Source organism: Netta rufina (genome assembly GCF_964035555.1).
Source record: "Netta rufina genome assembly, chromosome: W".
Taxonomy (NCBI): domain Eukaryota; kingdom Metazoa; phylum Chordata; class Aves; order Anseriformes; family Anatidae; genus Netta; species Netta rufina.
This window is the reverse complement of record NC_140139.1, coordinates 12,686,436-12,758,524: the sequence shown is the minus strand read 5'-3', so window position 1 is coordinate 12,758,524 and position 72,089 is coordinate 12,686,436.

The window sequence follows — 72,089 nt, the reverse complement described above, 5'->3', positions numbered from 1 at the left end:
GGTGGTCACTGGGAAAGCCGTAAAACAGGCCCTGCCCAACGAAGGTTGAGAGCCTCCAAACAGGCTGCAGATAACAGCAGTCGAGATAAGGTGTGGAGCTGGGGAAAAAGCATACAAATCAAGTGGGATAAAAGATGAAGGAGGTTCCCCTGAAGAATATGGCTGCTGCCGAGAAGATGATACACTCCATTGCTCTAAGCAAAAGAGTAGACGGAGGAGGCAGAGGAGTAATGCTGTGGGGATCAAGGTTGGTGAACCACCTCCGGAAGCAGCCCCAGAGGCCCTTTCAAATACCACCTCCTCAACGCCTCCCACCTGCAGCAGGAAGAAACCAGGGTAAGAGACACAGTGCCCACCAAAACCCCTGGGATACCCGTAGTAAAAGCAGGGCCCCTCCGTTTCTCTTGAGTTTAACTTTGTTTGTATGGGTAATGGGACTCCTGATAATCCGGTTAGATGTAACAAAGGGAGAAGAGAGCCCTCACCAGCCTTACAAGTGGACCCTGGGTAGTTGGGATGACTCGAAGATCCTTAAAACTAATATTACGGCAGGCTCACCTTCTTTCAATATAACCAATTATGAATTACTCAGGACAATACTGGGATATGGAGGAAATACGGAATACCACCTGTGTAGTCCCCAGAGACAATACTCCTGGGGGGCTTCAAATGCGAAGGCTACCTATTGGTGTCCCAGCTCAAACCCGGGAAAAAGTTACTGTAACCATCCAGGGCACTATTTTTGCGCATACTGGGGCTGTGAAACCATAGCTACTCCAGGATGGTGGAGTCACTCTCACGATAGGTACCTCAGTGTTACTTGGATACCGGACGGTTGCCGTGAGCCTACTTACAGTTATGATGGTAGCGTAAATAATGCTGGAACTTGTAAATCTCTGAGGGTTACAGTATTATAACCTCAAGATCTAGGATGGGTGGTAGGAAGAACCTGGGGTTCTGGGAACCTGAAGCCGATAGAGGAGGGCTAATTTTTATAAAAAAAAAGAGAGGGTAGAGAGCCCTCCTCAAGGGGTCGGTCCTAACAGGGTTATTAGCAGGCCAAAGATCAAGGCACTACCCCCTTCTGGCCCAACTTCGGGCCCAACAAACACATCAAACCTGGCTGAAAATAACACCACCATTATAAATAGTGCTATAACCCCACCTACAGGTATGGTCGAGGAGAACCCTCTTTGGAAAGTAATGCAAGCTACTTATGATACCCTAAATGGAACTAAGCCTGAACTAATTGCTAATTGCTGGCTGTGCTATGATATAGAACCCCCTTTTTATGAAGCGATAGGAGTCAACAGTACATATCGTTTTAGCACTGAAAACGCACTCTCCCAGTGCTCTTGGGGAGATAGGAAAAAAGGGATAACCATGCAACACGTCTCTGGGACAGGAGGTTGCATGGGCAAAGTACCAAAACCTAAGCAAATGCTTTGTAGCTCCCTCCAACCCACTATCAACAAAACTAATGAAAGGTGGGTCATTCCTCAGGAATGGATATATTCTAAAACAGGACTTACTCCGTGCTTATCTCTTGACATATTTATTGCCTCTAGGGAGTACTGCATACAAGTACATCGTTCTGAGGATATTATACCATTCAGAAGGGGAGGTTTATGATTATTGGGATACTAGGGCACATCACATGAAAAAGAGGGAACCTATAACTGCAATTACCATAGCCTCATTACTGGGTATTGGAGCGGTGGGAGCAGGAACTGGGATAACTTCTCTCATCCAACAACAACAGGGATTTAATTCCTTGAGAGCAGCAGTAGATGAGGATTTAGAACAAATAGAAAAGTCGATCACAGCATTGGAAAAGTCTCTAACTTCACTATCAGAGGTAGTGTTACAAAATAGGAGGGGAATGGATATCCTTTTTCTACAGCAAGGGGGGCTTTGTGCAGCCTTGGGAGAAGAACGTTGTTTTTATGCTGATCATACAGGGGTAGTGCGAGACACCATGGCTAAACTGTGGGAAGGTCTCGAGAAGCGTAAAAAGGAGAGAGAAGCTCAACAAGGATGGTATGAATCTTGGTTTAGTCATTCTCCCTGGTTAACCACATTGCTGTTAACGATAGCTGGGCCTTTGGTATTGCTAGTGCTTACTTTAACCTTTGGACCCTGTATACTGAATAAAGTAATTGGGTTAGTAAAAGGTAGATTGGAAGCAGCACACCTAATGTTGATAAGAACACAATATGAACACCTAGAGGATGACAAAGTTATTAATAGAGAAACTCCCATCCTCTCCCTAGTCCGGGAAACCATTGCCCGGTTTGATGAACAAAATGGTAAAAACAAAAAGGGGGGATTGTAATAAAGACTGTATAAAGAATTTCTCTATCAAACCGGTGGGGGTAACCGGATAAGCTGTTTAACCTCTGTAACTTGATTATCTCCAACCGCCACATCCTGTTGAGCAGACAATTGTGATAACTACCTGCTGCAAGATAACAATTGCAGTAATTGAAATGCCCAAATAAGGAAAGGACGATCAACCCGCAATGCAGAGGAAGACTATGACCTTCATCCCCGTGACCACCAGAGAGCCCGTAACGACCCCCTAGAAACTGGTTGTGCAACCTCAGAAGAAACCAGGATGTGCCACGTCAACCCGGGACCACTAGACAATAAAAGGGGACCCTGGCAGGGGTAAGGTGCGCTGTTGGTGGAGCGGAGACTCCCCGGCCACCCAGCGTTGTTTTGCCTGCTTGACCGCTTGCTTAAATAAATTCTGTTCTGATAAATAATACTTTGGATTGGTAATTATAAGTTGTCACTGACACTTATAACACAACCCCTATGGGTATTGACTGCCGAGTGAGAGGGCCTCGACTGGACTTCTCCCGCACTAAGGTCAGGTTGTCCCAAGAAAATAACATAAGAACCTTTTTTTTTAAACCCATAGAAAATTGTGATTCTTTATCCAGGAGCTGGATCACCCCAACAGGATGAATGGTAACACAAGCCCAAATCAACCCTGAAAGTGGGCCCAACCCCTTTATTGAAGGCGTTTGCCTATTATGATCCAGCTACGTGATCCTGGGGCTATAGGACCCCAATATATATGCTTAATAGAATAATTAGGTTACAAGCTGTAATAGAAATAGTTATAAATAAAACCGGAGATGCACTTGGATTAATTGCAAAGCAAAATACCAAGATGAGGACTGCTTTGTATCAAAATCACTTAACTTTGGATTATTTACTAGCAGAAGAAGAAGTCTGTGGAAAATTTAACCTTAGTAATTATTCGTTTAATAAATTGTAAACTTTGATTGTAACCCTATTTGGGACTTAGTCTTTTATTACCATACCAAGTTGTGCTGCTTTTGTAGGTGAAGTGTCAGAGCCCCTCTGGTCACACTGTGCTCTGGATGCCTTAACACTTTTGCATCTCTGCTTCTCCTCAGCGTGGGGGAATGCCCCATCCATGTGTTTTCAGTCCCCTGTACATGGCTAGCAAGCTTGCTTGCAAGCACACTCTTTCCACATCTTGTTATATGTATTGATTCCTGTAGTATTTTTGGGAAGAAAACCATTGGTAATTAGCAAGAGCAGAGTCTTCATACAAATCACAATACTGGCCTCTTAAGCCATCATCACCATGTTAATGAGATTTGTGTGGTTTCACATACATGTTCTTACCAAGACTGCATCCATCCTGCAACTAGCCAAATGCTTTAAGCGAGGAGGAGAAAACCTACTTATGCCTGTGTCCTAGTTTCAGCTAGGACAGAGTTAATTTTCTTCCTAGTAGCTGGTAGGGTGCTATGTTTTGGCTTAGGATGAGAAAAGCGCTGATAACATGCTGATGTTTTAATTGTTGCAGAGCAGTGCTTACACCAAGCCAAGGACATTTCAGCTTCTCACACTGTCCTGCCAGCAGGCAGGCTGGGGGTGCAGCAAGAGCTGGGAGGGGACAGACCCAGAGCAGCTGACCCAAACTGGCCAAGGGGGTATTCCATCCCATCTGATGTCATGCTAAACAATATATAGGGGTGGCTAGCCGGGGGGGGGGGGGGGGGGGGCAGACTGCTTGGGGTTAGGCTGGGCATCGGTCAGCGAGTGGTGAGCAATTGCATTGTGCATCACTTGTTTCTACACATTGTTATTAGTAGTACTATTATCATTATTATTATTGTTATTATTCTTTTTCTGTCTTAACAAACTGCATTTATCTCAACTCACAGGCCTCACTTTCCCATTTCTTTCTGCCATCCCAGAGAGGGAGGGGGGAGGGTGAGCGAACGGCTGTGTGGTGTTTAGCTGCTAGCCATGTTAAACCACAACAGTCCTTTTTTGGCACCCAATGTGGGGCTTCTTCAGCACAGACCACCTCCTCCTCTGATGATATCCTAAAGTATTTGCCTTCTGGCCAGTCCATAATCGCCTCCAAAATTCCAGGGCGACTAGGGTTCCGTATTCGAGCCAACTGAGTAATCAGTGCATCCAACTTGCTCCATGTAGCATCAACTGCATGATGTGTAGAGGGGACCCTTCCCTTTGAACATCTAGCCTAGTACCGGCAGTCGGGGTGCCAGGAAGAGCTGCACTTCAGTACTGAACACTTCCAAAGCAGATCGAACTCCTTCATATGCTGCCAATATCTCCTTTTTGGTGGGAGTGTAGCAGGCCTCAGATCCTCTGTATCCCCCACTCCAAAACCCCAGGGGTTGACCTCGAGTTTCCCCAGGTACTTTCTGCCGGAGGCTCCAGGTAGGGCCATTCTCCCTGGCTGCTGTGTAGAGCACATTCCTTACATCTGGTCCTGTTCGGACTGGCCCAAGGGCTACTGCATGAACTATTTCCTGCTTGATTTGTTCAAAGGCTTGTCATTGCTCAGGGCTCCATTCAAACTCATTCTTCTTACGGGTTACTTGGTAGAGCGGGTTTACAATCAGACTGTAATTTGGGATGTGCATTCTCCAAAACCCCACAACACCTGGGAAAGTCTGTGTTTCTTTTTTGTTAGTTGGTGGAGACATAGCTGTTATTTTGTTGATCACATCCATTGGGATTTGACGACGTCCATCTTGCCATTTTATTCCTAAAAACTGGATCTCTCGTGCAGGTCCTTTGACTTTATTTTGTTTTATGGCAAAACCGGCCTTCAGAAGGATTTGGACTATTTTCTTCCCTTTCTCGAATACTTCCTCTGCTGTGTCACCCCACACAATAATGTCATCAATGTACTGCAGGTGTTCAGGAGCTTCCCCCTGCTCCAGTGCAGACTGGATCAGTCCACAGCAAATGGTAGGACTGCGTTTCCACCCCTGGGGCAGCCGATTCCAAGTATATTGGACTCCCCTCCAAGTGAAGGCAAATTGTGGCCTGCACTCTGCTGCAAGAGGGATGGAGAAAAATGCATTAGCGATATCAATTGTGGCGTACCACTTGGCTGCCTTCGATTCCAGTTCGTACTGCAGTTCTAGCATGTCCAGCACTGCAACACTCAGTGGTGGCGTGACTTAATTCAGGCCTCGATAGTCCACCGTTAGTCTTCACTCGCCATTAGACTTTCGCACTGGCCATATGGGACTATTAAAGGGTGAGCGAGTCTTGCTGATCACTCCTTGACTCTCCAGACGGTGAACCAACTCATGGATGGGAATCAGGGAGTCTCAGTTGGTGCCATATTGCCGTTGGTGCACCATTGTAGTAGCAATTGGTACCTGTTGTTCTTCGACCCTCAGCAACCCCACAACAGAGGGGTCCTCTGAGAGACCTGGCAAGGTAGATTAATTGTTTAATGTCCTCTGTCTCTAAGGCAGCTATGCCAAAAGCCCACCGGAACCCTTTTTGGGTCCTTGAAATATCCTCTTGTAAGGTAGTCTATGCCAAAGACGCACGGAGCATCTGGGCCAGTCACAATATGGTGCTTTTGCCACTCATTCCCAGTTAGACTGTTAGGAATGTTTTAACAATTCGTGTCAATAAAGAACAGTCCTGTCTGCCTCTGGGCCCTGCACTGGCAATTTAATTCTTGAACCACAGATGCAGTGTGTCCCAGTCTCCCCCTCATTCTAGTCAATTTATCAAGTCTTCAGAAAATACTCCTTAAATTTATGAACCTGTCTGCTTTAGTTGTTCCGAACTTCTATTTCTAACAGTTACAGCCTTTTCTTTGTCTTTGTCTTTGTCGAGATTAACTTAACACTGCTATAGGTGTGACTGTCCCTGTGAATGGCTGGTGAGGAATGTTTTAATTCCTCGTGAAGAGTCAATAAGAAAGCTATTTGTGTTTGTATGAAGTCTTTGATGTCTGGGGGTTTCAGAACAACTGATAACAACTAGAGACTGTTATGGGATACTATGCAAGCCTCTGGTATCTGGCCAGGTGGCCAAGAGATTAAGAAGAAAAAAGAAGCTGAAGGACGGCTGGGAGACAAGACCTGCAGGAGATGTTCTATAAACTTGATACGGTGCCAAAGGAGTACAAAGGGGAAGGACGAGAAAAAAACTTGGAGAGGAAGACTACGAGCCTTCAGCATGAAAGACCCCTAGAGACCCCCAGAGGAGACTGATGCGCATGCTCCAGTAGGAGGGACTGGACCCCGGAAGCTAATTATAATAACCTGTTTTTTTTAGAAATAGTAATGAATATGTATTAGTCTAGGAGCATAAAAATCAGCTCCTTGATATAACTGGTGTGCGTCCTGGTGGAGCGGAGACTCCCGGTGCACCCAGCGCTGTTTGCTTACCTCTATTCGTTTAATAAATCCTATTTTTTTATTTAAATTATTTTGAAAACTGAGCCATTTCTAACAATTTGGGGGCTCGTCCGGGACGGCTGTAGTTCCTGAATTCTGATTTGATCTAGGAGAGGCGCCCCACCATTTGGTGGCTCCTGTTTGAGTCGAATCGGGACTAATGCCATCCTGAACCTGAATAAAGGTAAGCAAAGAATTTGATTTTTTTTTGAGCTCCCTTGCTGGCTGTTTTTTGCCTGTAATTCTGCGCACGAAGATCTGGACGAAGATGACAGGGTCGTTTGGATACCATTCAGTTGGATTCCGGTGTCCGGGATCGAACCGGACGAAGACGACAGTCCTTTGTGGATACCGTCTGGTTCGATCCCAGACGAAGACAGCAGAGACGCTTGTGGATACCGTCCGATTGGATTCTGGACGAAGACGACTGATTCGTAAGTGGATACCGTCCGGTTGGGTAAAGGTGCGGTTGCCAGTGTTTGTGTGTGTGAGAGTGTAACTGAGACTTCTAAAGTCAGCGTGGAGGTCTTTTTGTTTTCTCACCGGTTCTAATCTCCTGTGGGGGGGCTGGGCCGGTGAAGGGAGTGATACGTGGGTGGGTGATAGGTCCTAAACCCCCTGCAAGACACTCTCACTGGGGGCAACCAAGGGCTGTGGGAATTGCCACTAGTAAAATTCCCGGATGGGTCAGATAAAATCGAAGACCGAGGACCAGAAAGGGAGTAAATTACCAGATATACGACCAGAAAGTCCATTATGAATAATGATTAGAAATTGGAACAATAGGGGCCCCAGAAAATTAAAGAGTAAATTAAAAATGGTCCAGTATTATATGATAGAATGACCAAAAGAACCCTTAAGACCCCATGTATTTTGATCCACGGAGGACGGGGTCTGTCAGGCTTTGAATACCCATGGATCCGGAAGAGAGCAAGCTGAAACATTGGAACTAGAAATTAGAGAGCAATTGATTAAGAATGAATATGTGCTACATTTGTGCCTGTGCTGCACTTATACCTCCAGATAACAGGAGCCTCTCGGATCCCGAGAACCAGATCAAAAACAACCTCATGGTTCGGACTTTAATCAAGGGGTCTGATATAAGGAGGACTGTTCACAAAGGGACAGGTTATGCATATGTATAGGAATGTTCATGTATATGTAACTCTTTACTAAAGCAATTTGCCACGTTAGGCGTGTACGACTTTGGTGGGACTACCCGCCCCATGCCGCCCAGAACTGAGTAAACATACCTACTTTACAATCTTACTGATTGTGGAGTCAGCTTTCTGTGAGTCATTTTGGTGAGCCAGGCAGGAGACACTCTGCTTGGCTGCGGGATCGGCTGCAGCGTGGACGCCCCTAGGTGCACCCTGAGTGTTTTGCTCGGAGGGGACTCCACTCTCAGCTGCTCACCGCAGGAGCAAAGATCTCCTGAAACTGCAGACACACGGTATGTTTTCAGCTGCTGGAGGGATGCTAACTGGAGTGTTAATAATTGTATGTGTTTTTATGTATGTAATTTGTGTTGATATTTTGTATATTGTAATACTTGCATATTGTATGTATTTTGTGTTGAAAGTATTTGTGTAAGTGTAAGGGTTTGAAACAAAGTGTTACAAGTCACTTCACGAAGAACACAGTCAGAGACAATACTTATTTGGTTGGTTATCATTGTAAATTATATTCCTGTGGTATGAATGAGATGTGCTAGAGGCCTCTGTGTGTGATTGTGCTGTGTGAGTGAGACGCAGCTTCGCTGCAAAGCGAGTGCAGAGTTCCGATCCGTGGTCTCTGCAAGGGGAGTAGGCAGAGATGAACGAAGTGCGTGACAGACTGAAAAGAAGTGCTGTTTTATCCAAGTTTTGAGTGGTGGTGCCTAATATATGGGCCTGGCGGGGTATCTTGTGATTCTATTTTTGCTCTTAAATGTTTTGACTGTGACAAGAAAAAGGTGGGAGCATGATCTGACCCTACTGGTGTCTGTCGTGCTTTCGGCCGTGCTTCCTGCAACATATGAGGCCCGAACAGGCTGAGACCCGAACAGGCTGAGGCCCGCACAGGCCGAGAGACCGGAGCGGCGCCAGGACATCGCAGCGGCGCCGGGAGACGTGACAGAAGCCGGAACACCTGAGAGACATTGAGAAACTCCAAGCACCGACCCGGACAAAGGAAAATGCGGGAAATTGAAGTAATTGCGGTGCGACGCGGGACATCCGAGATCGAGTTGCTACGGGAGACCAGAGGCGTCAGTGGACAACAGCAGCCGACCCTCACCGTGTGGCGAGTGGGCACATAGCAGAGAGGCAGAAATCAGGACCCTGCAGCCTGTCTGACGTAACCATGGAGGCAGCAGCAGTGGCAGCTGTGCTGCTTCTCTCTGGCATTCTTTTTATAAGAGGTTTATCTTGCAATGCAAAAAAGACTATTCGCCCCCAGATCGGTGTTATAACTATGTTCCTGGATAACATTCCGTGAGGTTGCCACATTCTACGGATTACTAATGACATCTTAGCTCTATTGCGGGGCAGGAGTGCAGAGACACAGATTACACTGCCAAATGACCACCGGCAGGCTCTTTCACAAACCTAAGGTTGCAGTTGGCACTGCCTGCAGCCGTATAGCAGATGTTACACTTTCTTTCCTAACTAGTAATCATGTGTCTCATCCATTTGTGGTGAATGGTCAGTGGCAAAAGGAAAAGGGGGAGAGTAAGGGGCGACAAAGACAGAAACGGTACCAGGAGGATGCCACTGACACTAATAGCACGGGTAATAGGAGTAGTATAAGTGACACAGGTGACGGTGCGGGGCACTCTGCCTGCTGCTCGCCCTCGCCTGCCTGTGCACTGCTGCCGATGGTGCTAGAGCAAAATGTGAAGACTGCTCAGATGGCAGTGATGAGAGTGCTTGTGTGAAGAAGACGTGTGATGAATCTGACTTTGTGTGCAACAGTGGTCAGTGTGTGCCAAACAGATGGCAGTGTGATGGGGATCTGGACTGTGAAAATGGGTCTGACGAAAGTGCTGAGCTGTGTCATATGAGAACATGCCGGGTAAACGAAATCAGCTGTGGTCCTCAGTCAACCCAGTATATCCCAGTGTCCTGGAAATGTGATGGGGAAAAAGACTGTGACAGAGATCCTGATTGCAAGGATGGTAGTGATGAAATTAACTGCCCTTCTCAGACCTGCAGGCCAGACCAGTTCAGATGTGAAGATGGGAACTGTGTCCATGGGAGTAGGCAGTGCAGTGGTGTGAGAGACTGTCTGGATGGCACTGACGAAGCAAACTGTAACAATGTTATTCAGTGCTCTGGACCTGGCAAATTCAAGTGCAGAAGTGGAGAATGCATAGATATCAATAAAGTGTGTAACCAGCAAAGAGACTGCAAGGACTGGGGTGATGAGCCCTTGAAGGAATGCAACATAAATGAATGTGACTGTCCAGCTGGGAAACTGTGGAGATAGTGATGAATGCCAAAACCCTGGTATCTGTAGTCAAATTGGTATCAACCTGAAAGGTGGCTACAAATGTGAATGTAGCCGTGGCTATCAGATGAATCCTGCTACAGGAACCTGGAAAGGGCCATACGGCAAAGCAAATTACATAACCGTTGCTTAACTTGTCAGAAGATAAAAAAGAAAGTGTTTCAACAAGCAGCCATGGGAGGGAAGAATCACTGAACCCCCGATGTGAGGGACCGTACCTTGTTTTACTGACTACTGAAACAGCTGTGAGAACTGCAGAAAGGGACCCACGCATCCAGAATAAAAGAACCAGTAACTACTGAAACTTGGAGGGTTGATTCCGCTCCTGGGAAACTGAAATGCAAGCTAAGGAAGAACTAATATTCTGGCAACGAGGTTCTGCATGAATTAAGGATGCCAAACAAAGGGGACAAGCCTGAAGGGAGAAAAGGGAGAAGGCAAGACCGGGGCAGGACCCTCCACTGCAGTGTGTATGGTCTACCGAGGGAGGCAACCCCTATGGGTATTGACTGCTGAGTGAGAGGGCCTCGACTGGACTTCTCCCACACTAAGGTCAGGTTGTCCCGAGAAAATAACATAAGAACCTTTTTTTTTTAAACCTATATAAAATTGTGATTCGTTTTCCAGGAGCTGGATCACCCTGACAGGCCGAACGGTAACACAAGCCTGAATCGACCGACCCTGAAAGCGGGCCCAACCCCTTGATTGAAGGCATTTGCCTATTATGATCCAGCTACGTGGGAAGAAGACAGTTACTGGGGCTATAGGACCCCAGTATACATACTTAATAGAATAATTAGGTTATTAGCTGTAATAGAAATAGTTATAAATGATGAGAACTGATCTAAATGAGTTATAAAGATGAAAACTGCTTTGTATCAAAATTGCCTAGCTTTGGATTATTTACTAGCACAAGAAGGAGAAGTCTGTGGAAAATTTAGCTTTAGTAATTGCTGTTTAAAGATTGATGAAAAGGGTGTTTCTTCCTAGTAGCTGATAGAATGTTATGTTCTGGTTTAGGATGAGAAGAATGCTAATAATATGCTGATGTTTTAATTGTTGCAGAGCAGTGCTTACACCAAGCCAAGGATGTTTCAGCTTCTCACTGTCCTGCCAGCAGGCAGGCTGGGAGGAGGGCCGGACTGCTCGAGGTTAGGCTGGGCATCGGACAGCAGGTGGTGAGCAATTGCATTGTGCATCACTTATTTCATACACATTATTACTAGTAGTACTATTATCATCATTATTGTTATTATTATTATTGTTGTTATTTTCTTGTTTTTATCTCAACTCACAGGCTTCACTTTCCCATTTCTGTCTCCCATCCCAGAGAAGGAGGCGGGGAGGTGAGCGAGCGAGGACAAACCTGGAACGATATGGAATGGGATTTATTTTCATGGCTGCCTGGTGGACCATGGGTTAAAAGAGTGTTATTTTTATTGTTATGTGGTGTAATGATGCTATTGTTTATACCTTATATGATACCTTGCCTTACATTATTAATACACCAGGTGATAAATAGTACATTGGTAATAACTTCATTAAAAAAGGAAGGGGATATGTCAATTATGATGCTTAAGAATTGGACCCTCCAAGAACGGACTGATGAAATCCAGTTATTAACGACAGAAGAGACACGAATTGATGATATTAAAAAGAAGATAAGGGATTGTTAGGAATGTTTTAACAATTCGTGTCAATAAAGAACAGTCCTGTCTGCCTCTGGGCCCTGCACTGGCAATTTAATTCTTGAACCACAGATGCAGTGTGTCCCAGTCTCCCCCTCATTCTAGTCAATTTATCAAGTCTTCAGAAAATACTCCTTAAATTTATGAACCTGTCTGCTTTAGTTGTTCCGAACTTCTATTTCTAACAGTTACAGCCTTTTCTTTGTCTTTGTCGAGATTAACTTAACACTGCTATAGGTGTGACTGTCCCTGTGAATGGCTGGTGAGGAATGTTTTAATTCCTCGTGAAGAGTCAATAAGAAAGCTATTTGTGTTTGTATGAAGTCTTTGATGTCTGGGGGTTTCAGAACAACTGATAACAACTAGAGACTGTTATGGGATACTATGCAAGCCTCTGGTATCTGGCCAGGTGGCCAAGAGATTAAGAAGAAAAAAGAAGCTGAAGGACGGCTGGGAGACAAGACCTGCAGGAGATGTTCTATAAACTTGATACGGTGCCAAAGGAGTACAAAGGGGAAGGACGAGAAAAAAACTTGGAGAGGAAGACTACGAGCCTTCAGCATGAAAGACCCCTAGAGACCCCCAGAGGAGACTGATGCGCATGCTCCAGTAGGAGGGACTGGACCCCGGAAGCTAATTATAATAACCTGTTTTTTTTTTAGAAGTAGGAATGAATATGTATTAGTCTAGGAGCATAAAAATCAGCTGCTTGATGTAACTGGTGTGCGTCCTGGTGGAGCGGAGACTCCCGGTGCACCCAGAGCTGTTTGCTTACCTCTATTCTTTTAATAAATCCTATTTTTTTATTTAAATTATTTTGAAAACTGAGCCATTTCTAACAGACTCACTTCAGCCTCCAATACAGTTAACTGCTGGGATCCCCCCGTCACTCCATAAATACAGATGGGCTCTGGCCCTTTATAGATTGATGGCATTGGAGTACATTGTATACCGGTGTCTACTAAAGCCTTATACTTCTGTGCGTCTGACGTGCCAGGCCATCGAATCCACACAGCCCAATAAACTCGATTGTCCCTTTCCTCCCCCTGGCTGGAGGCAGGGCCCCCCTAATCCTGGTCAGAATCTTCTTTGTTTCTGTGTTTAAAGGACTGCCTGCTAGAAGTTGAAGCAACAAACTTTTCAGAGAACCCCTTTTTCCCGATTGTTTTCTTTTACAACTCACGTACCCGTGCCTCTAAGGTCGCGGTAGATTTTCCATCCCATTTTCTCATGTTCTCTCCATGGTCTCATAGGTAAAACCACAGGGTGGCACGGGGTGAGTACCCACCATATAGTCTTCCTTGTGCGAATGAACGCTTACCCCTGATAGCTCAGACACTGCTTTGTACAGATGCGGAGGAGAATAATCTTTCTTCAAGTTGGTGGAACTTTTCAGACCGTTTCTCCAAAGTATTCTCTTTTAGTTGGTGGACACTGGTTTTGGACACTAGGTGGGGAGCAAGATAAATTCTCTTTAAATTGGTGGAACTCTTCAGAAAGTTTCTCCACAGCTGAGACTCAGGCCTGTAAGGAAGAGGAGAGACTTTCTTCGTACTGCCAGAGTTGTTTAGCCACTTCATCCACCATGGGTTCTTCCTCCTCTTTCCAGGCCATTATTGCCATATTATTACTACTACTACTACTACTATTATTATTATTATTATTATAGTTATTATAGTTATTATTATTATTTTTCTGTCTTAATAAACTGTCTTTATCTCAACTCACAGGCTTCACTTTCCCGTTTCTTTCCCCCATCCCAGAGAGGGAAGGGGGAGGGTGAGCGAACGGCTGTGTGGTGTTTAGCTGCTGGCTGCGTTAAACCACAACAGCCTGAATTATTTTCAGAGCCTAAAATCCCTTTATGAATCTAATCTATGACATCCAGAGGCCTTTTATAAGCTAGTTCCTCATCTGAAAACAAGCAGCAAAAGCAACTCCATACCTCAGAGACTACTGTAGGGACATATTTTTTTTGTTATTCTGATGTGGTCACAATGGGAGAAGAGTAATGGGAAAAAAACTAACAATTTTCAATAGCTAGATTCTAATAAATAAAACACATTTATTTTCTAATAAATAAATAATCTTTAATAAAACTTTAGTGCTGCCTTTGCAGACTCCTGATTTTTCAGCTATTCTATTTAGATACATTTTAATACATTCCTTACAGGTGATCATAGAATCATAGAATCATAGAATATCCTGAGTTGGAAGGGACCCTTAAGGATCATCAAGTCCAACTCTTGACACTGCACAGGTCTACCCAAAAGTTCAGACCATGTGCCTAAGTGCACAGTCCAATCTCTTCTTAAATTCAGACAGGCTCGGTGCAGTGACCACTTCCCTGGGGAGCCTGTTCCAGTGTGCAACCACCCTCTCTGTGAAGAACCCCCTCCTGACGTCCAGCCTAAATTTCCCCTGGCTCAGCTTAACCCCGTTCCCGCGGGTCCTGTCACTAGTGTTAATGGAGAAAAGGTCTCCTGCCTCTCGACACCCCCTTACGAGGAAGTTGTAGACTGTGATGAGGTCTCCCCTCAGCCTCCTCTTCTCCAGGCTGAACAAGATTTCCAAGAGGCATAAAAACTCAGCTTTTGATTATTTGCAGATCAAAAGATTTTAGCTGAGCTGCTAGTTAAAAAAGTTACTCATTGATCAGTATTACGAGCACATTTCTTAAATGTCATTTAAAAAAGAAAAATACACGTGCGACCTTTCTATGCCTTTCTTATAGGGAAAAGTTTCTGTCTATAACTGCACTTTAAAGTAAGTTGCAATTATTAACAATATTAAGGCATTTACATTGTTTCTCCTTGAAAATGGGAACTTTACATCTAAAAAGCTTCAGAAGTTTTCTTAGATTCTTAGAATTTTTAAATGAGACAAGTATCTTCTTCAGTTACATGTAGGTGAGAGGTTTATGTTTTAAATTAGGAGACATTTCTTTGCAGAGCAGTCAGGCATTGGAATGGGTTGCCCAGGGAGGTGGTGGCATCACTGTCCCTGGGTGTGTTTAAGGAAAGGTTGGACCTGGCGCTTACAGACATAGTTTAGTGGCTGACATTGGGAGTAGGGTAATGGTTGGACCAGACGATCTTGAAGGTCTTTTCCAACCCTCATGATTCTATGATTTTATGAATCTATGATTCATCTATGAAACTTATTTAATCACTTAACCCTTAAGTATTCCAGACCAGAAGAAGAGATAGCTTTTGCCTTATCTACTTTGAAGACTGGTAGTAACAATTCCTTTGCTAAGTTCCTACTTGTAATATTACAGTATTCAGAGCAGAGCCTGGACTATTTAATTAAACACACAAATCAAACAGCTTTTCAAAAAGCCAACTGAATGGATTACAAAGATTATGTAGTGCTCTTAATCAATACTGATTAAACTTTTCTTCCACTGAACAGCTTTTCACTAGAGGAGACGAATACCACTGGTGACTTGAGTGAAAAATAGAATGTTTCTACTCTTCAGTATTACTGCATGATATTCTCACACCTTGGCATCAGTAGCTTTTAGTATCTTCCTAATTCTCTGCCCAAGACTTCACATGGCATAAGTAGAACATTATGATGATAAAGAGGAACTGGTAGACACACACTTCAAAAAAGTTCATCATGTTATGCCTCTTCCAAAGAATTTTCTCAATTTCCAAAAGATCAATTTATGTCAGCTCTAAATCATATTCCTTAAAAGGGCATACTGTGCGACACATATATATAAAATTAATTAATGCAACAAAATTAATGCATTATTTTTCTGAGTGAAGTTTCTGAGTGATAAAGGAAATAAAACAGCATATGTATTTAAAAATCTAGCGGATTTCTACAGGATCAGTCTAAATCATAGGTATTTTGTTTGTTTTTTTTACAAGAGAAACACCTTTCTTTTATGTAAAAAAAAAAAAGATGAATAATAGTGCTGTGCAAGGCATATTGCATAAAGAATGGAAATTTTTATTATGCAGACTTTAAACAACATTGTAAAGTTCACTACATCATTACAATAAAAGGTTATATATATAACCCACTCTATTAAATTTGAAAGGAGTACCAATTTGAAAGGAGTATCAATGCAGATATCAAAGGAATTAAAAATGTTTTGCTAAATTATTCATATAAGGATCAACTGGAATGGAATTTGCTTTCCCTACAGCAGCCTATATAGTGTGTTCTGCACTTGAAGCTAGAATAGTGTTGCTATCATGCCAGTGTTTTGTCTACTGCTGAGAAAGAAAGAGAAAAAAAAAAAAAAGATGTTTTTGTACTTATCTGGTGTTACTGTTGCTTCTGAAGATATACTGGGCTGAGCTCATCATCACGAGATGATAGAAAATATGTCTGGTGATCCAGAAAAACTTCTTCAATTAAAATTTCCCACAGGCAAAAGGGAGGATGAGAGTGGAAGAGTAAAATCTCTTCTATGCACAGATAACTGTCTCTGTAACTGTTATGTCTCTGAAGACACCCCTGGTTGTTTCTCTAAGTTATTCTCAGAGGTTTCTCACTGACATAAATCTGTGGGAGATTGAAACCTTTCATGCATAAAGTCCCAACTACATTTACTATTTGAAGAAGCACATACTACAATTCTAGAAAAAAAAATTAGTGCTGTCCAAGTAAAAATACATATAGGGGATTACTTTCCCACCTATTCTTGTAACTTTTAACTATGGGGACTTCTGAGAAAGATGTGCTCTTTTTGTTGTTGTTGTTTTTCATGTTCCTCTCCATTTCTCTTTTCTTTACCAAATTTCATTTTACATAAGTAAATTCATCAATGAATCCTCAGAACATAAGAACTAGAATGCAAGTTGCAGGTCCCCAAACTCCAAATTACAGAATTAAGAAAGCTTCTGAAAAACAATTAATGGAATAATCACTCTAATCTGTTAATTAAAGAATTGCTATGAAGAGGTTTAGGAAACATCTAGTGACTCACAGCATCTGATTGTTCTCACCATATGGGTCCCTCTCTTCAGAGTTTTTCGCCCTGAGTTTATAATCCATGTACCTTTAGGGACCTTCTCTGAATCTTAGAAAAGAATGCATGGATTTGAAGATAATCTTTTTATTAATAAAACTTTTTTAATGAACATGGACCATAAGAAAAGAATGAGTACAGGAGTGTAGTGGGTTTACGTGGCAAGGTTTTGGTAGCAGGGAGCCATAGGGGTGGTTTCTGTGAGAAAGATCTAGAAGCTGCCCCATGTTTGGGAAGGGCCCCATTGTTTTCCAGATCCGAGCCAATAAGCGATGTTGTTTTGCGCCTCTGTGAGAGCATATTTAAGACAGGGAAAAAACGCTGCGCCACACAGCAGCCGGGAGAGTGAGAGGAGTGAGGAACAGCCTTGCACCAAGGTCAGTGTAGAGGGAGGGGGAGAGGTGCTCCAGGCGCCGGAGCAGAAGTCCCCTGCGGCCTGTGGTGAGGACCATGGTGAAGCAGGATGTCCCCCTGCAGCCCATGGAGTACCACGGTGGAGCAGGGTTCCACGCTGCAGCCCGTGGAGGAGACCACGGTGGAGCAGGTGGCCCTGCACCGACGGAGGCTGCCGCCTGTGGAAGACCCCTGCCGGAGCAGATTCCGGGCCGGACCTGTAGCCCGTGGAGAGGAGCCCACGCAGGAGCAGGTGACCCGGCAGGAGCTGCTGCCCGTAGGGGAGCCAGGTTGGAGCAGTTTTCTCCTGAGGGATGGACCCCGTGGTACGGACCCATATCTGGAGCAGTTCTGGAAGAGCTGCTGCCTGTGGGAAGCCCACGCCGGATCAGTTCATCAAGGACTGCATCCCGTGGGTGGGACCCCACAGCACAGGGGACGAGAGTGACCGAGAAGGAGCGGCAGAGAAGAAGTGCTGTAGACTGACCATAACCCCCATTCCCCGTTCCCCTGCGCCGCTCGGGGGGAGGAGGTGGAAGAGGGTGGATGGGGGGGGAAGGTGCTTTTGGTTTTTTTCTTTGTTTTCTCACTTCTCTCGCTTGTTAGTTGTAGGCAATAAATCTTACTATCTCCTTATGCCGAGTCTGTTTTGCCCGTTACAATAATTATTGCGTGATTTTCTCGTCCTTATCTCAATCCTTGAGCCCTTTTCACATATTTTCTCCCCAGTCCTCTTTGAGGAGGGGGAGTGAGAGAGCGGCTGTGGTGGAGCTCGGCTGCCCACTCGAGCGGAACCACGACAGTCTTTTTTGGCGCCCAACGTGGGGCTCAAGGAATTTGAGATAAGGATGATAGTTAGTAGAAGTAACGGGCAAAAATATGTGCAGGATGATTGTTAGGAATGTACAAGTCGTGAAGAATTTAAGAAAGCAGTAACTGTGATATGTTAGTGTGGTGAAGGGACGAGGGGTGGTGTGTGTGTAAAATGTCCACCTTGTCGGTGCTGTGATGATGTTATGTTTATTTTGGTGTGGTGAATTCTTTTTCGTTTTGATTTAAGTGAATTTTGTGAAGGTTGTTGTGATAATTGTAAAGTAAGAGTATATTGTGAGTAATCTTAAATATGCTTTTAACAGAGGCGAGGGGTGGAATGTAGTGGGTTTACGTGGCAAGGTTTTGGTAGCAGGGAGCCATAGGGGTGGTTTCTGTGAGAAAGATCTAGAAGCTGCCCCATGTTTGGGAAGGGCCCCATTGTTTTCCAGATCCGAGCCAATAAGCGATGTTGTTTTGCGCCTCTGTGAGAGCATATTTAAGACAGGGAAAAAACGCTGCGCCACACAGCAGCCGGGAGAGTGAGAGGAGTGAGGAACAGCCTTGCACCAAGGTCAGTGTAGAGGGAGGGGGAGAGGTGCTCCAGGCGCCGGAGCAGAAGTCCCCTGCGGCCTGTGGTGAGGACCATGGTGAAGCAGGATGTCCCCCTGCAGCCCATGGAGTACCACGGTGGAGCAGGGTTCCACGCTGCAGCCCGTGGAGGAGACCACGGTGGAGCAGGTGGCCCTGCACCGACGGAGGCTGCCGCCTGTGGAAGACCCCTGCCGGAGCAGATTCCGGGCCGGACCTGTAGCCCGTGGAGAGGAGCCCACGCAGGAGCAGGTGACCCGGCAGGAGCTGCTGCCCGTAGGGGAGCCAGGTTGGAGCAGTTTTCTCCTGAGGGATGGACCCCGTGGTACGGACCCATATCTGGAGCAGTTCTGGAAGAGCTGCTGCCTGTGGGAAGCCCACGCCGGATCAGTTCATCAAGGACTGCATCCCGTGGGTGGGACCCCACAGCACAGGGGACGAGAGTGACCGAGAAGGAGCGGCAGAGAAGAAGTGCTGTAGACTGACCATAACCCCCATTCCCCGTTCCCCTGCGCCGCTCGGGGGGAGGAGGTGGAAGAGGGTGGATGGGGGGGGAAGGTGCTTTTGGTTTTTTTCTTTGTTTTCTCACTTCTCTCGCTTGTTAGTTGTAGGCAATAAATCTTACTATCTCCTTATGCCGAGTCTGTTTTGCCCGTTACAATAATTATTGCGTGATTTTCTCGTCCTTATCTCAATCCTTGAGCCCTTTTCACATATTTTCTCCCCAGTCCTCTTTGAGGAGGGGGAGTGAGAGAGCGGCTGTGGTGGAGCTCGGCTGCCCACTCGAGCGGAACCACGACAAGGAGGCAATGATATATTGGGAATCAAAGTAATTAGCATAATGAAAACATAATCCTTTAATCACCAACACTAATTTGAGTTTTATTTACTTATTAAAACATAGTCAGCTTTTAAACCTGATGTGAAATAAATAAATAAATAAATAAACAAACTAAAACAAAAATGCACAGCTTAAAATGAATCTATCTGAAGTTGGCAGAGCTGAGTACAGATCCTGTTGAGGGATTTTTGAAACAGCAAGGAGGCCATGACTTGCTGCAGCTGAGCAAACCAAGCTACCAGGATGACTATGAGAAGTTCCCATGACAGTGTTCCCACATCGCCCAATTGAGGAATTTAGAAAAATATTGTTGCCAGCAGCTGGCTTCAAGGACAAGGTCTACGTGACTGCTAATCACAAGGGGGTTGTTTTCTTGCAGGTGGGGTTGTTTTCTTGCAGTTGTTTGTCTGAGTGCTTTTGACCAATAATCTTGTGTGAGACACTATCCGCCCCTCTTAAGTTTGCTATAAAAGTTAGGCTATTCGGGTAATAAAAGAGAGCATGATCTGACCATACTAGTGTCTGTCGTGTTTTCGGCCGTTCTTCCTGCAACATATGGCGCCTTAACAGGCTGAGACCCGCAGATGCTGAGAGACCTGACAGACGCTGAGAGACACTGAGAGACCTGAGAGACGCTGAGAGACGCAGAGAGCCTAGGAACAGAGACATGGTTATACGCGGGACGCTGAGAGAATCGGAACACAGACCCGTACAGACGTGATGAGACGCAGAGACAGAGGAATCGCGGTGAGACGCGGAGCAGAATCACGGTGAGACGCGGAAAAGTGAAGTATCGCGGTGAGACGTGGAGCAGAATCGCGGTGAGACGCGGGACATCCGGAGCCGAGTTGCTACGGGAGATCGGAGACGTCCGTGGAAACGGCAGACAACCGCCACCGTGTGGCGAGTTCGCACATAGCAGAGGGATGGAGATCACGACCCTGTGGCTCCTCTGACGTAACCACGGAGGAGGAAGCAGCTATCCAGCTTCTCTCTAGTATTCTCTCTAAGACAGTTGTATCTTGCAAGGTAAAAAAAAAAGATCAAATCTTTGGTGCACTGGGCTCAGAAGTAGGGTTTTCTGAAGGAAATCCCTCTAATGTTTAGCCCAGATGAGTGGCAGCACGTAGCAGATCGCTTATGGGATAAAGCCATCTCAAGTGGACAGCTAGATAAAGATGTAAGTGGGACGTGGCAGACAGTGATTGATGCGCTGTGCGGTATGAAAACTGAACAGCAGCTCGCTATGGTGACGCAAGATTTCTCAGTACCATCTATTAAATTTGCTATAAAAGTCAGGCTATTCGGGTAATAAAAAGAGAGCATGATCTGACCATACTGGTGTCTGTCATGTTTTTGGCCATCCTTCCTGCAACAAGATCCTCCCACAGAATGGGTCCCATAGAGAAAAGTGACCTCTCATTTTCTTCAACATTTAGATCACTCATTAATAAATGCTAGCCTTTGTATTTGGAGCAAAAACATTGTATCCAAAGTTCATATCAACTACCTACTTCCTTGTTTGTCTTGAATACCAACCTTCACACCAAGATTTTAGAAAGCAGGCAGGATATAGGATGTACATCCTGAGGCATTTTAAGGAGATTTGATTTCTGAGTTGCTTTTTACAAACTATTCATAGTATTGTAAATAAAAGGTAGGCATACAAAATGAGATACCCATAAACATATGGCTGCATTAATATGGCACTGAATGCTAGGTAATACTTTTTATCAGCAGGGTTTATTAGCTTGGCTAATCATCAGGCCAGCTGCTGCTACTGAACTTGGAGTACTGACAAAGTAAATAAATCATTGTTTATTTTTATGTTTATGTTTATTTATCATTGTTCATCATATCATCATATTGCATATATGTTCATCATATCATCTGATGTTCATCATATCATATATGTATCATTTAGCATGTGTTTGTTTTTCATTGTTTATTTATCATTGTTATCATGTTTATTTATCATTGTAAATCAAAAAAATTCCCCATGATAACCATAGCCTGTGATTGTGAGGCTGCTATCAGCTGCCTGTAGAAGGCCTTGTCAACTTCCTCATCCTGATCTGGTGGCCTGTAATAGACATCCACAACAGTATCCCCCAGGCCAGCCTGCCCTTACTTCTCACCCACGGACTCTCAGCTCGCTCCTCATCTACTCCTGGACATTACTCAATACAATGTAGTTGCTCTCTCATGTAAAGAGCAACTCCGCCACCTCGCCTTGCTGGCCTGTCTTTCCTGAGAAGGACATACTCATCCATGACCACATTCCAGTCATGTGAGCTGTCCTACTATGTCTCTGTAATTGCCACCAGATAATAATCTCCTGACCAAAAGTGGATTTCTAACTCCTCCTGCTTATTCCCCATGCTATGTGCATTGGTGTACAGGCACTTTAATGAGCGAGCTGAGCACGCCGATTTCACCCTAGGGGGGTGGGAGGCCTCCTGGTCTTCCTCACTGCAAGAGTGCTGTCCCACAGGTGCAAGCCCAGCTACAACCCCACCTCCCTTTGGATCTAGTTTAAAGCTTTCCAAATGAGCCCTGCTAATTCCTGTCCCAGAACCCTTTTGCCCCTGTGAGATAAACCTTTCCTGTGTATTACTGTCAGGCCTGGTGTCTTACAAAACCAGCCATTATAAAAGAACCCTGCCTGTAGCCAATCATTTATAGACTGGATCCTTCTATTCCATGCCACATCATCACCCCAGAATGGAAGGAGGGAAGAGAAAATGACTTGTGCCCCAGACTCTTTCACCAACCATCCCAAAGCCTTGAAATATTTCTTCATTCCCCTCAGACTACGGGATGGAGCTTCCTCCCCACCTATCTGGAAGATCAGTAGTGGGTAGTAGTCTGTTGAGCACAGCAGGCTGGGGAGTATCCTGTTAATATCCCTGATCCGGGTTCCAGGTAGACTGCAGACTTTCCTTCGATGACGGTCAACTCTGCATATTGGGCCCTCTGTTCCTCGTAGAAGGGAATCTCCTACTACAATTAACCTTTTTTCTTTCTTTTTGGAGGCAGTCTTGAGGCATGGTGTCGACTGTCTCTTCTGATGTGACCTCATAGGTGAGCCTTCCACCACATCCTCACCTACCTCTCCTTCAAGATTCAGGGCCTCAAACCTATTACAGAGAGGCACCTGGGGAAGAAAGGTAGGGAGGAGGGTTGCCCACAATGCCTAACTGGGACTCACTTCCAGCCCTCCTTGTCTTTTTGGTCCCTTCCCTCTGCCTGACAGCAACAGGGCAGGGGCTCCACCACCCTCTGGGGGGCATCCCCCTGGCACCCTCCTTTCTGGCACACCAGGGAGTTACTCCACCAGTCAATCTCCTGCTCACATGCCCTGATATCCCTTAGTATCTTCACCTCCTCCCTGAGCTCAGTCAACAAAGTGAGCAGACCTTCCACTTGAGAACAAGCGGTTTCCCCGCTGCCCTCCTCCCCCCCAGAAGCGGCAGGCTCAAGCACTCCCTGCAGCCAGAGATCTGAACAGCCATGTGTCTGGGCAGGCCCTCTGTCTGGGTCAGCACAGTATTTTTGGAGCGAGCTCTCTGCCTAGTGGACACCATGGTAGGTGTGTGGTCTCACAGACTGCCAAGAGTTGGTGCAGAGGTCCCGCGAGACTACGAGAAGTTCCCATGACAATGTTTCCATATCGCTTGATTGAGGAATTAAAAAATATTGTTGCCAGCAGCTGGCTTCAAGGACAAGATCTATGTGACTGCTAATCACAAGAGGGTTGTTTTCTTGTAGGTGGGGTTGTCAGGCTATTTGGGTAATAAAGAGATAGCATGATCTGACCATACTGGTGTCTGTCATGTTTTCGGCCATTCTTCCTGCAACATCTCTTCTATTGATTTGATGTACAAAGAAAGGCTATCTCCAGACTATCTTAAACTTCATTCTATCTATATACTATTCTATCTATAATTTAATAGAGATAATTCCTTCATTTTTTTCCAAGTATGAGCCATTTTAAGAAGCTGAATAACTAATTTGTAGATAATTCCTACAAACCTTGTTGTGGCTGGTTGTTAAGACAGCGCTTTTAGATCCACTGAAAACAGACTGCATACTTTTCTAAGATTTCCACAGTTAATCTATGAAAATAAGCTTGTTTGGCTACTCTGTGTTTGACAATATTTAAAGTCCTTCTCCAATGGATGTTCCAATAGTTTAAAGAATTGAAGCAGGTGGAGCACTAACATACTCCTCTTTCTTCTCAAAACTTCTCCAGTCTTCCAAAATTTGCAAGTTTTCTGTTTTGTTTGTTTGTTTGATCGATTGATTTTGGTTTGGTTTGGTTTCGGTTTTGTGGAAACAGAAAAGTAAAATGGCAAAGCATATGCCACTTCATATACTGAGCCTTGGAGTATGAGTGCTTGCTGAAATCTTTCTGGAGTCAAAGAGTCTTCAGCTCCACAGTCCTCCTGCCCCTCCACCCTACTATATATAATTTATATAAATATATATATATTTATATAACATATATATAAATATGTTGCTCACTATAATAGTAAGAATTCAGAAAATTAAATATTTATGTACTGATTGTTTCATGTTAAGAAGTTGGGAAGAACTTAAGAAGACTTTAAAAACAAATAAACATAACATTCTGCTAGAGACCTACAAAGTTACAATTGGATTGATTGGAAATTTTACTCACAAGTGACTATACTGTTAACTACCTCATGTCAGAACAACAATTACAGGACTCAGTATAGAACTACTTGGTCAAGTAACTATCCAAATTATGCAAAATTTGAATTATTCACAGAATTTTGTAGTACAACAGAATTAATAATCGTCAATAATTGTGATTAATTTTAAGCATGTATGGATGCTGTATCATGCTTATCTGATGATTCCACTGATTAAGTATTCCTATGTGGAAAAAAAACAAGCAGCACATAGTTATATACAGAACAAGTCACTTCAGGACTGACATAAAAATTCTAAATTATGAATCTGCCTGCTTATTCTTTCTATCAGGTCTAATGGCCAGTGCGATACCTTTTAAACTGATAGATACAGATGCTAAGCATATGTAATTAAGGATAACTCACTATTACTCACTATAACTGTATTTACTCACTATTGATTCACACTTTATTAGAAAAAAATGAATCTGATCAACCAAAGTTAAAATTTCGTAGTTATAGGCTGAATTTGTCATTTTGGTAGCACCAGCTTACATACATTGAAAACTCAGATTAACTGTTCTCAGAACATTTTTAAGCCTTTGTCTATCTCATTGTTTAGGTATAATCCATACCATTTTTAACAGAATAACATTAAGATAAGCAGAATAGTTCATTAAAACATGATTGATTTTAAAAGGAAATTTTGAATGTTATTTAAGGTAAGTTTGAAATAATAAAATGCTTTGTTCTTATATGAAATTTAATCTAAATATGCAAGTCTAATATTATTGACATACTTTCCACCCTGGCTACTGCTCTTTTTATTGCAGAGGGCTGCTTTGTTTATAAATGTATGTAATCATACTTAGTGATGTGGCTAAAGTGGCATAATTAAATAGAAGTTTATGCATTTCTTACTCAAGATGTAAAATAACTCTTTTATGTAAGAACGCACATATAATATAGATGCATAGTATGATTACCACTAAAACAAACAAACAAACAAACAAAAATCCCCACAAAATTAATTCAAAGAGAATATAAAAGCAGAACTATTGTTTAGTTAATGGTTTACCATCGCTATAAATTGGGCATTTTCAAAAGGTGGAAAAATGCTCCCTGAAATTGTCCATAAAAACATTTATTATTATTTTATTTTATTTTATTTTATTTTATTTTATTTTATTTTATTTTATTTTATTTATTTTTTTACAACAGATTTTTTTCACAGATTAAATTATTAAGAAACATTTATTTGACTCTTTCTCTGGAAAATCCTCTGGGACTGGAAGCAGACACAACAGCTATTGCAGCACCTGTGTCTCAGCTGTGATACAGATGAAGGCAGCTAGTGGCAACAGGAAGGCTCTTTGGATATTGGTAGCCTCCCATGTAGAAAGACATACAATCTTTTGCCCAAAGATGTGTTAAATGAATAGTCCAGGGACTCAACTTAATTGTTCATTAGTTTTAGAAAATGTGTGCGTGGTTGTTTTTTGTTGTTATAGTGGTTTTTGTTTGTTTGTTTGTTTGTTTGTTTTCCCCTCTAACCTGTTTGGGGCATTCCTTTTTCAACTTTACTTAGACATCTTATGGATTAGCAAAGATCTCCTGTTTAAACTGTTACATTTCTCCATAAATGCTAATAACAATTTCAGTCACTGTAGCAGAAGTCTAAAGGTTTTATTTATTTACATGTTTATTTTTAAGCTACTGGAATAGAAGATATGATTTGCAGCAGATAGAGTATCCTTGATAGTATGTTACACTGTGGTCATTCTGACTTTGGATTTAGCACTGCTAGCTTCTTAGTGGTACTAAGGCTACATGCCAGCCCATCCTCACCTCATATTGTGCAGCAAGAATAAATAACCCTTCCAAAGAAAGGTGACAGCTCATGGCCCACACAGCTGGCTGTAGACATGAGTACACAGGAAGAGGAGACTGTAGTGAAAGTGACCAGTTCATCCTGTCACAGCACCATAAACAGCATGGAACTGGGCCCTTTTGATGATTAGATCTCACATTCTGGATTGGAGATGGTCCTTCTGTGTCACTGGAGAAACAGTTTAGATGCCTAAAACCTTTCACAAATGATACCCCTGGAAAAGTAACACAGCCAGATCTTTTATCTGAAACTGACATATATAAACAGGATGCAGAACTAATAAATATCACACAGAATTTCTAGGTTGGAAGAGACCCCAAGGATATTGGATTAACCTGTAGAATCTGAATGCAGGTTTTGAATATCTGAAACACCAGTTTGTTTGTTTGTTTGTTTGTTTTTTAATTGGGAACTTCAACTCATTCACCAAAAGACTTTTATATATTTCTTCTGGGCAATGTTAAATAACCAGGCCTCTAGGTAAAGCATAAAACAGCTTTCTTTTCTCATGTTTTTGCCTGTATGTGAAACAACACAGAGAAGAAAAAGAAGAAAAATCTTCTTTCTTCTAACAGCAGTTGCCAAAATTGAGCACCATGCCTGAATTCAAATGTACTTTGCGTAGGCTTCTATTGCTTTGAATATAAAAAACAAAATGAAACAAAACAAACCAACCAAACAAACAAGAAAAACCACACACACACAGTAAATCCAGGAAGAGGTCTTCAATAGCTGTGCTCTGCCTCATGAAATAAAATACAAAATAGGTGTATAGTGTAAGCATATTGAATTTTGGTCAACAGAAGTGCTCTTGTTGTCTGCATGCTCTCAAGCCTACCACTGAAAGTGGTGGGAGCATAGCAACTATAGAAATCAAACACCAATAGGACAGAAAATGAAGAGAGTCCTCCAAGGCCAGAAGGATCAATACTCTTTACAAGCAGACACACTGTATAATTCTTTCTCACAAAACTGAACTAGACTTGCAACAGAAATAGCTACATTTCTTGGCTTTGCCATGTTTTATTCTATATTAGATGACCATGCACATCTGTATTAGAATGTTCCGTTAATTTTAAAGGAACTTTCCTTCAGTTTCCAGGTTGTATTACTTTCTATGCTGGTTTTGGCTGGGTTAGAGTTAATTTTATTCACAGTAGCTCTTACAGTGCTATGTTTTGGATTTGTGATATAAACCTCCGTTCCTAATATACCAAAGTTTCCATTGTTGTTGAGTGGTGCTTGCACCACATCAGGGCCTTCCTTGTGGAGCACTGCACCAGTGGAGCAGTGGCAGGGGACACAGCCAGGTACAGCTGAGACAGAATAACCAAAGGGATATCCCATACCATCTGACATTATGACTAGCAATAAAAGCTGAGGAAAAGAAGGAGGAAGGAGTAGAGGGGCATTCGAGTTATGACATTTCTCTTCCCAGGTAACCATTACACATAATGGAGCCTGCTTTCCTGGAAACAGATGAACACCTATCTGCTGATGGGAAATAGTGAATTAATTCTTTATTTTGCTTTGCTTTTGTACACAACTTTTGTTTTACCTTTTAAATTGTCTTTGTTTCAACCCATGACTTTTCCTACTTTTACATTTTCAGTTCCCATCCAACTGTGGACAGGAACAACTGTGTGGAGTCCAGCTTGCTGTCAGTTAACCCACAACACCGTCTTGCACATCTTGACTAAAATGCTCTTACAGTCAAAACTTTGTTTCAGTGTCCAAACTGATAGGTCTTACACATGGTCATGACCAGGAATAGTTTGGTATTATAAAAATGTTACCTATGTTTTGGCAACTAAGAAGCTATATTTGAAAATTGAAAAGGTTTTAATGTGCTGTTATTGATACCATTTGGGCATCTGACTACCAATTTCTTTACATAGAGAAAATAAAAAAATAAAATCATATTCTATTCCACTCATCTGTCCTTCAATTGCACACTGTCACTCACACATCTTGCTAGATTTCACAGAGATGTGAATCTCTGATTAAAAGATTTATCTGTTAAGTGGGGTGACTCAAGGGGTACAAGGAATTTTCCAGCATATGCAGATTAAAAATCAGGAAGGCCAAAGCTCAACCATTTCGCTACGGTTAAGGATAAAAAAAAAGTTTTTATAAATATATTAATGGCAAGAGGAGGGCCAAGGAGAATCTCCATCCTTTACTGGTCACGGAGGGAACATGACTACAGAGAATAAGAAAAAGGCTGAGGTTCTTAATGCAATTTTTACATGTGTCTTTACTTGCTAGACCATTTATCCTTGGAGTACTCAGCCACCCAACCTCGAAGTCTGGGACAGGGAACAGAAGAAAACCCCACAGTTCAGGTGGAAAGAGTTAGAGACCTGCTGCTTCACCTGGACTGCCACAAGTCCATGGGGCCAGATGGGATCCATCCAAGGATGCTGAGGGAGGTGGCGGATGTGATTGCTGTGCTTCTTTCAGCATCATCTATCAGCAGTCATCATCATCCGGGGAGGTTCCAGATGACTAGAGATTTGCTAATGTGATGCCCATCTATAAGAAGGGTCTTAAGGAGGACGTGGGGAACTGCAGGCCTGTCAGCCTGACCTCAGTGCCAGCAAAGGTGATGAAACAGGTCATCTTGAATGCAATCACACAGCATATGTGGGACAACCAGGGGATCAGGCCCAGTCAGCATGGGTTCATGAAAGGCAAGTCCTGCCTGACCAGCCTCATCTCCTTCTACAACTGGGTGACCCACCTGGTAGGTGACAGAAAGGCTGTTGATGTAGTCTGCCTAGACTTCAGCAAGGCCTTTGACACGGTCTCCCACAGTATTCTCCTGGAGAAGCTGGCAGCCCATGGCTTGCACAGGTACCCTCTTTGAGGGGTTAAAAACTGTCTGGACAGCTGTGCCTAGACAGTGGAAGTGAATGGAGTGAAATCCAGCTGGCAACCAGTCACCAGTGGTGTTCTCCAGGGGTTGGTGTTGGGACCCAGATTCTTTAAGATCTTTATTGATGATTTGGATGAGAGGCTTGAGTGCACACCCAATAAGTTTGCAGATGACACCAAGCTGGGGGAAAGCGTTGATCTGCCAGAGGGGAGGAAGGCTCTGCAGAGGGACCTGGAAAGGATGGATCGATGGGCAGAGTACAATGGGATGAGGTGGTGAGGTTCAACATGGATAAATGCCGGGTCTTGCACTTCAATCACAACAACCTCATGCAATGCTACAGACTTGGGGCAGAGTGGCTGGAAAGATGTGCAGAGGAAAATGATCTGGAGGTGTTGGTTGATGCTTGCCTGAACATGAGCCAGCAGTGTGTCCAGGTGGCCAAGAAGGCCAACGGCATCCTGGCTTGTGTCAGGAATAGTGTAGCCAGCAGGACAAGAGAGGTGATCATCCGTCTCTGTACTTTGTTCTGATGAGACTGTACCTCTAGTACTGTGTTCAGTTTTTGACCCCTCAGTACAAGAAGGATGTCGGGGCCCTGGAGCGTGTCCAGAGAAGGGCTATGAAGCTGGTGAATGGTCTGGAGCACAAGTCCTGTGAGGAGTGGCTGAGGGAACTGGGGATGTTTAGTCTGGAGAAGAGGAAGCTCAGGGGAGACTTTATTGCTCTCTGCAACTACCTGAAAGGAAGTTGTGAAGAGCTGGATGTTGGCCTCTTCTCTCAGATAACAAGCAATAGGACAAGGGGGAATGGATTCAAGTTGTGCCATGGAAGGTTCAAATTGGAAAGTTGTGGAGTCACCGTCCCTGAGGGTGTTCTAGGAAAGGTTGGACATGGTGCTTATGGACGTAGTTTAGTGGGTGATGTTGGTAGTACAGTGATGGTTAGACCAGATGATCTTGGAGGTCCTTTCAAAGCCTAATAATTCTTTGATTCTATAATTCTATATGTATTTCACTATTTTATATTTTAGAAAGGTCATCTATGGTTCTATAGATTAAACTATAGATTAAACTGTCATCTACAGATTAAACTTTCTTCATGTGGATTGAATATGATGTAGATTCTCTTTCAGGATTTCTTAAAAAAAAAAAAAAGGAAATACGTTTCTATGGATGATAGGGACAGAAAAAAATGTTTAAGCTGCCACAAAGGTGGTAATATATGTTAGTACTCTTGAAAACATATCATTCTAAATCAGAAAAGCATTAAAATGATGAAAATTACAGAAAAACAATGAGAGAGAAGTGCTTTCTTTGTGGTTTGTTGCAAGGTTATCCAGGTTTGTACACATAAGACGTTTGTCTTTAACAACCTCACTTTCATTCTAACAAAAAGCAAAGCAAAAGTGACTACTGAAATTATTCTTCTGAAAGAAATAAAACTCTTACTCTTACAGTTAAGATTAGTTTTGTTTTAAAGATAAGAGACTCCTAACACGTATTTGAGTCTCACTGGGTTATACTCTGAAGAAAAGGAAGAATATACACTACATCTACCTAATAAATTTCCAATTTCATAAGTCTGAACAGGTATGTCAGGCCAAAGGATTAGAAACAACTTACTAGAAATCACAAGTGTGGCAAACAGCCACGACAGTCATAGTTGGTTAATACCTTAGCTAATGACAAAGAATCCTATGCTTTTAAGTGACAGATTTATGCAGACAGTGGTGATATTTCTGAGCTAGTATTGGTCTTCTCACATCTATCAGGACTTATGATTTCTCACATAACTTTTTTTTTTTTTTGAAATAGGGTGTCATTCTGAGGGCAGATTGAACCTTTTATTTTTCCACTTATATATCATTGAAGATATTCTTTAATTGCAGAAACAATTCATAAAATTTAATTGATCCTTTTTACCATATAAACAAATTCCAAGAAGGAAATTAAGCAAAAGAAAAAAAATATTTGCAATAAGAAATGAATTGATATGGATTTCCATGAAAACGTAGGGTTACCTGTTGAATGGATTCAAGTGCCATGGAAGGTTCAGGTTGGAAATCAGGAGACATTTCTTCTCAGAAAGGGTGGTTAGGAATTGGAACGGGTTTCCCAGGAAAGTTGTGGAGTCACTGTCTCTGGGGGTGTTTAAGGAAATGTTAGATGTGGAACTTATGGACATGGTTTAGTGGGTAATATGGGTGGTAGGGGGATGGTTGGACCAGACAATCTTGGAGGTCTTTTCCAACCCTAATTATTCTATAATTCTATGATATATTCCAGGAAGGATTTACAATATTGTAAAATTAATGAGATGATGTATTTATCTAGTTAACGTCAAAGAAAATGGTATATTTGTGTCACTTCAATTAATTGCAGGTAGCAAAGATAAGCAAGGAACAAAAATACAAAATCAAGGAAGACTCTTGTTACTGTGCTAATTACATATCTTCAATATATGAAGATATTTCTTTGAACTGGTAAATTATGTTTGTTAAATCACAGAAAAGAGTAGTTGAGCATTTAAATTACACCAATATATTTCAACGTGATATCTGTAAAGCATTTGAGAGATTGGAACAGGGCGTTCCTGCCTAATTTAGCCACTGGACTGGAAGTAACACACTAGAGATGTCAGACCTACTTGTCATGTGAACGCAAACATGATACTTTTGGGTTTGACCTAATTTCTCCACTTCATATGGAGTTACACTGATAACATTTGTTTGGAAGCTAACTACATCTAAATACTGTGTTTTATGACATGATATCGGTACTTGGACTTCTTCTTGGCATATGGAAGGCTACCTGCTTACAAGTGTCATTTCTGTGATACTGTCAGACAATATAAATACCATCTCTTTTTGTGTGATGGACACAAGAATCAATGTATTAGGTTAAGTAATTAAGTGATAATTAAGTGAACACAAAAATAAATACAAAAATTAAGTGAACACTAAAAACTATGGAGTATCAGATAAAAAATGTCATGCAAAGGATCTCCAGCAACGTAACCAATGAGAATAAAGGACACTGAATTAGTGACTCATAGGACTGTCAAGTGTGAAGCCCACTAAGAGGAGTCATCAAATGAAACTGACCTCTCCCAGAATACCTTCTGGACTGAACAGGGTTCTTACTTAAAGAGATATAAGGCTCATTATGAAATATGGGGAGAGATTTTGGGGATTCTGTTAAACAGCTTATGGGATATTTAAGAACTTTTGAGAAATATGTGAAACTTACTAAGTTTAGGGAAAACATCCAGAATAGGTAGAGGGAGTTGGTGTAAACAGAATGCAGGGTTTTACACATATCTGTTTGAACACTTCTCTCAATCACTGCACAATGATCTCATTTGATCAGATGAGATCTCGTGAGACAGATCTCATCTGATATGTCTTCTGTGTCAATGCAGTCCAGTCTGAACCAGTGTGTGAACACTAGAGAACTGCAAGACAAACTAGCCTGTGATTAGGACAAAAATCTGAGTAGCAACAACTGGAATGAAACCACAAACTTCTGAGTCTCACAAATCCAAGCACCAGCACCTGGAAAGCCTTGGGTCTAGCAGCCAGCTATTGGACAATCTCTTTAAAATGAAAAAATGGAGATACTTGTATAGGTATGTATACATCCATATTCTACCAGTAAACTTAAATCCTTATCAGGTGGAAAGAGGATCATGATCAGGCTGTCTATGTAGTTCATGTTTACATGGTTGCTGGTAAATATATTATTCTCCATCTGTACTGATTCATGCATATGGTCATATATATATTTTGTGTATGGATGCATCTGCCTATTGGGAATCAACCTCACTACTGCCTCACTAGGGACAGGGAACCAGAGCAAGCCACAGGGAACCATATCAGGCCAGGCCAGGAAGAATCCGCTGGGTACTGAAGCCCAACAGCCCAACAGACACAGTTACAAGTAATATTGCTTATTTATTTTCAAAAAAAAAAAAAAAAAAGGAAGTGTAATGATTTTAAAAGGTTTTAGGAACCACTGTGAACCCATTCTCTAGGATACGGAGAATAAATTAACCCTGATGATATTTTTTAAAAAAATATATCATCTTTTTTTATCCAGAACATTTTGCAAGGAAGAATCTGTATTGTCTGCCTTCAAAGTTCCTACACAATCACCCATAAGAGGAAATTACAGTTGGAAAAACTTTCTGTTTCTCAGTTTTCTGAGGCTCCTACTTCCTTTCCACCCAATTCCACTAAAGATGTGATGCCCAGGATATATCTGCATTTTCAATGGGATCTTTGTGTTTCAATACCCCACAAAATACTATAGGTATGCAGTTCATGTTGTTCTGTCCTCTCTCAGGCTGACTGGCTGCTCCATCCTCCTCAGTGCACCATCTCAAGTCCTATGCAGGCTCTAATTCTTTCCCTCTCAGATCAAGTGATCTCTTGAATATTTTCTCCCATCTATGTATCTATAGATTTCCTGAGGCAGGAGCTGTTGTACTGGGTTTATGTGGCAAGGTTTTGGTAGCAGGGGGGCTGCAGGGGTGGCATGGATGAGCAGAGCCCAACAGCTGCCCCACGTTAGAGCAGAGCCAGCTCCAGCTGCTCCAAAAGGGACCTGCCACTGGCCAGAGCTGAGCCATGAGTGGCGCTGGGTGGGCCTCCGGGAGAGCAGAGTTAAGGAAGGGAAAGAAGTGCTGGGCAACAACAGCTGGGAGAGCCAGCCCTGCAGCCCCCAAGGGCAGTACAGCAGGAGGGCAGGAGGTGCCCCAGGCATGCAGCAGCAGTTCCCCTGTGGCCTGTGGAGAGGCCCCTGTTGGAGCAGGCTGTCCCCCTGCAGCCCATGGGTCCCACATGGAGCAGATCTCCACGCTGCAGCCTGTACAGAGGAGCACATGCAGGAGCAGGTGGTCTGGCAGGAGCTATCACCTGTGGGAAACGCATTCTGGAGCAGTCTTCATGGAGGACTATATGCTGTGGTACAGACCCATATTGGAGCCTGTAGGAAGGTTGTAGTCCCTGTTCCCCTGTGTCACTCAGGGAGGAGAGGTAGAAGAGGGTGGATGAGAGGAAGTTTGCTTTTAGTTTTCACTGCTGTAGTCTGTTAGTAATAGGTAATATATATTAATCTTGCTATGCTGAGTCTGTTTTGCCCATGGCTGTAACTGTAGAGTGATCTCCTTGTCCTTATCTCAACCTGTTTCGCCTTTTCATCATTTTTTCTCCTGTTCTGCTGAGAAGGGGACTGAGAGAGAGGTGTATTGGAGCTTAGGTAGCTATCAGTGTGAAACCACCACAGCTGCCTTCTTTAAAGAGAATCATCTGGCATAGTCCACTTAAAACATTATACCCACTCTAAAGAGAGACCATGTTGAAGGCCTTGCTAAAGTCCAGGTGCGTGTCATTCTGTTTTTCCCCTTACCCTGAAACCAGGACACCCACACAATCTGTCATCTCATCACAAGGAGCAATCAGGTTTGCTGGGAAATACTTGTCCTTGGAAAGAACAGGTTGCTTGTTTACAGTAACTTCTTGATGGGGTTCTAAATGGCTTTCGGGAGGATTTGTTTCATCCTCTTCCCAGGTGTTGAGTTGAGGTTGACCCACTTGTGGTTATCATGATCTTCCTCCTTGCCCTTCTTGAGGATGAGTATAACAACTGCATTTTTCCAGTAAGCAGCAATCTTCCTCAGTTGCCACAGCATTTCAAAGGTGATGAAAAGCACCCTTAGTGACACAGAGACCTCTCTGGGTACCCTTGGGTGCAACCTGTGTGGTCCTATTGACCTGTGTGTCCCAGTGGATAAAATGCTCTCTACTCTAGTTCTCTTCTCCTGTGGGTACTGCTTAATTCCCACAGATTCTGTTGGAGTCTGAAGGACCTGGGTGGCCTGAGGGCAGGCCTCACCAGTGAAAACAGAGGCAAAAAAATCATTAAGTAACGCAGCCTCTTCCATATCCCTTGTCAGTAGGGCCCCTGTCCTGCTGAGGAGTAGACCTTCATTTTCCTCAGCCTTACTTTTGCTACTCACAGAAACTCATCTTGTTGACCATCACCTCTCTTGCTAGTTTCATATCTGGCTGAACTTGGTCTTTTTGGCTCTGGAAATGATCAAGATATTTCTTTCTTGGTCAATGTGTCTATATTTCCCCAAGTGGTTGACTTGCCTGCATTTCCAGCATTTTTTTAAATTTTTGGGGGTCTTAACCCATGGCCTCATGGCCTGCTGCCACTTTTTCCTGATTTTCTGCTCACTGGAATGGACTATCTGTATACTGTGATGGTTAACAAGGTCTTCTGCCCCCCACCCCCCCCCTTCCTGCCATATCAGTTTTCATGGGATCCTGCCAAGCAGAATGACTAACAGTTCAAAGCCCTGTGTACTTTCCCATATACTGCTACTCTCTTCTCATCTCAAACTTCTTGTTTCATGGAATTACCTACTGCAGAGGTAAGGGGCTTCAGGACTGTTAGAAGTCACCTCTGAGGTAAATTAAGAATAACACCTCTGTCAATGAAATATCATCATATTGTAACTTTAATCTATAAACCTTCTAAACTCTAGAATTACCTACATTGTTTCTTTTAGTATTAAAGTCATGTACTTGCAGAAAATTTAACTTATAAAAAGGCCTATGTTTAGTAAAAATTACTCCCAATGCAGTTGATACAAATGAGAACTTGTTGCTGGAGATATTCCTACAATATTTTATAAAATATAAATAGTGTGGATGTTTTACTTCAGATTTTAGAAATATAAAAGATCTCATAGGCATGATTTTCAAACATTAGCTGTTCAAAAGGGCAGTTCCAGTTCCAAGGCCAATCTCGTTAGTTAGAAACCAAATGAACAATAAGATGAAGGTTCATCCCTATAATTTTAATAAGAGGTCAGTGGAGGACCAACTTAATTTCCTTCAGACTCTGCTCAATGGCATCACTTAGTTAAATCAGCCCTTTTTTAAGCCTGAATTTAGTTATTTCAAGCATTAATGTTTTTTCTGACATCAATGAGCAAATCCATCTGAGACAAGTATTTTAATTTCACTAAGATAATTTTATAATTCAAAGACTTACCAAATTCCCCAGTTGCATGTCTCCAAATTCACAATGTGTGAATTGATATTGAAATATGAGCTCTCTGCTTTCAACTTTTAGCAGTGCAAGAAAATAAATGTTTCTGGTAATTTTCATGGTTCCTCATAAATGACAAATAATGTATGATAGGTCCTGAAAAAGATTTGAGTGATCAAAAGTGCAACATATCTCTGGGAGATAAAATGTATCAATCCCACTCCTGTAAACTGATTTACTTGACCAAAACCCAAACAAATTTACCCCTTCCTTGCACTGTCAGCAGCTTGACAAAACACAAAATGCTGAAAGAGCATCTAAACTTACAGTTTGTCTCTTAAGATAGTACCTTAAACTAATATTTTTTCTCAGGAGAAAAGCATTTTATGCTGAACAATCATATTTGTAAACTAGTTGATACATACTTAAAGTATTATATGCATACAACTTCCTTCTGCCCCCCCGCCCCGCCCCGCCCCGCCCCCCCCCCCCCAACAAAACAAAACAAAACAAGGTCTCTTCCAACCTAGAAATTCTGTGATTCTGTGATTCTGTGAAAACAAAAAACTGTCATTAAAATAAATGGTTTTCAAATCTTGTCAGGGAAATTGGAAGGATTAAAAAGATCTGTCTCTGCATTCACCTGACTTTTTCAAAGCAGTCTTTTACATTGCCACCATTTTGTGACAAATTGCATGAAAAGTAGCCAGAGAGCAAGAAATCTGCATAGAATGTTGAGAGGAGAGATAAAAATTGAATAGAAGGTATATTTTAAGAAAATATGGCAACTGTCCAGTTAGGAGAAAAATAAAGCCTTATGTTAAGAAGACAAAAAGAGTGTAAAAGGAACAAGAAATTGAAGCAAGAGGTAAGGCAAAGGAAAAATGAGAAAGGAGATAGAATAGATAAACATATCTGTTATTTCTGGGCAGTAAACACACAAAAAAATATTGTCTCTGTAATGGAATCATAGAATAATATAACATCCTGAATTGGAAGGGACACACATGGATCATTGAGCACAATTCCTGGCTCCAAACAGGACCACCCAAAAATCAGAATCTCTGTCTGAGAGCACTATCCAAATGTTTCTTGAATATCAGTAGGCTCAGTGCCAGACCACTTCCCTGGGGAACCTGCTGCAGTGTCTGATCACCCTTTAAGAACTTTTAAGAACTTTAAGAACCTTAAGAAATTTTTCCTAAAATCCAATATGAATTTCCCCTGACACAACTTTAAACCATTCCCTTCTTCTCTTATCACTTGTCACCAGAGAGAAGAGATCAGTGCTTCCCTACCTGCTCCCCCACATAAGGAAGTTGTGGATGGCGGTGAGGTCACACCTGTCTCTTCTCTAAGCTGAACAAATGGAGTATCCTTCACTGGTCCTCATGTTCTTTCACCATCTTTGTTGCCCTCCTTTAGACACATCTAATAGTTTTATATCATTTTTATATTGTGGAGCCCCAAACTGCATACGATACTCAAGGTGAGGCTGCACTAATGCTGAGTATAGTAAGATAATCACTTCTTTCAGCTTGTGAGAAGAGCAGAAGAAGAATAGGAAACTATTCTCACACTCTCATTATATATATATATATACACTAAGGAAATAAACCAGAGGAACTACGTTAATAAAGAGAACAACAAGAAGCAATAACTTAAAAACAAAGAAACAAAAAACCACTAACTTCATTTCTAGGTTAAGCCAAAATTTCTGTGTGTACGAAATTATTTTTTCATAAAACATTCATAGTACAATTCTGCTTCATTACCTTCCTAGTAGGCAAAATTTCTGGCCCACTAAAATATCAGCTAGAAGAATAAAAGATTTCTGCAATAACACAGATAAAGCCCTTTAACACACAAAGAGAACCTGCAACTTTTGAACCACAGAGGGCTTATAATGGTACCTCAAAGGATTTCATAGATTTCTCCATTTATGAATGTTTCCATTGGCACCAACATTACAGTTAGTAGAATGTCAAAGAAGAAAGAGAGAGACAGGGAACAGCTTGGTTTTCTTTTCCTTGTCTGCCCAGAAGCACTGCTGCAAGAGAGGAAAAAAGGCCATGATTTCCTGGAGGTAACACTAGAAATGATGGTTAGTTCTGGTTCTCAGAAATACACGCTTGAGGGATGCAATACCTTTTCCAATGGTAGGTTTCCAGTAGTGCTGTCCTCAGAGATCAAAATTAAACACTACTTTTTCAGGTGCTTTTGTATTAAAATTGTTGCCTGGAATTCCAGAAATCCAAATTTATTTGCTCTGAATCACTGTAAGTGTCACTTAAACTTTCTGGTCCTCAATTCCTAATCTGTATTATGAGAATGACATTACGATTTTCCTTTTTCTTTCCCTCTTTCTTTCCTTCTTAGCCCTTGTTTATAAGCTTCCTCAGATATTTCCTTTTATGAATCTGAATTCTGTGGCTCTAGACCTCTCTCAGCCCTGCAGAGCCCTCATATGTGTAACCGGACAAATAGTAATGACATGGGCCATTTCTTGCACTAGCTGAGAATAAATGGTGGAAGGTGCAACTGACTGGCTTAAAGTCACAGAATCACAGAATCACAGAATTTCTAGGTTGGAAGAGACCTCAAGATCATTGAGTCCAACCTCTGACCTAACGCTAACAGTCCCCACTAAACCATATCCCTAAGCTCTACATCTAAACGTCTTTTGAAGACTTCCAGTGATGGTGACTCCACCACTTCCCTAGGCAGCCTGTTCCAATGTCTAACAAGTGTGCCTTTGTTGAGCTGCAGGGGTCAAAACTTTATCAGCTTAGAGTCATCAACCCATTATAACTGATTAACGGAGCACTTACCGAGACAAGGACACTGTGAATGGTATGTTACAGAGTTGTAATATTAACTTTCTGAAAGCCTTCCAAGCTGTGCATTAAAAGTTAACTGATAAACAACAAATGACAAGCTTGCAGGAAAAATAACTTTTCTCCATCAGACTAAGATGAAAACAGATATCTAAGGTGATCAGAAAGAAAAAAAAAAAGGGGGGGGGAAACATATTACCATATTATACCTTTTAGAGTACACCGATATTACGGAGTCTGAAACCTCAACAAGAAATTAAGATAGATAGTCAAATTATAAGGGAAAGTATGAGGGAAGGTACTTAGAATGCTTATCCAAAATTCACTTCTTTTAAATCAAGGTGCAAGGAGTATTTAAAGTAAACTGAGGCAAAGATGGAACATGAGAAAGTGCAACTTGCCAACAACATGCTGAGAGAGATACTCCTGCTACCCAGTTACCCTTTCTCTGCTTCACACAGCAAAGAAAAATAGTTGACTCTTGTTGCCTCTGGGCTAATTTGTCATTTTAGTCTTGGGTCTGAAGAGAAAGGAAAACAAGGAACAGTGTGCATGGAGTGATATCTCCAAGGGAAACCATAAGACAAACTGCAAGGGGGTGTGCTGCTCCATCTGTAGAGTGAAAATCAATTAGGAGACTATTGTCATTTGACTACAGTCTTCCCATCTTCACTTTGCCAATGCAACCACCATAATGCTCACTGTTCACCAAATTCAGCTAAACTGATAATGGCTGCCTAAGTTTGGATAGAGATGCACATGGAGTTGAACCAACAGACCTGGGAAGGCAGCAGACTTGGGATTGCCACTTGTATTCAGCTGTTACTTGGCAGCTGACTGTACTGTCAGGTGCATGTTCCTAAGTCACAGGAATTTACATGATTAAGTGAGCAAGCAAGCAAGATGATCAGGCAAAGCCTCTCTCCCTGCTTTGCTTTGCGTTAAGCTTAAAGTCTGAGAAGACTTCTATTCCAGATTTTAACTCTGAGAAGCCAACAAATAAAAGTAGAAGGAAGATTTTCTTTGCTAATCTACAGACAGATGATTTGGAAGTAATAATAAATTCCCAGTCCCTAAACTGATATTCAGATTTATTTATCTTACGTTCACCTAGCTTCAAGAAGTTCCTTTGGTGCTGTTCTCTGAAAAACAAAAAAGAGTATGTTCTTTATGTCCCTATTTTGTCATACTACAGGCTAATCCTGATATCCCATTCCTTGCCTGATCTTATCAACATGTTAGACAATGTCTACATAATACGCATTTTGAATATCTTCACATTTTACATTCAGTAAAACACTTTTAAATATGAAATACTAAACATGTATGTCCTGGTTTCAGTTAGAACAGAATTAATTTTCTTCCTAGTAGCTGGTGGAGTGCTGTGTTTTGGCTTAGGATGAGAAGAGTGCTGATAACACCCCGATGTTTTAATTGTTGCAGAGCAGTGCTTATACCAAGCCAAGGACATCTCAGCCTTTTGCTCTGTCCTGCCAACAGGACTGCTTACTGAGCTGGGAGGGGACAGACCCAGGACAGGTGACCCAAACTAGCCAAAGGGGTATTCCATCCCATCTGACGTCATGCTAAACAATATATAGGGGTGGCTAGCCGGGGGGAGGGGGCCGGACTGCTCGGGGCTAGGCTGGGCATCGGTCAGTGGGTGGTGAGCAATTGCATTGTGCATCACTTGTTTGTACATATTATTATTACTTTCCTATTATCACCATTGTATTATTATTATTATTATTATTGTTATTGTTATTATTATTTTTGTTATTATTATTTTCCTGTCTTATTAAACTGTCTTTATCTCAACTCACGGGCTTCACTTTCCATTTCTCTCCCCCGTCCCAGAGAGGGAGGGGGGAGGGTGAGCGAACGGCTGTGTGGTGTTTAGCTGCCGGCCAGGTTAAACCACGACAGTCTTTTTGGCGCCCAACGTGGGGCTCGAAAGGTTGAGATAACGGCAGATCTGACCAGAGTGTGTTAAACTAAAATTGGTGTAAGTATTAGACCTGCTTAATAGTCACTTGTCATAATGCTGATTGCTTTAATCTCAACTCTGCTGTGCCTGTTTTCCAAATTGAGTATTATAGTACATTATTTTCTGTATTTGCTCTCTGTCATGTTGTTTATCCTCTCCGGGCCCTGGTTTCAGATCATTATGGTACTGAGTGTTGTAGCAATGGCTTATGAGACGATGAGATATCTGGTCATGACTCTAACTTGGTATTTGTACTCAGTAACATCGTCGACTCTGTACTTTGGAAACTGTATCTTGGAAACTATTAGCAATTATACCTATTGTTTTTTTCCATTAGGGAGTCAATCTGTGGAGGGGAAAGGGGAAGATAATTTTTCTTACTTGATTACTCTCCCTTTCTCCTTCACCACCCCTGTATCCTCCTGGATCACTCTGCCTTCCTCCTTCACCACCCTCTTATCCTCCGAGCTTGTTACAATAGCTTTCCAAGATATTGAATATTCTTGGGATACTCAGACCAGCATAGTCTTGTTGTTCTGCCTCCTGAATGCACTTCAGATTCTGCTTAAAGTTAAACAACTACTTAGGAAGCTCATCCGGAGATCTGCCCGGAGGCAGTATAGTTGTGGGTGGCAGGGAGTATGGGAGGATATGGGCAGGCATCTAGAGCAGTTGGCACCCCCAGTGTTTTGGAAATTCACCCCTGAACAAGTGCAAAATCCTCAAAAACTGGCAGAATGCTTGAAAAAAAGGTGTCGCGATACGGGAAGTTCCAAAGTAACACAAATCATTGTAACATGCTGGGGCCTGGCTCATGCCTATCAAGCTGCCATTGATACCGCTATCAACTTAGTGACAGACCCTGCGGCCACTCCAAGCCCTGTGACAGATCCAACGGCCACTGTGACCCCTACGGTGGACTCTGCAGCCGCTCCAGTCCCAGCTCATGCAGCCGCTCCAGTTCCAGCTCCTGCAGCCACTCCTGTTCCAGCTCCTGCAGCCGCTCCAGTCCCAGCTCCTGCAGCCTCTCCAGTTCCAGCTCTTGCAGCCACTCCTGTTCCAGCTCCTGCAGCCGCTCCAGTCCCAGCTCCTGCCACTACTCCAGTCCCAGCTCCTGCAACTGCTCCAACTCCAGTTCCTGCAGCCGCTCCAGCTCCTGTGGCTGGGTCAGAGAAACGAGCTGTAGCAGTGCAAGTTGACCCTGCAGAGGGTATTCCAACCCCTGTGGCAGACCCTGTAACGGGGTCAGAGAAATGAGCTGTAGCAGTGCAAGTTGACCCTGTAGAGAAGGTGAAAAAATGGTATAGAGATTCAGGTCGTTTAGAACGCAGAGAGTCTTCTGCCAAATCTAGGTATAGAGACAATGGAGATGACGACGACACTGGGCCATCAAGGATTCAGGAGGAGGAAGATGAGGATGCCGAAAAAATCAACAGTAACTACCCGAAGCCTATACGAGCACGAGCTACGAGATGTGCGAAAAGATTTTGGTCGTTGTATAGGTGAGCAGCTTGTCACCTGGCTGCTCCGGTGCTGGGACTCTGGAGCCAATTGTGTGGAATTAGATGGCAGGGAAGCCAGGCGGCTGGGATCCCTTGCTAGAGACGCAGGCATTGACAAAGCAATTGCAGACGGAGCACAATCTCACAGCCTCTGGAGGCGTCTCCTCTCAGCTGTGAGGGAAAGGTATCCCTTCAAGGAAGAACTTTTATGTCTACCAGGCAAGTGGACCAGTATGGAGAAGGGAATCCAGTACCTGAGGGAATTAGCCGTACGGGAAGTGATTTATGAGGATCCAGACCTCAGACAAACATCCACAGATCCAAATGAAGTCAGGTGTACACGACCTATGTGGCGGAAGTTTGTACGGAGTGCACCATCATCATATGCCAGCTCATTGGCAATAATGGCCTGGAAAGAGGATGAGGAACCCACAGTGGATGAAGTGGCTAAACAACTCCGGCAGTACGAAGAAAGTCTCTCCTCTTCCTTACAGGCCTGCGTCTCAGCTGTGGAGAAACTTTCTGAAAAGGTTCACCAACTTGAAGAGAATCTATCTTCCTCTCCACCTGAACAAACCAGTGCCCACCAACCAAAAGAGAACACTTGGGAGAAACTTTCTGAAAAGGTTCACCAACTTGAAGAGAGATTATTCTCCTCCGCACCTGTACAAAGCAGTGTCTCAGCTATCAGGGGTAGGCGTTCATCCACACAAGGAAGACGATATGGTGGGTACTCACCCCGTGCCACCCTGTGGTTTTACTTACGAGACCATGGAGAGGACATGAGAAAATGGGATGGAAAATCTACCGCGACCCTAGAGGCACAGGTACGTGAGTTGCAAAAGAAAACAATCAGGAAAAAGGGGTTCTCTGAAAAGTTTGCTGCTCCAACTTCCAGCAGACAGTCCTTCAAACACAGAAACGAAGAACATTCTGACCAGGATTAGGGGGGCCCTGCCTCCAGCCAGGGGGAGGAAAGGGATAATCGAGTTTATTGGACTGTGTGGATTCGATGGCCTGGCACGTCAGACGCACAGAAGTATAAGGCTTTAGTAGACACCGGTGCACAATGCACTATAATGCCATCGAGCTATAAAGGACCAGAGCCCATCTGTATTTGTGGAGTGACAGGGGGATCTCAGCAGTTAACTGTATTGGAGGCTGAAGTGAGTCTGACTGGGAATGAGTGGGAAAAGCACCGCATTGTGACTGGCCCGGATGCTCCATGTATCCTTGGCATATACTACCTTAGAAGAGGATATTGCAAGGACCCAAAAGGGTTCCGGTGGGCTTTTGGTATAGCTGCCTTAGAGACAGAGGGCATTAAACAATTATCTACCTTGCCTGGTCTCTCAGAGGACCCCTCTGTTGTGGGGTTGATGAGGGTCGAAGAACAGCAAGTGCCAATCGCTACCACAACTGTGCACCGGCGGCAATATCACACTAACCGAGACTCCCTGATTCCCATCCATAAGCTAATTCGTCAATAGGAGAGTCAAGGAGTGATCAGCAAGACTCATTCACCTTTCAATAGTCCCATATGGCCAGTGCGAAAGTCTAATGGCGAGTGGAGACTAACAGTGGACTATCGTGGCCTGAACGAAGTGACGCCACCACTTAGTGCTGCAGTGCCGGACATGCTGGAACTTCAGTACGAACTTGAATCGAAGGCAGCCAAGTGGTATGCTGTACTGGGTCTGGCTGGAATGTTAACTTTCCCGGCAGCAGCCCATACAGTGCCGTACTCTGTACTTGTAGCTGGAACAGCAGTGTTATCACACCAGTGTTGTGTCTACTGCTGAGCAGCAGTGGCACAGCATTGGGCCTTTCTCTAACCCTCCTAGGGGGTGGGCAAAAAAGTGAGGAGAGAAACATCCCTAGGGCAGCTGACCTAAACCAATCAAAGGGATATTCCATACCATGTGGTGTCACACTCAGCAATAAAAGGTGGAAACAGGAAGAAGAGGGGAGGGGTGGGCTCTCGTTGAGAAGACGTCGGTCCTCCTCTCGAACACCGGCTGCGTGCGTTGAGGCCTTGCTTCAAGGACGTGGTCAATCATCGCTCATTTTTGGGAAGTAGAGAGTAATTTCTTTCCTCTGCACTTCCATATAGCTTTCATTTATTTTGTTTGTTTGTTTTCCTCCCTTTTTTCCCCTTTCCCTTTTATTTCCCCTTAGTTAAATTGTTTAGTTCATGGTAGTCTTTATTTAATTATTATAATTATTTCCCTTTAATTAAATTATCCTTATCTCAACCCGTGAGTTGTTCTTTGCTTTACTTCTCCCCCTCCTCATCTAAAGGAGGGGGAGTGAGAGAGCGGTTGTGGGGTTTAGCTGCCCAGCACGGTAAAACCACCACATACGCCACAATTGATATCGCTAATGCATTTTTCTCCATCCCTCTAGCAGCAGAGTGCAGGCCACAATTTGCCTTCACTTGGAGGGGAGTCCAATATACTTGGAATCGGCTGCCCAAGGGGTGGAAACACAGCCCTACCATTTGCTGTGGACTGATCCAGTCTGCGCTAGAGCAGGGGGAAGCTCCTGAACACCTGCAGTGCATTGATGACATTATTGTGTGGGGTGACACAGCAGAGGAAGTTTTCGAGAAAGGGAAGAAAATAGTCCAAATCCTTCTGAAAGCCGGTTTTGCCATAAAACAAAGTAAAGTCAAAGGACCTGCACGAGAGATCCAGTTTTTAGGAATAAAATGGCAAGATGGACGTCGTCAAATCCCAATGGGTGTGATCAACAAAATAACAGCTATGTCTCCACCAACTAACAAAAAAGAAACACAGACTTTCCTAGGTGTTGTGGGGTTTTGGAGAATGCACATCCCAAATTACAGTCTGATTGTAAACCCGCTCTACCAAGTAACCCGTAAGAAGAATGAGTTTGAATGGGGCCCTGAACAACGACAAGCCTTTGAACAAATCAAGCAGGAAATAGTGCATGCAGTAGCCCTTGGGCCAGTTCGAACAGGACCAGATGTAAAGAATGTGCTCTACACTGCAGCCGGGGAGAACGGCCACACCTGGAGCCTCTGGCAGAAAGAACCTGGGGAAACTCGAGGTCGGCCCCTGGGGTTTTGGAGTCGGGGATACAGAGGATCTGAGGCCCGCTATACTCCAACTGAAAAGGAGATATTGGCAGCATATGAAGGAGTTCGATCTGCTTCAGAGGTGGTCGGTACTGAAGCGCAGCTCCTTCTAGCGCCCCGATTGCCGGTACTAGGCTGGATGTTCAAAGGGAAGGGTCTCCTCTACACATCATGCAACTGATGCTACATGGAGCAAGTGGGTTGCACTGATTACTCAGCGGGCTCGAATAGGAAACCCCAGTCGCCCAGGAATATTGGAAGTGATTGTGGACTGGCCAGAAGGCAAATACTTTGGGATATCATCAGAGGAGGAGGTGGGTCGTGCTGAAGAAGCCCCACTGTACAACCAGTTACCAGAGAATGAGAAGAAATATGCCCTGTTCACTGATGGGTCCTGTCATATTGTGGGGAAGCATCGGAGATGGAAGGCTGCTGTATGGAGTCCTACACGACGAGTTGCAGAAGCTGCTGAGGGAGAAGGTGAATCGAGTCAGTTTGCAGAAGTGAAGGCCATTCAGCTGGCTTTAGACATTGCTGAATGAGAAAAGTGGCCAGTTCTCTATCTCTACACCGATTCATGGATGGTAGCAAATGCCCTGTGGGGATGGTTACAGCAATGGAAGCAAAACAACTGGCAGCGCAGGGGCAAACCCATCTGGGCTGCTGCTTTGTGGCAAGATATTGCTGCTCGGGTAGAGAACCTGGCTGTGAAAGTACGCCACGTAGATGCTCATGTGCCCAAGAATCGGGCTACTGAAGAACATCAAAACAACCAGCAGGTGGATCAGGCTGCTAAGATTGAAGTAGCTCAGGTGGACCTGGATTGGCAGCATAAAGGTGAATTATTTATAGCCCGATGGGCCCATGACACCTCAGGCCATCAAGGTAGAGATGCAACATACAGATGGGCTCGTGATCGAGGGGTGGACCTGACCATGGACGCTATAGCACAGGTTATTCATGACTGTGAAACATGTGCTGCAATCAAGCAAGCCAAACGGTCAAAGCCTCTTTGGTATGGAGGACGATGGCTGAAATATAAATATGGAGAGGCCTGGCAGATTGATTACATCACACTCCCTCAAACTCGCAATGGCAAGCGCCACGTACTTACAATGGTGGAAGCAACCACCGGATGGCTGGAAACATATCCTGTGCCTCATGCCACCGCCCGGAACACTATCCTGGGCCTTGAAAAGCAAGTCCTATGGCGACATGGTACCCCAGAAAGAATAGAGTCAGACAATGGAACTCATTTCCGAAACAACCTTATAGACACTTGGGCCAAAGAACATGGTATTGAGTGGGTGTATCACATCCCCTATCATGCACCAGCCTCCGGGAAAGTTGAACGATACAATGGACTGTTAAAGACTACATTGAAAGCAATGGGCGCTGGGACATTCAAAAATTGGGATACGCATTTGGCAAAGGCCACCTGGTTAGTCAATACTAGGGGATCTGCCAACCGAGCTGGACCTGCCCAATCAAACCTGTTACGTACTGTAGATGGGGATAAAGTTCCTGTAGTGCATGTAAGAAATATGCTGGGTAAAACAGTCTGGGCTACTCCTGCCTCAGGAAAAGGCAAACCTATTCGTGGAATTGTTTTCGCTCAGGGACCTGGATACACTTGGTGGGTGATGCAAAAGAGTGGAGAGATCCGGTGTGTACCTCAAGGAGATTTAATACTGGGTGAGAATAGCCCATGAACTGAATTGTACCATGTTAATTACTATATAATACTGTATGTTATCACTACCATGACTACTATAGGTGACTAATTAGAATGTATGGAAAAGAGTGTAACCTGAGCATGACATAGATGGTATGGAATAAGGGGTGGATAGATGTCCTGGTTTCAGTTAGAACAGAATTAATTTTCTTCCTAGTAGCTGGTGGAATGCTGTGTTTTGGCTTAGGATGAGAAGAGTGCTGATAACACCCCGATGTTTTAATTGTTGCAGAGCAGTGCTTATACCAAGCCAAGGACATCTCAGCTTCTTGCTCTGTCCTGCCAACAGGCAGGCTGGGGGTGCAGTAAGAGCTGGGAGGGGACAGACCCAGGACAGCTGACCCAAACTAGCCAAAGGGGTATTCCATACCATCTGACGTCATGCTAAACAATATATAGGGGTGGCTAGCCGGGGGGAGGGGGCCGGACTGCTCGGGGTTAGGCTGGGCATCGGTCAGCGGGTGGTGAGCAATTGCATTGTGCATCACTTGTTTGTACATATTATTATTACTTTCCTATTATCACCATTGTATTATTATTATTATTATTATTGTTGTTGTTATTGTTATTATTATTTTTGTTATTATTATTTTCCTGTCTTATTAAACTGTCTTTATCTCAACTCACGGGCTTCACTTTCCATTTCTCTCCCCCATCCCAGAGAGGGAGGGGGGAGGGTGAGCGAACGGCTGTGTGGTGTTTAGCTGCCGGCCAGGTTAAACCACGACAATACTAAACATGTAATAATGAGAGAGAAGGAGAGTGGTGTTCAGTGATGTCATTTTCTCCTTCCGGTGCAACTTACACTGAGAGTTCAAACCAACTGCCTGGTACTTGAGTTTGTGAATCCAGTGTTGTGTACTCCCTCCACACACACACACATCCTCCCCACCCCAAACAAAATAAAACAAAACCAGCAGTAACAGCAACAACAACAAAATCTCAAGAAATTACATATGAGTGTTAACTTGTGAGTATCCCCAAACAGTTCAAGAACTAGCACTGTCTTCCTCTGTACCTTTGCAGCCCTGCAAAGGTAGGTGAGAAATTGGTGATACATGGTTCTGCAGAGCTGTGCAAAATAGGGAATTATTATTAAGTGCATGCAATAACACACTGTGAGGGATATTGTCTGAGCTTGGGGGTTCCAACCTGAGTTTCTCTTGATTAAATGGCCAAATGGTTGGTACGTGAGCAGAATCAGGATTTCCCTGTTAGCTTCATTCGTTGTTGATTTTCAGGTTGATATTGCCATCTTTCTTGTTTTGAAAAACATTTGTAGGTCTGTGTATTGGATTTGAATATAATTAAAAAAAATACCCTGCAGTCACACATAGGTCAGAACGCTAGGGAAACACAGACAGGTCTATTCTATCCTTTAATTCTTGCATATGATTTTTTTCTCTCCCTTTAAGTAGAATTCAAAAAAGAAAAAACATGAATAATGTCTTTTTTATTTTGCTCTTCACTAATGACAGAGGAATGTATAGCTCTATCTTTTTGCGCTATGCATTTTATTATTATTATTATTTGTTCATTTTATTTTGCAAGCAGCTATGATTTTCAGGAAGTTGTTAGAACATTAAAAAAAGAATTCCAATGCCTGCATTTAGTCTTTTTTTTTTTTTTCCTGGTTTGGACATAAAAGAGAAAAAAAAAGTTTGACTAGCCACTAGCCAATTCGTTTAACATCATCCTTAGTTACATAAATTATAATTGTCATTCATTGCACAGCAGGCAGTTCCATGGCAGACATACATTTTATTTGCCCCTAAGGTCATCCCATCACAAGAGGAATATAACTCATTCTTTGAAACAATACAAAATGGACTAGTCACATTCACTCTTTTCCTTAGAAAATATACTTACTAGTTATCTCTGGGGTCAATCCAAGGTGTCTCACAACTTGCTTATCATAGACTTTCTGAAACTCCCTTGCATTTGGACAACAAGACACACTTTTCATTAAACTCATGTGGTCTTAATTCTAGCACATGGAAAATCCACCAATGCTCAGATAAGATATGAGAGATGCATATATCCATGAAAGCTCTGTAAAGAACAGACTGGTATGCTGAAAAGCCAAAGTAACCAACCAACCAACCAACCAAAAAAAAAAAGGCAAACAAGGTTTAAGTGGTAACAAATATCTGTCTTGTGGTTTTATTCATATTTTGACTTTTTGTATTCCTTAGTGACTTTCTATTTTTTGCTACTGCCTGCTAGAGGACATAAGCAGAAGAAAATTTGGCCCAATTATCAACTGTACTTGTCTCCTAATCAAAAGAGGAAGTACTAGGAATAAGTTGTGGTAAGAGAAAAGATCTACAGGAGCTTTCATACCTTAGAAATCCTTATCTACTAATCCTTATCTACTAATCCTTATCTACTCCTTAAAAAATTTTATCTATTGCATGAGAAGTTGTCAGTAGACAATAACCTCCAGATATTGATTAAAAAAATCTTAAATAACTTGTCATTCAAAAACTTTCAACATCAATGAAAAATGCTAAAAAGAACTTGTGAAAGAATCTGGTAAAATACTAGCTTAATTCAATTTTACCGCTACCTTCAGAAACAAATTGGATCGATCCATTGAGGTTTAACTATAAGAACATGTATTCCATGAATGCAGACCTAGCTTCTTATTTACCGAAATTCCATATGCCACCTCAAATATCTTACAGTGTGAAAGCTAACGATCAGCAATAAACAAAGCAAAAGGGCTAAATCCTGCTTTTCAAGGACAGTTGAGGAAAGCAGAAGATGGAGACATCTGGTTAGCATCTTGGTGGACAAACAAGGATTTTATACCTATGTGAAAAAAAAAGTCTTGTGGAACTCATTCCTCTATGATGTTATGAATGTCAATAAAAAGGTTTCCTTTCTGTAGGCAGTGTGACCCAACACCAACTGTACTTAGGTGAAAGTACATTATAATGGTACAATATGAACAAGATTGTTGAAGGGTAGGTAAGTAGGAATACTCATCTTTGACAGTATAGATTTTATTTCAAGAGATTTTATTTTTCATTAAGGAAATATCTTCTGCTTTCTATGAAAAAGAAGGACAAAAAAAAAAAGAGAAAGAAAAGAAAAAGAAAAAGATTAAATACTGAAGTTTTGATTTATGTACATGTTCCAGATAAAATATTTTTTCCTATTTATTCCAGTATGAACAGTTCTTCAACATTCTTCATATTCTTCAAAAATTTCCTCTCTAGTCCATTGCACTAATTTCTCTAGTTTCTAGTTCATGGTTTTTGTTTGTTTGTTTTCCTATCTATCACTATCTTCAAAGTAGGTCAATGACAACACTTTGTTTGTTTGTTTTCTGCTTACCTGTAATTGCTTTGCATTTAAGGTTTCTTTGAACCAATGTGCTAGAACACATTATTTGGCTTTCTGGGACCCTTTTGTATTCCACTTGTGTATTTTGAGCTTCAGAAACTATTCAACTTACTTGTCTTCTGTTCTGTTGAAAACTGAAATACATCATATCTCTCAAGGGGTTCAGAATTTGCCATTCAACATTAGCTTCTTAGCTTCTTGGAAAACAACTTAACACAAAGTAGATTAAGAATTTTCTGCATAGTTGCATGATGATAATATGTATTTTTAGATATATATATATTTGCATATACATTCATGTAACATTTCAGTACTTGAAACATTGACAAATTCTGTTTCTGGTGTACACGAAAAACACCTTTTCTTTTTTAATTACTGTTATTATTTTAAAGATAATGCGAGGGATAAGCACATTGGACTACACTTTGGGTCCTAAAGAAGGTTTTTACTTTCACCCAGCAACCACATGTTTAAACAAAGGAGTTGTAGATATTTCATCTGGTGTGTACTTTGTGTATTACAATGCCATTTGTTCGCTCTACCATTATCAATTATACTACTTTCTGAATAAATAAACAATATGGTTTCAAGTTACACCTACACTGTTTAGAACCAGATAGAGATAAATAATTGGGAATGAATAATTTAATTACAAATATCACCTCTCTTTCCACAGTTATGCTTTTCAGGTGAACTACTGCTCTCAACTGTATCTGTTATTCAAAATTTATCACTAAAATGTTTCTACTAACAAGTCTGAATCTGCAAATTTTCAGAGAAAAATTCACTGAAAAACTGTAAAATGTTAAACGTGATTATTTCTGATTAGAGTACATGGGATCATATCTACTTGAAATATAAGTAAGATTTGAAAATAGAATGTTTGCTCTGAAAGCTCTCAACTGCGAACTCTGCTTCTTATATGAGTTGCCAATCACCCACCCCTTTCCAGTTTTATTGCTGACTTCATAACTGATGTTGCAGGTACTCAGGTGAATTCCTCTCAAACTTTTGCTGATGAGTCAAATTTCCACACAGTAATTCAAGGATATGTGAGCTGGAAAGACAGAAAATAATGAGGGAACTTTACTGTGTAGAAGGTCCCTGTGTAGGAGGAGGATGCAGCCTCTCAGGCAGCTGTTGGCCACTAGTAGTTGATATGTAAGAGGAGTAAAGCATCACAGCCCAGAGCTCATAACCTATCAATCACCACCATTGCTCTGCACCTTAGAGCAGCAGTACCATCAGCTACATTGTCTTTTGTGCTTAAGCTTATTGAAACAGGTAGGTCTGTCAACAAGTCGGGGAGGTCCAGGACCTGGGATAAGGATGTGAGCCACCATTCAGAATGAATGGAGAGCTGTGTCCTCTAAAATGTACAGATAAATTATGGCTTCTGTGGCAGCTTTTATTTCTAGAACTGCAGCCCTAATAAAAGCCTGTAAAGACAGATGCAGTCTTTAAAAGAAACACAGTCTTCCATGAGTTTCCACCTCAAGAGAAGTTCTGTGATGTAACTCAAACCTTAGTCCATGTTTGGAAACTTTGCCTGGTGATAGGATGAAAGGGGAGCAATAGATGTCTTAAACAGTGTCTATTACTTAACATTTTCATTGTACCAGGCAAAATGTCCCTCTATGCAGGACTGACAGACATGTCCAACTTACCACCAGAATAATATTTCCACAGAGTGAGCATCTACTGACCCAGGCACTGAGATTTTTTTTTCTTTAATGAGTTGGAAAACAACGTTAAAAATTTAAAATCTGTATATGTTTACCACAAGCAACCCTAGTAGACCAACTTTAAAAAGACCTTCACCGTAATAAATCCTTTTTGACATTCAGGAAGTACTTGAAATCCTTAATGAAATCTTGTTGCGAGGACATTTGTTGTCGACGGAAGGAAGACAAGCGCACTCAATACAAGTGATCAGCAAGCTCCATTTTATTGCCCGAATAGCCTAACTTTTATAGTGAACTTAACAGGGGCGGACAGTGTTTCACACAAGATTATTGGTCAAAAGCACTCAGACAAACAGTTACAAGAAAACAACCCCACCTGCAAGAAAACAACCCCCTTGTGATTAGCAGTCACGTAAACCTTGTCCTTGAAGCCAGCTGCTGGTAACCGTATTTTTCTGAGTTCCTTAATTGGGCAATGTGAGAGTCATAGCCGTGGGAGCTTCTCACAGTTACTCTGGTAGCTTGGTTTGCTCAGCTACAGCAGGCCCTGAGATTTTCTAAGGCCTACCCCTGGTTGCTTAAAGCAAGCTCAGATTGAACAATTGTTCCACGGGCACATGTCCACGTCCTGTATGCCAATTCCCAACAATTCCCCCGTTTTCTTTTTGTACAGGCAGTACTTGGTTTTTCATCAGATGTCGAATACATAACATAACACAACTATACAACTTAACCCTAATAACACTACAATTACTCTAAGCACTTAATGGTAACACAATTTAATGGTAAGTAACACAACTTAGTAGTAACACACTTAAATCTAATCACTTGATGGTGATCGACGGCTGTTCTTGACAGTCCTTGAGGTGTCACAGCCCACGTCATTGTCAGAATGATTATCAGGAACCTCTTCATGGTCGTCTTTGGCGTGTGCACAACTGCTTCAGTCCACTTTGCAGTGATTCACTGGGTACCTGTTTCCGGCACCACTTCAAAATCTCTATAACATTTTATAACATTTTTGCAAGTAACCCTTTAACCACATTTATCACAATACTACATGCAATGATGATTGACACCACAGCGAACAGAATCCTTAATCCCCCTTTGACTAATCCCAGTAGTCATCTATGCATTGTTTCAAACAAATCAGTGAACCATTGATTGAAAGGATTGATACCATATTGAATCTTTCTCATGTGTTCTTTCAGGAAAGTAATGGATTTGTGAATTGACTCATTATGATCAAAAGGTTTAAACAGTACGTTCCCTTAAGTTTCTCCACGTGGCTACTTCACACAATGACCCCATACTTGTGAAACATGATTTTGCTCGACCAGTACTAATTTCCTATGATTTCAGCCTGCACTATGGCAATAAACGCGCTCTCACTAACGCAGTGCACAGCACACTCGCACACACACAGCACACTTGCACACCCAGAGGCCTCTGGCACATCTCATTCTCAATCATACCACAACCTCAATCATACCACAAGAATATAATTTAGAATGCTAAGCAAACAAACAAGTATTGTCTCTCTTTGTGTTCCTCATGAAGTGACTTGCAACACTTTGTTTTAAAACCTTACCCTTACACAAATACTTTCAACACAAAATACCTGGACATTTAAGAATAGCACATACAATTATTAACACTCCAGTTAGTATCCCTTTTGCATTGCAAGGTAAACCTTTTATAAAAAGAATGCCAGAGAGAAGCAGCACAGCCGCCGCTGCCTCCATGGTTACGTCAGACAGGCTGCAGGGTCCTGATGTCCGTCCCTCTGCTCTGTGCTGACTCGCTGCACGGTGAGGGTCGGCTGCCGTTCGATTCCGCGGAGCTCGGAGCGCAATGCTGCTCGTGGCGGTGACTGAGGGGGGGGGGGGGGGAGGCTCCCATTGCCCCGTAGCCCCCTGAGGCAGCGTTATCGTTCTCACTGGAGGCGGCAGTGGGCAATCCCCAGCTCCAGCACTTCCCGGCAATCCCAGTCGCTCTATAGCAGCAGCAGCGACTCTCTGCTCAGCCTAATGTATAGCTAAGGCGTTAGTGACTGCTCTCCAAGGCTTCAATAATTTTTTAGCAGCCTTATTTTCATTAATAACTTCATCAAACAATTTGTCCCCAAATTTACGCCACTCTGTTTGTTCAAAAACTGTATCAGGATTGATAAAACAACCCTGCGCTACTCCATATGCTAATAATCCTGGTAAATCCTTTTTGCAGTCTATACCCTGCTTGCTCCGCTTTTGTAAAAAGCATTTGAGCAAATCATACGCCGCTTGCCTCTCCATACCTTTATTTATACAGTTGCAGCCTTTGCAAGACGTCGGCGGCACGTAACCGGCGGTAACCTCTATAGGTGCTCCCGGGTGCAGGGACTCCCTTTCACCTTCCGAGTTGCGGGTGCGGGGACTCCACGTCCCTTTCACCTTCCAGACCTCGGCGACACGTGACCGGCGGGATCCTCTCCCGGGTGCGGGGACTCCACGTCCCTTTCACCTTCCAGACCGTGGGTGCGGGGATTCTCGTCCCTTTCACCTCCTGGGCTGCATTGCAGGACCAGTACCTCCCTTATTCCATCCAACCGTGGCCCAGGTTCACCGCCAGCGGTGTCCAGATCCCGTTCAGGTCTGTCCCTGTTCGGGCGCCATTTGTTGCGAGGACATTTGTTGTCGACGGAAGGAAGACAAGCGCACTCAATACAAGTGATCAGCAAGCTCCATTTTATTGCCCGAATAGCCTAACTTTTATAGTGAACTTAACAGGGGCGGACAGTGTTTCACACAAGATTATTGGTCAAAAGCACTCAGACAAACAGTTACAAGAAAACAACCCCACCTGCAAGAAAACAACCCCCTTGTGATTAGCAGTCACGTAAACCTTGTCCTTGAAGCCAGCTGCTGGTAACCGTATTTTTCTGAGTTCCTTAATTGGGCAATGTGAGAGTCATAGCCGTGGGAGCTTCTCACAGTTACCCTGGTAGCTTGGTTTGCTCAGCTACAGCAGGCCCTGAGATTTTCTAAGACCTACCCCTGGTTGCTTAAAGCAAGCTCAGATTGAACAATTGTTCCACGGGCACATGTCCACGTCCTGTATGCCAATTCCCAACAAAATCTAAAGAAATATTTGCTAAAAGTAGTTTCCCATAACCTACTTCTAGGTTGGTTTTGTCTCAGGAAATGTAAGATTATTTTTTATTTTGTTTAGGCCCAAATTCACATTTCCACAATATTCCTTAGTTATCTTAATTCTGTCGTATTCAAAGTTGTTCTGGACACACTTATTGACCTAACTAATCTACCACACATTTATTTGAATAAAATTCTAACACATTTTTACTGCTGAGCTTTTTATCCATTCATTGAGAAAGCATGGAATCTTAGAGGATAAATTAGTATTAGTAGAAAAATAACCTTGATCTACCTGACTGATCTATGAAGCATCTCAGCTTGAATTTATATCTTTGGTAGAAGGCATCAACTTCTAGCTCTTCTAGAAAGCTTTGCTGAGTTCTTGGGTGTGAGGTCAAATATCTTCATATTTCCTGACCAACTCTTTCCATAATGGTTCAGGAACTCACCCACTTGCATCAGACTTGGCCCATTAAGCTGACGAGTAGTAACTGCACAATTCTCACATTCTCCATGACACAGAGAATTAATCTTCATTAGGGTTGTTTATAATGCAGTTGGGGAAATGTGGTTTGTATAACCAGACCTGAGTGAAAACAACTATTTGTCAATTGCTCTGTCTGTAAAAGCAATATAGTTTCTATCACAGCTCCAAAATTTCTTCAGGAAGAGTGCATAGTTGCTAGAAACAAACAAACAAACAAGCAGAAGTTCTATTTTTTTGTTTTGTGGAGTCATGGAGGACATGAAGAACTAGATAAGCCCAGTCTCATCAAAGGATAAACCAAAAAAGGGCCACAACCTTTAAACTAGAATTCATAACTTGTCTCTGGAAATAAATAGAGTTGTCAAACCTGTTGAGTTTCAGAAGCAAAACTCTGTACTGGGTCTGTTTGGGATGGAGTTAACTTTCCCTGCAGCGGCCCATATAGTGCTGTGCTCTGCACCCATAGCTAGAATAGAATTGGTATCGCCCCCATGCTTTCCCTATAGCTGGTACAGCACTAGAACTCTCTCCAACCTCCCCCAGAGTCAGGGGGGTGGAGAGGGTAGCAAGAGGTGGGGAGGGGACATCTCCAGCGCAGCTGACCTAAACCAACCAAAGGCATATTCCACACCATATGATGTCACACTCAGCAATAAAAGGTGGGAAAGGGGAAGGAGAGGGGGGGCTCTCATAATGAAGGCATCTATCCTCCCAAATAACTGCTGCATGTATCAAGGCCCTGCTTCCTGGGATGTGGATAAACATTCCTCATTAATGATGAGAAGAATTTTTGTTTTCTTTCTCTCTGTGTTTCTACACATCCTTTTCTTGTGTGCTTTTTTTTTCCCTTTTCCTTTCATTAAGAAATATTATTTTATTCTCACTTTAATTGAATTATTCCTGTTTCAACCAGTAAGCCTTTTTTTTTTCTTCTTTTTTTTTTTTTTTTTTTCTCCAGTATGCATTCTTCTCCCCCTTTCCCATTGAGGAAGGGGAGTGAGAGAGCAGCTGTAGTGGAGCTCAGCTGCCCATCTGAGTAAAACCTCCACAAGCTACACCCAGGATAAAAGACCAAGAGTAAACACCAAGAAAAGAAGCACAGTTTGGCATAAAAGCTATTTGATACAGCCAATAACTACCTAAAAAACACCTGCGGGTTATGTTAAATCTGCAGCTGCTTCTGATCCCAATCACCAGTTACCACAAGAGCTAGCACATGTTATGACACCTCAGGGAAAACATATGCTAAAATTAACTCCTAACAAGATTTAGCTGAAGAACAGTTAACAACAAACCCACTATTTTTGACTACTCCAAATTCAAGCCATCTTGGTAAGTGTCATGGGTCTGAGGGAGGCAGAGCTATTTATTGGACACATAGATTTGATTCAATCACAAATAATTAGACAGTATCAGGGAAACTGTCAGGTACAAGCTGTGCTAAAATGCTAAGTTAAAGTACTGAATAATGACTAATAACCCAGTGCAGGTTTTCAGTTTTAATTTCAGAAGCTTACAAACTGAATTAGAAATAATTCCAGGTGATGACAAGAGAAACACAGATATGTACACGCTACTGTAAAATGCAATATGCCTCATTGTTGGGAATTGGCATAATTGTTCGATCTAAGCTTGCTTTAAGCAACCAGGGGTAGGCCTTAGAAATCTCAGGGCCTGCTGTAGCTGAGCAAACCAAGCTGCCAGAGTACCTGTGAGAAGCTCCCACGGCAATGACTCCCACATCGCCCAATTAAGGAACTCAGAAAATATTGTTACCAACAGCTGGCCTCAAGGACTAGGTCTACGTGACCGCTAATCACAAAGGGGGTTGTTTTCCTAACTTCTAATCAAAAGGGGGGTTCTTTTCTTGCAGGTTATTTTCTTAACGGTTTGTCTGAGTGCTTTTGACCAATAATCTTGTGTGAAACACTGTCCACCCCTGTAAAATTCACTATAAAAGTTGGGCTATTCGGGCAATAAAATGGTGAAGCATGATCTGACTCGGCTGGTGTCTGTCGTGCTTTTGTCCGTGCTTCGCAACAAATGGCGCCCGAACAGGCTGAGATCTGAACTGGACCTGAACAGGACATCGCAGCGGGAGACCTGAACAGGGCCTGAACAGGACATCGCAGCGGGACAGACATCGCACCGGAGCAGGACATCGCAGCACCGGAGCAGATATCGCAGCCGAGCACGGACATCGCAGCGGCGCCGGGGCGAACATCGCAGCGCAGCGGGACACCAGCGGCGCCGGCACATCCGAACGCAGGTAGAGCAGGAGACCAGCGGCGTCGGGACCAGCGGCGCCGGGCGCCGGGATATCGGCGCGGCGCCGGGACCAGTGCCGCCGGGGACCAGCGGCGCCGCGACATCACAGCGCCGAGACTGAGACATCGGAGCGGCGCGGGACATCGGAGTGGACATCGGAGCGGACATCGCACCGGCGCTGCACCTGACCAGACACCGAGCCGCAAACACTGTACAAAGGACTCACGGTAAGACACGGGGAAAAGAAACCGTGGGGAGCGTGGGAAAAGATCCGCGGGGAAGCGCGGGAAACAGAACCGCGCAGGGACGCGGGAAAAGGAGCCGCGGAAAGCGCGGGACATTGAAATAATCGCGGTGCGATGCGGGACATCCGAGATGGAGTTGCTACGGGAGACCAGAGGCGTCAGTGGACAACGGTAGTCGACTCTCACCGTGTGGCGAGTCGGCACAGAGCAGAGGGACGAACATCAGGACCCTGCAGCCTGTCTGACGGAACCATGGAGGCAGCGGCAGCAGTGGCTGTGCTGTTTCGCTCTAGCATTCCTTTTATTAGAGGTTTATCTTGCAATGCAAAAAAGACTATTCGTCCCCAGATCGGTGTTATAACTATGTTTCTGGATAACATTCCGTGGGGTTGCCACATTCTACAGGCTATTAATGACGATTTAGCTCTATTGCAGGGCAGGAGTGCAGAGACGCAGATTACACCGCCAAATGACCACCGGCAGGCTTGTTCACAAACAGCTTCTAGGGTTGCAGCTGGCACGGCCTGCAGCCGTATAGCAGACGTTACACTCTCTTTCCTAACTAGTAATCATGTGTCTCATCCATTTGTGGTGATTGGTCAGTGGCAAAAGGAAAAGGGGGAGAGTAAGGGGCGACAAAGACAGAAACGGTACCAGGAGGATGCCACTGACACTAACAGCACGGGTAATAGGAGTAGTATAAGTGACACAGGTGCAGGGCGGCGGCGGGTGCTGCCGCGCTGTGGGGCGCTTTGCCTGCTGCTTGCCCTCACCTGCCTGTGCACTGCCGCCGACAGTGCTAGAACAAAATGTGAAGACTGCTCAGATGGCAGTGATGAGAGTGCTTGTGTGAAGAAGATGTGTGCTGAATCTGACTTTGTGTGCAGCAGTGGTCAGTGTGTGCCAAACAGATGGCAGTGTGATAGGGATCCGGACTGTGAAGATAGGTCTGATGAAAGTCCTGAGCTGTGTCATATGAGAGCATGCCGGGTAAATGAAATCAGCTGTGGTCCTCAGTCAACCCAGTGTATCCCAGTGTCCTGGAAATGTGATGGTGAAAAAGACTGTGACAGAGATCCTGATTGCAAGGATGGAAGTGATGAAATTAACTGCCCTTCTCAGACCTGCAGGCCAGACCAGTTCAGATGTGAAGATGGGAACTGTGTCCATGGGAATAGGCAGTGCAGTGGTGTGAGAGACTGTCTGGATGGCACTGATGAAGCAAACTGTAACAATGTTATTCAGTGCTCTGGACCTGGCAAATTCAAGTGCAGAAGTGGAGAATGCATAGATATCAATAAAGTGTGTAACCAGCAGAGAGACTGCAAGGACTGGGGTGATGAGCCCCTGAAGGAATGCATCATAAATGAATGTGACTGTCCAGCTGGGTTTGAGTTTGTAGACAAAAGAAACTGTGGAGATAATGATGAATGTCAAAACCCTGGTATCTGTAGTCAAATGTGTATCAACCTGAAAGGTGGCTACGAATGTGAATGTAGCCGTGGCTATCAGATGAATTCTGCTACAGGAACCTGGAAAGGGCCATACAGGTATAGAAATACAAATAACACCTGTGATTACAATGATGCTGCTAAGCAGGGTTTAGGGGTTTATAGCATGGAGACAAGGGGTAACAACTACAGTGTTTGGAACAATTGTACAGCTTTGGCCTTACCTCCTGATGTTTTTCTGATTTGTGGGGATAGGGCCTGGCAAGGTATTGCTGCAAATGCTATCAGATGTCCATGTTACTTAGATAAACTCATTGTATTTGCTCCTAGCTTGTTACAGTTGCGTGAGATCACCAGACATAAATGGGCATTGCTTGCACCGGATTGCAATGATAATGTTGAATTGTGTGGGGTTGCAGCTAGAGCGGCATTGGCAATTTTAGTGCCTGGAGTGGCATCTGCGGCCGCACGTAACAACTGCTCGGCTGCGGGGATCGGCTGTGGTGTGGACACCCCTAGGTGCACCCTGAGCGTTTTGTTCAGAGGGGACTCCACTCTCAGCCGCTCACCGCAGGAGCAGACAAAGATCTCCTGAAACTGCAGACAAACAGTATGTTTTCAGCTGCTGGAGGGATACTAACTGGAGTGTTAATAATTGTATGTGTTATTCTTAAATGTCCAGGTATTTTGTGTTGAAAGTATTTGTGTAAGGGTAAGGTTTTAAAACAAAGTGTTGCAAGTCACTTCATGAGGAACACAAAGAGAGACAATACTTGTTTGTTTGCTTAGCATTCTAAATTATGTTCTTGTGGTATGATTGAGAGTGAGATGTGCCAGAGGCCTCTGGGTGTGCGATTGTGCTCTGTATGTGTGATTGTGCTGTGTACTCTGTGAGTGAGAGTGCGCTTTTGCCACAGTGCAGGTTATTGCCTTAGTGCAGGCTATTGCCATAGTGCAGGATTCCGGAATATGGCCCTAGTACAGGTTATCGTTGCCATAGTGCAGGATTCTGGAATATAGCCATAGTTCAGGTTATTGTTGCCATAGTGCAGGATTCCAGAATATAACCATAGTACAGGTTATTGTTGCCACAGTGCAGGATCCCGGGATATAGCCATAGTACAGGTTATCGTTGCCATAGTGCAGGATTCTGGAATATAGCCATAGTTCAGGTTATTGTTGCCATAGTGCAGGATTCCGGAATATAACCATAGGGCAGGCTAAAAGCATAGGAAATTGGTGCTGGCAAAAATCAGAAGAAATGGATTTATTACAGCGCTGTTAGAAAAACGGAGAGTCAATTGTAAGCATCTAGCAGGGCTAGTTGTGATCGGTTGAGCAAAATCAAGTTTCACTAGTACGGAGTCATTGTTTGAAGTAGCCACTTGGAGAAATTTAAGGGAATGTACTGTTTAGACCTTTTCAACTCACAAATTCATTACTTTCCTGAAAGAGCACATGAGAAAGAGTCAATATGGTATCAATCCTTTCAATCAATGGTTCACTGATTTGTTTGAAACAATGCATAGATGGTTACTGGGATTAGTCAAAGGGGGATTAAGGATTCTGTTCATTGTGGTGTCAATCATCATTACACGTAGTATTGTGATAAATGTGGTTAAAGGGTTACTAGCAAAAATGTTATAGGGATTTTGAAGTGGTGCCGGGAACAGGTACCCAGTGGATCACTGCAAAGTGGACTGAAGCAGTTTTAGAATCTGCACACGCTGAAGACGACCATGAAGAGGTTCCTGATAATCATTCTGACAATGACGTGGGCTGTGACACCTCAAGGACTGTCAAGAACAGCCGTCGATCACCATCAAGTGATTAGGTTTAAGTGTGTTACTATTAGATTGTGTTACCATTAAGTGCTTACAGTAATTGTAGTGTTATTAGGATTAAGTTATATAGTTGTGTTATGTTATGTATTTGACATCTGCTGTAAAACCAAGTACTGCTTGTACAAAAAGAAAAGGGGGGAATTGTTGGGAATTGGCATAATTGTTCGATCTAAGCTTGCTTTAAGCAACCAGGGGTAGGCCTTAGAAATCTCAGGGCCTGCTGTAGCTGAGCAAACCAAGCTGCCAGAGTACCTGTGAGAAGCTCCCACGGCAATGACTCCCACATCGCCCAATTAAGGAACTCAGAAAATATTGTTACCAACAGCTGGCCTCAAGGACTAGGTCTACGTGACCGCTAATCACAAAGGGGGTTGTTTTCCTAACTTCTGATCAAAAGGGGGGTTCTTTTCTTGCAGGTTATTTTCTTAACGGTTTGTCTGAGTGCTTTTGACCAATAATCTTGTGTGAAACACTGTCCACCCCTGTAAAATTCACTATAAAAGTTGGGCTATTCGGGCAATAAAATGGTGAAGCATGATCTGACTCGGCTGGTGTCTGTCGTGCTTTCGTCCGTGCTTCGCAACACCTCATATCAGTTATATCTTGAATGTCAAAATGACTTAGGATCTTTGGAAACCAGATGCTAAGTTAGTTATTGCACTTCCCAGTCTGATCAATAATGCTAATATGATCTTGAAGTTTGACAAAACTGCCTGAATACAAGTATGAATTCTAATGAATAACTGAGTAGAAACAAGTGTTTAGGAAGTTACAGAATTTCTATTTACAGCTTCTTTGGGAACAAGCATCTGTCAAGACAGAAAAGTGGACTAGATGTGTCATTGAAATCTTTCTTGAAGTCTATCATTCTGTGAAAGAGGGAGTGGAGAGGACTAGAATGAATAATTAAGGAAAAAAGGGTATTAGCTTTCATGAAAGGATGGGAAGATAAACAATATATAGAAGTTTCCTACTTCAGTCCTGTTTATTCATCAGGAATGTAGGAAGACCGTCAATAAAACAAAATCCTTAGCAGTGGTAAGGCAATATCAATGACAGCTGGTATTTTAGAAAAGAATATGATCAAAAGTTAGGACAACTAAAAAACAGGAAAAAACAACAACAACAAAATGTGTCTCTAAATAACAAGAGAAAAAAATAAGACATAAATAATTGCAGAGATTTAGAACAAAAATATTAAAGGTGCAGTAGTCAAAAAAAAATAAAATTAAATTAAAAAAAAAATCACTGAAGACAGAAACTGTTTGTGTGAAGTGATCAACCCACCAAACCTAAATCTTAGCAGAAATTATTAAGGTATTCTAATCATTCTTGAAACTCTTCATAAGATTCAACACCTCCAAATTTCAAACACCTTCTTCCTGACAAATAGTTCTAAAAAAAATTATATTTATATTGTCCAGTCAAGACTTGATGACAGTAGCATTTGAGGAATTCATTTTAAGATGACTCATGAGGAGTTCCTGTCTGCAAATTGTCAGGCAAAAAGTCAAATGAAAAGTGTTATTAGAATACCCTGCTTGGAAGACGTGTGACAACATTTTATTTTCCATTTTAAGAAAAGTTAATTGAAGATCTGGAAACATACATATTTTTTAAATGAGAACATGTCATAAGTTTGGTTCTACCTTATATTCTTTTTCCCACTAATTGTCCTTTTTCCATCCCCCAAGGCAGTTCAAATAATAATTAATCTTTAGCCTTACAAGAAGCAAGAATGTTTGGGGAAAAAAGAATAAGTCTGCTTACACATTTTATAATTTCATATGTAACTACCCAGAGGGGCTCTTATTACAATGCATGCAATAGATAAAATTAATCCCTACAAGTATGCCGTGTTATTTGTTTAAATTAGGAAAACTGAGTTCATCCCTCTGGAGGCAAACTGGAATTAGTATAGTGAAAACTCATTCTGCACTAAAGATATCCTGACTATACTCTACTCCATTTCTTTTGCTCATGTTTCTGGTTCTGGAGTTGTTTTGAGTCTCTGAACATTAAGGTATCATTTTAGCTAGTGTTCTGCAGTCAGTCAAAATCTCAGGCTCTCGTTTTCAATATTTATTGATTTGGTTGTGCTGTAAATTTCTACTTTAAACACTACTTGCCCTGCTGCTCTGTATTCGAGGACTCTGCAAACCAGGACAAGTACCAGGAACTCATCAGAATCTTCTGTGAACAGCCTGAAATAAAAGACTGAGGTCATCTTGGAGAGATTTAGCCAATTATGTTCTAATTAATAGCACATTATCAGGGCCTAATCCACCTAATTAGAGCAAACAAATCAAGTATTTATCATTATAGATATCACTGCACTTTGTGGTTTAAATTTTAAAGTAAATATATCTTTTATAAAAGGCAATACTACATTTCTCTCCCTTGTCAGTGCCATTGTACAAAAAGAAACATGTAAATGTAGAAGTGAACAAGATTTTGTGTACTTTTAATACATTTCTTTGAAAATACAGGACCACCAAGGTTTTTCAAGTTTCTCAAAAGTGGTGAGGTAATTTAGAAGGTATGTCCTCCTGAATATTTCATAGAAACATACTATTAAATCAGGAAGATGCTTTTCAAAACTTTGTATCATTGCCCACCTTTAAAGGCTTATTTTTATCTAGGTCACATAACATCAGCACTCTGAGGGTAAACCAAGGATAAATGACACATAAATAGAGTTTTGTCTGTTGTCATGGATTCCTTCAGATAAATACAATTAAAGCAGATTCTTTAAATCTTCCTTTGCTTTTTTTTTCCATATAGAGATACATTTTTCATAGACACATTTGACCATCAATGCACACAGAAATGTGCATATTAATTCCCATATTGAAATGAAATTTTCTCTTTTAATACATTTGAAAGATCTTCTCTCAAGGTCTTTGATTGGTGCACTAAACAAATGCATGCAATAATGAAGCAGTAAACATAAATAAACAAAATGTTAAATTTCACACAAAATAATGTAACTTATGTAGATCTTAAATATGAGCAAATACAATTAAAGTTTTATTTTGTTTTTGCATATTAAAAAGTACTGAAGTATTCGTTATAACTCTCAGTTAGAAACTATCCTCACCTATTATTTGCTACACTATCTGTTCTTTTATTGGTGCTGCATGGATCTTCAGATGCTCATAAAACCTCTAAGAGATTAGCAACAAAATATTTACCTGTTTCAAATTTCCTTCTTCCTGACACTTGTAAAATTCAGTTATCAAAAGCATAAAAAGCAACAACACTGTTGTCCCCATGTGCTGAAATATGAGTTGGCATGACCTGTCTGAACAGAGAGAGCTATGGCTAGATCTCAGGAAGAAAAACAGGTTTTATGACCTTTGGCAGAAGGGGCAGGACACTCAGGAGGACTACAAAGATATCATGAGGCTGTGCAGAAAGAAAATTAGAAGGACCAAAGCCCAGCTTGAGCTCAGTCTGGCTACTGCTGTTATGAATGGAGCTAAATTAGGTTGGAAGCCATTCAAGAGGTGTCCCCCTGGGATCAGTACTGGGGCCAGTTCACTTTAATATCTTTATCAGTTGTCTGGATGAGGGGATTTGGTGAACGCTCAGTAAGTTGGGAGATGACAGAAAGTTGGGTGAGAGTGTTGATCTGCTTGGGGGTAGGAGGGCTCTACAAAGGGATCTGGATAGGCTGGACTGGTGGGCCGAGGCCAAGTGTATGAGGTTCAACAAGGTGAATTTCTGGGTTCTGCACTTGGGGCACAACAACCCCATGCAATGCTACAGTCTGGGAGAAGAGTGGCAGGAAAGCTGTCTGGTGGAAAGGAAACTGGGGGTATTGGTTGATAGCTGGCTAAATATGGGCCAACAGTGTGCTCAGGTAGCCAAGAAGGCCAACAGCATCCTAGGTTGTATCAGAAACAGTGTGGCCAGCAGGATTAGGGAAGTGATTGTCCCTCTGTACTCGACTCTGATGAGGCCAGAACTCAAATACTGCGTTCACTTTTGGGACCCTCACTACAAGAAGGACATTGAGGTGCTGGAGTGTGTCCAAAGAAAGGCAACAAAGCTGGTGAAGAAGTCTTATGAGGAGCATCGGAGGGAACTGGTGTTGTTTAGCCTAGATGAAAGGAGTCTCAGGGGAGACCTTATTGCTCCCTACAACTACCTTAAAGGAGGTTGTAGCAGGGTGGGGGGTCATTCTCTTCTCCCAAGCAGCAATCAATAGGACAAGAGGAAGTGGCCCCAAATTTCAACGAGGAAGGTTTAGGTTTGATATTAGGATAAATTTCTTCACTTAAAGAGTTGTAAGGCATTGGAACAGGCTGCCCAGGCAAGTGTTTGAGTCATAATCCCTGGAGGTATTCAAAAGATGTGTAGATGTAGTTTTTAGGAATAAGGTTTATGGTAGAATTGGCAGTGCTAGGTTAACAATTGTACTAGATGATTTTAGAGGTCTTTTCCAACCTAAAAGATACTATGATTCTATGATTCATCTCAACAACTGTAGCGAGTAGGAAAACTCTGTATGACAAAGTTGAAGTCTAATAAGACATGTTAACTTCTGGCTGAGAAACTAGCTGAACTTCAGTCACTTTTCTTACACAAAAAAGGGCAACTTTTCCAAGTTTACTCATTACTGCTAAAATTACATTACATTATAATTATAGATCTCTGTTTTTAAATGCAAACCAAAGCACTAAGTGGAACTTCTAAAACTAACTTTAATCAGTGTAAATTATTTTAAGCTCAGCCTCAGTAAAATGACTTCATGTATTCTTTATAATTTCACTTAGTATCTTATTGAGTCAAATAGCCTTGCAAATTTGTTTGAGATGCACAACAATGATGGCAATTAAATTGTGCAGTTGTATTTTTTGGAACCTGCTGCTACCTTCAGTGCACACAGAAGGGTTTTTAATCTGGTGCAGGTTTCCCTTCCTATTTAATCCTATACAGCAGAAAGTTTTACTACAGACAGTTGTACTATTGACAGAGGCTTTGATTTCTGCATGGGTTGCTGCAGACCTACTAGTTAACTTTGTTGATATTGGCCTTGGCCATTTAAGAGACTAAGGAGAGGAACAATGTTTTCTAATCTTAAGAAAATTTAGTTTTCTTCTTAAGAAATAAGAAGAATGAAGACTGCTGTTGTGGTTTCACCATGGCAGGCAGCTCAGCACCACATAGCCATTCACTCACTCTCCCCATGTGGGATGGGGGAAAGAAGATGGGGGAGAACTGGAAAGGTAAAGGTGCAAGAATTCATCAGTAGAGAGAAAGACAGTTCAAGAAGTAAAGCAAAAACCCCACACAAACATTTTTTTTCATCAAAAATTCAAAACATATCATCATGTGAGCCTCCACAAAGAAAATTAACTCTATCCCAGCCAAAACCATGAAAATTGTACATCATTTCTGTCACTGTGAAGAAAACGTTACTTGGTGAGAGACTTCAAAATGCATCCATGTTATTTTTCCTCCTAGTAGCTGGTGTGGTGCTGTGTTTTGGATGTAGGATGGGAAAAATGATAATTACACATTGATATTTTAGCACTTACAGAGCAATGCCTTTTTGCTTCGCAAAGAGACGAGTCCTTTTTAGCTTCTAACACTGTCCTGCCAGTGAGGAGACTAGGGGTGCACAAGGAGCTGTGAGGGAACAGAACCAGGACACCTGACCAAAGTTGGCCAAAGGGATATGCAATACCATATGATGTCAAGCTGAACAATTAATATGGGGTGGTTGGCTAGGGTGGGGAGAACCACTGCTCAGGGATGGGATGGATATCAGTCAGAAGGTGTTGAGCAATTCCTTTGTGCATCACTTACTTTGTACTTTTTAGAATTTATTATTGTCTCTAGGCATATCAAAGATAAACGTGTCATTACGGGCAGTCAACATGGCTTCACCAAGGGGAAGTCGTGCTCGACCAACTCGATAGCCTTGTATGAGAACATAACTAGGTGGATGGTGAAGCAGTAGATGTGGTCTATCTTGATTTCAGTAAAGCATTTGACACTGTCCCCCACAGTATCCTTGTAGCTAAACTGAGGAAGTGTGGTCCGGATGATTGGGTATTGAGATGGACTGTGAACTGGCTGAAGAAAAGAAGCCAGAGTGTTGTTGTCAATGGGGCGGAGTCTAGTTGGAGGCCTGTATCTAGTGGAGTCCCTCAAGGGTCAGTAGAGGGACCAGTATTATTCAGGGACCAGTATTATTCAATATATACAGGGACCAGTATTATTCAATACATCAACTTGGATGAGGGAATAGAATGCACTGTCAGCAAGTTTGCTGGTGACACTAAACTGGGAGGAGTGGCTGACACACTGTAAGGCTGTGTTGCCATCCAGTGGGACCTAGACAGGCTGGAGAGTTGGGTGGAGAGAAATTTAATGAAATATAACAAGGGCAAGTGTAGAGTCTTCCTTCTGGGCAAAAACAACTCCAGGCACCAGTATAAGTTGGGGACTGACCTGTTGAAGAGCAGCGAAGGAGAAAGGGACCTGGAGATCCTGGTGGACAGTGGGATGACCATGAGCCAGCACTGTGCCCTTGTGGCCAAGAAGGCCAATGGCATCCTGGGGTGTATTAGAAGGGGTGTGGTTAGTAGGTCAAGAGAGGTTCTCCTCCTCCTCTACTAGTGAGAACGCATCTGGAATATTGCATCCAGTTCCAGGCCTCTCAGTTCAAGAAGGAGAGGGAACTGCTTGAGAGAGTCCAGCACAGAGCCACAAGGATGATTAAGTAAGTGGAGCATCTCCCTTACGAGGAAAGGCTGAGGGAGCTGAGTCTCTAGCTTAGAGAAGAGGAGACTGAGGGAGAGGAGACTGAGGGGTGACCTTATTAATGTTTATAAATATGTAAAGGGTGTGGGGAGGACAGAGCCAGGCTCTTCTCGGTGACATCTAATGATAGGACAAGGGGCAATGGGTGCAAGCTGGAACACAGGAGGTTCCACTTAAATAAGAGACAAAACTTTTTCATAGCGAGGGTGACAGAACACTGGAATAGGCTGCCCAGGGGGATTGTGGAGTCTTCTCTGGAGACATTCAAAACCCGCCTGGATACATTCCTGTGTGATGTGATCTAGGTTTTCCTGCTCCGGCAGGGGGATTGGACTAGATGATCTTTCAATGTCCCTTCCAATCCCTAACATTCTGTGCTTCTGTGTGATTCTGTGATTATTATTATCATCGCTATTATCATCATCACCATCAGTATGTAGGAATAAGAAATGACTTACAAGAAATATGCAGGTAATTTAATGAAAACGTTCCCTCATATTTTGAGTTAAAAAGCTAAATAATATATGCCTTCCTATGCATGTTTCTGTCCATCCAAAATATTAAAACCTTACTAATTAAAACTCTTTAGAGGAGGAATGTAATTTTGTCTGGGGTTATTTTAGATGGTGCAGAGTATTCTGGTTCACAACATGTGATCTTCAGTTACTTTTCTATCGCGTAGAGAACTCACCTCCATTTTAGAGAAAGCAAACAGCACATTTTAAAGCAAACACCTACTGTAGTAAAAATAGTAGTATAAACATCTTACAACCAATCAATACCAGAGACATCTTCTACAACACAACTGGAAGCTGTCAATGATGTGAGAAAACTGCAAATGATACAAATTTCCTTCTCAGTGTTTTGCAGATCTTGGGTCATCCTTCCTCTGCTAGTGACTTCCTTCTTCTACACACAGACTAAATGTCATGCCCAGAGGCCTTCATTCTCAGTGTATTCCCAGTTTAGAGCATCGCTAAGTCCCCTTTCAACCTTTGAGATCTTCAGTAAGAATCTAGCCTAAGGTTATCTCGATACTTAATGTTGACCACTGAACAATTGAGGCAGAAGCAAATTCTTGTCATGGTTGACAAAATCAGTAATAATGAAAGGCTTTGACTGTTATTTTCTATGTCCTAAAGTTCATAGGCTACTTATTTGAACTTCCAGTACTGGTTTTAAATATTACTTTCACTCTATGCATATTTAGACTGCTTTGACATATAGGAACTTTAGAAAAAATACTTTTCAACGCATTCTTCAAGAGCTGCTTAAGATCTGATGTACGTCAGCCAACTGTACCACTTGTGCTTTCTTAACTATTATGTGGATTCAGAAGAGATCAAAATCAAAACAAAACAAAACAGAACAACAAAAACCAGCAAAAGCAAAAACTCAGTTTCAGATTTTTTTCACTAAATTAATTTTTGTGTGTGTCTTGAGATATATTAAGAAATGTTTTCCCCAAGATAGCTCCATATTATTTTTCTGATATTTCTGTTCTAACAAGACTCATGCAAAATCTATGGGATGACATTAATCTACCTTTCCATGCGTTACTCTTCTTTTTCTTTGATGTCTTACAATTGAAAGGCATTGAGAATGTTCCCCACTAGCACTGAATATTGCAATATAAAAGATATATGGATTTTGCAAGATATGGAACTATGGGAAAAAATAGTCTGGAGGATTCAAAGACTTCTGCAACTAGAGGGTAGGTGTAAGCCTCAGGCCATTTCTAGTCTTCATTCCCTTTTATCTTCATGGTTTCCTAAACCTTAACTCTTCTGAGAAATAAGAACTGAAGAAATTCCACAGTCTCCCTATCTTTCTGATTTTTTTTTAAAATTATTTCTTCTTTTCTTTTTTCCTTTTCATATAGTGTTATGTCACTTAATATTTTTTTTTTTTTCAATTTTGCAGTCATGGGAGCTGTCTATGAAGAATGAAAAGAAGAAGAATGTGACACTGATAAGTTTATTTGTAAAACTGTGTCTCTTCTGGAAGCATCTCTGCAGGGCAAAGAAAATACTTCATTCTTGTCAGCAAAAAATGTCCCTTTTGCAGCAAGTATGATGCAGCTCCTTCTCAGTACTTTTCCTGTCTATATGAATTCTGCAGTGAGGCTTCCTTTTTCAGATGATCAACACCATCAGTCAACAGACAGGAGGATATGGACATAGTGTACATTTTGTGCTGGTAGAATATGTTACTCCTTCCTCTATTGAATGGCCCCACACAAAGTGTTCAGCTGGGATAGAGTTAATTTTCTTTGTAAGGGTTCACACAATGCTGTGTTTTGGATTTTTGATGAAAATAGTGGTGTTTACACACTGATGTTATTTCAGAGCAGTGCTTTGACAGAGACAATGACTTTTCTGTTTCTTGTGCTGCCCCACCAGCAAAGAGGCTGGGGATGCACAAGGAGCTGGGAGGGGGCAGAGCCAGGACAGCTGGTCCAAATGGACCAAAGGGATGTCCCGTGCCATGTGGTGTCACGGTCAGCAATAAAAGCTGGAGGAAAACGTGGGAGAGATGACGACACGACACATTTGGAGTGATGGTGTTTGTCTTCCCAAGGAACTGTTACGTGTTATGGGCCCTGCTCTCCTGGGAGTGGCTGAACACCTGCCTGCCAATGAGAAGTATTGAATGAACTCCTTGGTTTGCTTTGCTTGTGTGTGGCTTTTGCTTTACCTGTTGAACTGTCTTTATCTCAGATCATGACTTCTTGAACTTTTACGTTTCCGATTCTCTCTCTATCCCACCTGGGGACGGTGAGCAAGTGGCTGTGTGAGGCTAAACCATAACAGGAACTCACCCAGAATTGTGCATACTTCTCACAGGCCATGCGAAGAAAAGTAAATGTATGTGCAAGGATTATATCACTACTCTCTATGTAGGAACAACTTTTTGATCTGAATGGGACCTGAGTATCTTTGCATGCTTGATCTTCACAGGTGGGGCAAAAGGAAGTTCTCTGTTTCAGCTTGTGTTTTTCTCCTGTGATGTACCTCATTACTAACAGTTCTTTGGTTGTTGGCAGTTCTTCAGAATTCTCTACTTCTTTCAAGATTCAGGGGGTAACATTGAAAGGACTTTTGTCCTCAGGAGAGAAAACAAACTGTTTTGACATATGGAGGAAAGAATTGGTGTGATAAAGCTTGAAAAGTAAAGAATTCATGGTGTTAGATTTGTAGATATTTGTTTAATATGTTCAGTTCACTGATGTGTTTATGTCCAAAAGCACTTCATATTGTGTCAGCAGAAAGGTGCTATTACAGGATTTATGAAATTTACAAAATATAAGCTACTCATTATCCTGTTGAGCATTTTGTATAGTATAAACACAATAAAGTTCTGCTGCATTTAAGGATTCTGAATAAATAATCCAGGTTAAGATGAGATATAAGCCAGCAGCCAAACAAAGGGTAGGAAGTATAACATTTAAGGATGGAATTTCAGAACCAGCACAATGTGATTTAAAACTAGAGCCATACATTTCTTATTCCTCTTTTCAGCTATATCTAATGGCCACAAAAATGCAATTCAGTCCTATTACTGTGGGAAGTTTGGGGAGCTCCCCCCTGTCTTGTTTTAAAACATATCATAAAACTGATTGTAACATAGGAAGAAGACCTACTATAAATTCTAAAATTCTA